Source organism: Lactuca sativa, chromosome 9 (assembly GCF_002870075.4).
Source record: "Lactuca sativa cultivar Salinas chromosome 9, Lsat_Salinas_v11, whole genome shotgun sequence".
NCBI classification, from domain to species: domain Eukaryota; kingdom Viridiplantae; phylum Streptophyta; class Magnoliopsida; order Asterales; family Asteraceae; genus Lactuca; species Lactuca sativa.
The window spans coordinates 213345118-213417206 of NC_056631.2; the positions used below are offsets into that span (position 1 = coordinate 213345118).

Here is a 72089-nt window from a genome sequence, read left to right on the forward strand (position 1 = left end):
ATTTCTCTGGATGATATCTAGAACAGAGGATTATATGATCAGTTATGTTAAATGGCATATCATCATCATCTCAGTTCCGAGAGACCTTGAAAGAGCTACGATTGCTGATCGGTTCCTGAAGTCATACTTGCAATTATAGTTATTAGACTTATCCAAGTGGGAGACTGTTGGATAAGGTGTCTAAGTACATAACTATTTCTGGTATGTACTTGACCCGGTTTGGGATGGTCCATTTGGGTTGCATGGCATCATGCATTTGGATAGACTAAAATGAAAGAATTAACACTTATGGTTTATTAATATATTATAAGTTCTAATATATTAATAATATTATTTAATTAGTATTGATCAAGAATTAATTTAGAATTAATTAAGTGATCAAAAAGGTGACTAATTAAATATATGTGTTGATTGTGTAAATCATCCATACTTGTATAGTGGGCTAAATGCTCCATGGATTATCAAGTTGGGCTAAGACCCATAGGATGCTCCATGGATGCTCCATGGAGGTGTAATCCCATGGATCATGGAAATGAAGAGTCATGTCATATTAGGGTTTACATGGTGTGACCCTAATTGTAACACACTATATAAGTAACATAAATCTCACCAAAAATCGGCCACTAGAAAGAATAGAGAGGGCAAGCCGATTTTAGAAGTTTTCTACATTTCTCTCAAGTCATTCCAATAGCATCTTGTATTGTGTGAGACATTTGAGCCATCACACTTGGGGTGCTAGGCTCACAAGGTTTTCAAGGAATCCAAACTACTACAACGTATGTTTTCCAGTAGTTGGTTCCCATGGCATGATATGCATTTTATCTGATATCTCCCTGCTTTATTTTAAGTATGGTGATGAGGAGATGATTTGAGGTAGGATCTAGATCAGGATCAAGAGCAGGTGGCCAGAATAGGCCAGCATTAACTGAGGATCAGGTTAGGGAGATCCTTCAGGAGGAGGTTGTTTCCTTCTTCCGAGAACAGATTTCCAAGATGTTTGGGTCTATTAAGACCACTGTGGTAGAGTACTTTGATGTGAGATACGCTGCACTGACAGCAACATCCCCAATTTCATGTCTAGAAAAGACCAATTTGTTTATGGTTTATTTGAAAATTAGAGTATCCTTTTGAAGAGATATGTTGCGGAATTTGTTCCCAAAAATATGATAAGTAATTTATCAAATCATTTCCGAAGAAATGTGTTTTCATTATATTAAAAACGTTGGGATGTCATTGTCAATACAATACATAAGCATAAACAGAAATAGTACATGCCTTACAACATCTATTATTCTAATGGCCTATAATCCACTGATCTCTTATCAGATTATCACTCTTGTGCTCTATGGACACTACCTGTAATACAAGGAACTAAGTGGGTCAAGCTTTGGAATCTAGTGAGTACATAGGGTTTTCAACCCACAATAATTAAGTTTATTAATTTTCATCAAGTCAATCAACCCGATTACATGTTCCCGTTATCCTCACTCTCTGTCCCTAAAGCATCTAAATTAAGGGACCTATCCTAAGGATTTTCATCAGGATGGACAACATTGCTTAGGGGATTCGTTAGCAATATATTTCAAAAAGGAAACCATGAGTGGGATGGAGTACACCTGCTGAACACATAGTTCAAAAACACTTACAGGTTGCGAGTCTGCCAACGTTCCACTAGACTGTCTGGAATAGTTTATGGTCTTCATCTATACTCCGCTAAATGACTGGATCAGCTTAAACATCGGGGCCTCTAATCATTTGTTTCATCATCTATATCATCTACCCATCTTTACCCATCATAATTATAGGTATAAAATACATATAGAATTTAAATCGAATAAAACATGTATATTTTGTTCATCCAACATAGATATCTAGAACACAGATAATATGCACACATAACATGTAATTCATATTACATACTTCATATCTATGTGTAAGATGAAAGTAACTATGCACTCACTTGTTAAAGTGATGACTCTAAACTCAGGCAGCGCTTCACTTCTAACAATTTTATTTTCCTTCGACGAAACCTAGTATCCTTATCACTAGGTCTTAGTCTAATATTTATTGCAACTAATTATTAGTCTAGGTAATATTGTTTTTTTTTGTATTATATAAGTGTTAAACAATACTTTTAAACTACTATGTACAAACAGGGCCAGATAGGAAACACCGGAGGGCAGTACCATTTAGGCATTTCAGGTGTTCTGAAATCCAACAACCTTATACGGCCCCTAAAACCAGATTCCTAGTACCGCAAACAGTTAAAAGGTAATATAATAACAATTTGAATAATTTATAATACTTAGCACATATATTGCTTATAGGTTCATAATAACGATAATGAACTTAAACATAAGTTATACTTAAAGTAGGGTAAGCATAACTCACTTACAAGGGGGTTTATCTAGGAGTCGGGCTCTGTAGAGGCAGAACTCATGAGCCGAAAGCTTTTCTTCTCGGAGCCTTCTTGCGCTCCGGGACTTGCCTCTACTACTTGGGAAGTACTAGGGAATGATAGGGGCTAAGAAAAGTGACTGAGAGAGAAATAATGGGAAGGGTGTGAGTTTTTGGGGTGATCCTCGCATCTATTTGTAGGCTAGAACTTCGAAGTACCCTGGGCGTAACTACGGAGTACACTGCACGTACTCGGTACGCTGGGCGTCTGAGGCCATAGGCTGCGCGTACGAGGGGATCGCACCACGTGTTAGGCTCACATCCTCCCATAATTTAATTAACTTATAAATTCTGTAAATTTTGCATACAATAACCGTCTTTGACGTTATTTATATCCACACGTAGGTAGCGACGTGATCTACAACTTTCGTTTAGACTCCATCGGCTAATTTTGATTTATTTTTAAAGGTATATTTTAACATGCTTAGACAGATAAAGTCAGTTAAAATTTCATAACTTTGTCATCCAATATCCATTTTTGTCTGTCTTTATATCGTTGAGTTCCTATTAATGAGATCTTCAATTCTCGTTTAGTTTGTGTTGCCTAAAAATTAATTGATCTATAATTCGATTTTCGGGCTGCATACAGCTATGTCAAATCTTATAAAAATCACAACTTCCTCTAACGAAGTCGGATTTGGACATTCTCTATATGCACGCTCTCGGTTTAATGTATATGTAACGACGTAAATTTTCAAACCAAAATTTTCAATTTAAAAACACATTTATCACAATAATAAAATCCCAAAATGTCACAAAGTCAAATCATCAATTCTCATAATCAAAAACAGTGCGTATCAAACTCCAGGATCCTCTAAAACATAACTCAATCTCTAAGGTGTGTACAATCAAGCCGGCTCCCTCTCGCGATCCAATAAGAACCTAAAACACATAACACATAAAACGGTAAGCACGAAGCTTAGTGAGTTCCTCAAAATACCACATCCCATTAGCCACTCGAGGCTATAACACTGTAAGACCCTCCGGTCCGTGTGTCTCAGCGGGACCCTCCACTCCCATAGCTCGTTGGACCCTCTGGTCCGGTCTAGCTCATTGGACCCTCCAGACAGGTCTAGTTGAGGACCCTCTGGCCTCATAAATCGTTGGACCCTCTGGTCCGGTCTGTAAAGCTCCGCATGGCATAAATCACAAAGAAATAATGCACATCAAAACACATAAGGTAGGATAACATAATACTCAATGTAAGCACATAAGACCTTCCGGTCACACATAACTACCACTCAAGGTAAAGTATAGTGAGAAGACTCACCACGGATGATGAATAGCCCCTATAAACGATGTTTCTATGCACCGGTCACCAACTCTTCAAATGGCGCTCCATCCCCATGAAGGCTCAGATCCAAGGCATGTACTTCCAACTCCTTTCCTTTCAATGCTACTTCTTCACTTCCAAGGACTCACAAGGTCACCCCAAGGGCTCTCATGCACTCACAAGCTCTTATGGACGAAGGTTTAGGGTTTTGGAGGGTTTGTTGTCTGAGAAAGGTGGCCAGGAATGAGGCCAACTCATTCCTTATATAGGGTCACTTAAAATATTAGGGTTTCCACATTGTGCCTAGTACGCCCAGCGTACTAGGTGGCTCTTGCTTAAGGATCACGCACATTCGTACGCTAAGCGTACACATACGTACGCCCAGCGTACTCCGCTTCCACATTTCTCAACTTAGGGGCTTATCTTGCCAAATCTCCAAACTTCCATAGCTTCTTTGATAGATCTCTGATTCCAAACCCCCTCATACATACAGAAAGGTGATGAAATTCCCTACGCTTCTAGCAACTCATCGCAACCCCAAGTCTTCCTCCTGCCCGGTTTGCAGCCCACGAACTCTGATCATAGATGATCCAGAACAGGGTGTTATAGTATACTACGACTTTTATTTAGATCTCTAAGGCTAAAAAGTATTTTATTGCAAACTCACTTTTTACGATACACAGCGTCGTGTCGGTTTTGTGGCAAAACTTCGACGGGTCATAACTTCTGCGTTATAAGTCGGATTTCAGCGTTCCTTATATCCCTGAAATCCTTGTTACGACAAGTTCAACTTTCTTCATAGATATTGGGTCTATCTATTATTTTATTTTTGATGACTATTTTTATTATTATTTTATTACATCATTATAATCACATATATTGCACATGAATCACATAAATCACATAATACTCAAATAATTCCTCTTCATCACTTCAAAATAAGTTACAATTTTTTACCCTAACAATTACATCATTATAATAATGCTTAGGCTAGAAACAAGGGCATTACTATTCTCTCCTCCTTAGGATGATTCCGTCCTGGAATCATGCATCAACAAACAAATGTAGATAGCGACTCATCATGTCACTCTCAGTTTCCTAGGTGAGGTTCGTCCCATTCGAATGTTTTCATCGCACAAGAACCAAGTTGACCACCTTATGTCGCAACTATTTTGTCTCACGGTCAACAATTGCTTCAGGCTCTTCGATTAACCTTTTATTTTCATCCATCCTTAACTTCGAAAGTGGAATTATATTGGGAACTTCTCTCATGAACTTCCTCAAATAACACACATGGAAAGTGTTATGAATACCATCTAGTTCGTCTGGCAATTCCAGCTTGTAAGTTTGGTTCCCAATCCTCTGAATGTAACACCCGCAAATATAATAAAGATATAATAAGCGTTAAAAATGATTTTTTAGAGAAGATTATCTAGGATAAATAATCTGAACCAAAATAATAGTTAGGGTTAACAATTGTAACCTATTTGACGTAATAAAGAAGAATTGTTTGAACATTATATGTTTCATGATTATTATAATATAATAAAATAGGAAAAATCAGTCGAATCGTCCGTAAATCATAAAAATAAGTGCGCCAAAGCATTTATATATTTAGGAAGAACACATTGTCCCGATCCCGAAAGTATAAATTTCGTCAAAATCCGAATCCGTGTGTATTAGATATGATTTTTATAAGATATAAAAGTCACTCGCGCACAACGAATGTATGACGTAAAAAGCTACAAAGAGAGTGGTTGACTTTTAGCTAATGCAACCAAAATGAAAATCATAGTACTCATTAAAATAGGAATTTTGAGAAAAAGAATGCCAAAAATGGAATCCGTACGAGAGAGTTATGATTTTAGCAAAACTATTTAATTTTATAAAAATATGGACAAAATATAAATTCAAAATTAGCCGACAGAGTGTAAACGAAAGTAGTAGATCTCGTCGATAGCTACGCGTGGATATAAAGAACGTCAAAAATGAAGTTCGTATGAACGAGTTATAAGTTTTAATAGCACATTTACGTATTAAAATAAAGTGTAAATCATATATATGTAGACATATATATATATATATATATATATATATATATATATATATATATATATATATATATATATATCATTAGAAAGGTATCGACGATGTGGTCGTTATAAGACCAGTGTTGAGTACTTTCGACATTAGTTTAGTACAAATATCACTAAATCTATTTAAAATAGTATTATAAAGGGTGTTTAATCGTTTAAGTAAATATAGAGGGTGGTTTTTGAAAATTCAATTACTATAAATAATAGTCTCTAGGCTCTTATATTTCTTGCATCATTCTCTTGATTCAAGAGTCTTTCTCTTCTTATCCCCCGATCATTTCGGTCCCTTGTGATTCGACTTCACTTTCTGTAGTTCTTAGAAAGATTCAGCACGAAGTTCTGCCTCTACGGAGACCGGATCCTAGCTAAGTAAGTTATGCTACCCTACTTTAAATATAGCTTATTATATCGATATTATGAACCTATAAATAAAATTTATCAATGATTCAAAGTCGTTATACTGATTGATCTACTTATGGGGATGATGTCTAGGATGTGATTTAGTGAGGTGTTTAAAGTGGGATTTCCAAACGGTATACTTCGTATACCAAACGGACCCTACTCCCTATATGATCCTACCTGGTTGTTGCTTACTTGATAGATCATGAAGTAGAGTTTGAGTTAATGATGAATCTAGACTGATAATTAGTCGCAGTAAAGATTATACTAAAACTTAGCGATAATAATGCTAGGTTTCATCGAAGGAAAATTGAATCGTTAGAAGCGAAGCGCTGCCCGAGTTTGGAATCATCACTTTAACAAGTAAGTGCGTAGTTACTTTCATCTTACACATAGATATGAAGTATTTAGTATAAGTTGCGTGCTATGTGTGCATATTATCTGTGTACTTAATATTTATGTTGGATGAACAAAAATATACATGTCTTAATTGTTTTAAACTGTATATGTATTTTATACCTATAATTATGATGGGTAAAGATGGGTAGATGAAAGATGAGTTGGATGATGAGATGAAAGGTGATAAAGATCATGAGATGAGGGTGAGAGGTGAAAAATGAGAGGAGCCTTTATCCAAGCGTTGGCCCCGTCATCTAGCAGAGTATGGATGACAACCACAGAATATTCTAGACAGTCCGGTGGAACACTACCAGGATCGCAACCTGTAGGTGTTGTGAACGAGACGTTCACCCGGTGTACTCTAAAAACCCATTGACATGTATTGTGAGTGGACTCTCAAAAATATTACTGTCAATAAACGAGATAAACCCTGACGATTCTGGACTTAGTGTCTGTTATATAAACCCTGGCAACTATGGACTTAGTGCCTATTATATAAACCCTAACAACGATGGACTTCGTGCCTATTCCTTAGGACAATCCTTATGAATAAATAATGATGGATAGACAATTCATAGAGGATATACTTAAGAATAAAGAAGATAATGGGGATGGGTAAATTGGTTAATTGTTTGATGATGAAACATAATAACTATATTATTGTGGGTTGAAAACCCTATGTACTCACTAGGTTTCCCAACCTGACCCACTCAGTTTATTTGTATCACATATATCGATATAAAGCTACATTACACCGAGAGATTAAAGAAGTGTAGATTACTAGTGTAAATGAATGTAAGTTCTGTTTATGCTTATGTTTCTGTATTGACGATGACATCCCAAAGTTTTAAAATGAATAAAATACATTTCTTCGGAAATGCTTTGATAACATATTTTTCATGTTTTTCTGGGAACAAATTCCGCAACACTTTTCTTTAAAAGGTTACTCTGATTTTAAAATAAGCATAAATAAAATTTTAAAAATGATCGGTCTGATGGACTATTTCGGGACCGTACAAAGCTTGATAAGGTGTCATCTTAATGCTCGAATGGTAACTATTTTTGTAGGAAGACTCTACCATGGGTAAATGCTCATCCCAGTTACCTTAAAATTCTAGGGTACATGCTCTTAACATATCTTCCGTTGTTTGAATCGTCTTTCACTCTGACCATCAGTCTGCGGATGGTAGGCTGTACTTAAACATAATTTTGTACCCATTTCCTCGTGTAGACTTTTCCAAAATCTCGACGTGAAACGACTGTCACGATCCGATACAATCCTTAATAGAAAACCATTAAGTCTTATTATCTCTTTCACATAAGCATTTGCAAGCTTATCCATAGACCATCTCTTATTGGCTGCTATGAAGTGTGCACTCTTTGTAAACCGATCCACGACTACCCAAATCATGTCGTGACCGTTCTTCGTCCTGGGCAGTTTAGTCATAAAATCCATAATGATGTCTTCCCATTTACCCATGAGTATAGGTAAAGGTTCGAAACTCCCATACGGTTTGTGATGTTGGGCTTTAACTATCTTACATGTCACACAATTTGCCACATACTTTTCAACATTGAGCTTCATCGTCGGCCACCAGTAGTAAGGTTTCAGATCACTATACATCTTAGTGCTGCGGGGATGAAACGAGTACATGGTCTTGTGAGCTTCTTCAATCATAAGATTCCTTATTCCTCCCATCTTAGGTACCCAAATTCTATCTTGGAATACCTTCAATCCCTGACTGTTTGTGAGCTTTCTTAATGCTTTCCGTAATTGTCGAGACAACTTCTATTCTTAACGCTCTTGACCTTTTTCTTTCCAGGTTTACTTTTTGACTTAGATCATCAGCTACGACATTTGCTTTACTAGGGTGGTAAAGTATCTCGTTGTCGTAATACGTGAGTAACTCTAGCCAGCGCCGTTGCCTCATATTCAATTCCTTTTGATAAAAGAGATACTGGAGAATTTTATGATCAGTGAAGAGTTTGTATTTTGTTCCATAAAGATAATTCCTCCATATCTTTAATGCGAATTGTACCGCTACCAACTCCAGATCATGAATGGGGTAGTTCTTCACAAAAAACGATTAGACTATTCATCATGATTCACTAAAGTTTAGTAAACATGGTTATGCTTACAAGGTTAAGTATAATTCTGAACATTGGAAAAGTTTCAATGTATGGCAGAACGAATGAGAATAATCAAATTAGGCAGAAAGATAAAAAGTTTCTCCAATCTGAAAAGATGGGAGAGTACTTGAGTATCGTGTTTGATGATGTGACAACCCTATATTTTTCCAAAAGCATTGTAACGCTCGGAAGCTAAGTACAACGAAATTAACCTCGAAAATAAAGTGTTCAAGTATCTAAGTTGGGATGCATCGAATATTAGATATCATGCCAAGGTTTCCAAAAACATAAAGAACGCTCAAAACCGGGTTATATTGAAGAAATTATAACCACTCGTATATTTACGACGCGACGTTAAAACATTATTTGACGTAAAAAGTAGAATCTCAATAAAATGCATTTTAAGCCTTAAGTATCTAAACAAAAGTCGTAGATCTCGTTGAAAGGTGAACGTGCATAAAAAGATCGCCCAAATTGGACCTCATATGAAGAAGTTACGAATTTTCAAAGTTTCGTAACGGTAGTAGAGGGCTAAAAACTCAGATTGAAGATCGAGTGTTATTTAGCTAACGCAACCTAAACGAAAGTTGAAGATCTCCTCAGTAGTAATAAAACAATAAAAAGACAAATGAAAACCGACGCCGAATAAAGAACCTATGAATTTTTAACGAACTTTAGGAGGCCCGGCCTATTAAAAATATATCATTAAAAATAAAGTCAAAACTAGCCGACGAAGTCTAAATGAAAGTTGTAGAGCATAATCTCACCTACGCGTGGATATAAAGAACGCGAAAAACGGAGCTCGTACGCGAATGTTACGGAATTTAGAAGTCGGAAGCAGGGATTACGCCCCGCGTACTCTGGGAGTACGCCCCGCGTACTAGACCCAGAGTCGAGTCCCATCGGCCCGCCCAAGCTACGTTTAGCTAGACCCGAGTCGTAAGCCATGACGCCATTCTACGCCCCGCGTAACCAAGAACGCCCCGCGTACCGAGTACGCCCAGCGTACTCCGGAAGTACACGCCGCGTACGAGGGTTTCCAGCCCTATAAATAGAAGGCATGAGCTCGAGTCTTTGCACACCTTTCTCAATTCTTCAGTCACTCTCACACCCTTCCAAGCACCAGAGACCATTCCCTCACCCCGGTTTCCGCACTCGAGCCCCGACGAAAGATTTACGCTGCAGAGATCCCCGAAGAACCCGACGACGCGACCATCCACGGACGAAGTTCTGCTCAACCCTAGCCTCTCTCTTCGAAACGAGTGAGTTCATACCCCTACTTTTCAATTCTTTTCACGTTTTAGGGGGGGAAATACAAGTACATTACAAATCAAAGTATTATTTTTATAATATCGTTCTTATAGAGTGTTGATACAAAAATAACTTTATGTTTTAAAGGGATATTATATCACCAAGTTGTTATTACCAAATGGGAACATACTTTTGACAAACTATAATGAGCATAGTATTCAAGTGATTCATACATTTTACATATACATCTCGACAAATGAAATGCTTTCAAAAGAAGTACGGTCTTTTATCATCGTAAATCTGTTTATACCTAGTAATGTGAGACAGCTTCACGTACGTTCGAGTATGCATTATTAAGTCATGTATTATATACCATAATCCCTTGTAGGGGGAGCGTGATACTTGTGTATAGATCTATACGGGATTGACAATCCCACACCTAAGCTGTTAGCTACAGCTAGGCCGGCAGGCCTGGGGTGACAAATGTCATAACAGTTCCAACGCCTGAAGAACGTTGTTACAGGCCAACAATATCATTAGCATGGTTATAAAACTCACATAAAAGTATAAAAACAAGTTAGATTTACGAGATTCACATATGCATTTCAGTTTTCCATTTTATCGTTAATACAAATTTTATCACTATTATTCAAGTATGGAAAACACAAACGCACTCCAACACAGGAAACTTTTCAAATCATTTATAGAAAATATTGGATTTTCTGAAAACCTCGTTCATCGGTTTACTATCAAAAAGGACATACTTTTTCAATACAAAACGCTTATGAACTCACCAACTTAATTGTTGACACTTTTTCGAAACCACTTGTATTTCTCAGGAAATCAGTAATACAGGTAACCACCAGCTTTTGGAGAAAGGAACACTAAGGATGTTTTATTATGGAACATTTATCATCTCATTGTAATATTCTTTTGCTATCATGTATAACGCAACAACATACGTTTTCATTATATATGTGATGGTTGTGTTGCTTTCTTTACAATATTCAATGGTTGTGATACTACGTGAAGTCATCCACCCCCGAATGTTTCCGCCATTCTGGTTTGGGGGTGTGACAGATTGGTATCAGAGCATTGTTTATAGTGAACTAAGTATATCGAACCACATACGATATACAAACTATAAATGCAAAGGGGACCAAAAAAAAACCCTCTGATGAAACATTTTCATGAACAAAATACATTCTTTTAAAGATATGCATTTTTACAAGCATGCATAAATCTCGTATCATAACAAGTTTTACTAAAAAGTATTACAGCAAGTTACGACACTACGATTGAGCCTCGGGGTATGTAATCATGTCGAGAATAAATATAGCCTGATCAACTATATTTATCCTGGATTTGACCAACGTACGTCGAGGAATGGTCGTAGTGGACAACAAGCCGAAAACTTACCAAATACAAAATTGTTTTAGTTTCGCCAAATTGAAATATTATAGGAGTATTATTAAAAATAGTTGTACAAATTATAGTTAAAAATAGTAAGTCGTTAAATAGAATTTTATTTTCTTATAAAGTTCTCATACATCCATCCTAGTACAGACAAATGGCCGGATTCCATTTACCAGGAGATCCCTACTACCCAAACCAAGGCAACGGCGGTTGGATAGAAGAAGACCCGGAGGAAGACCCAGAGGAAATCGAAGAAGAGGTCGAGGAAGAACCCGAAGGGGTTATCAAGGGAGAATTTGAAGTCGAAGTCGGGGAGGAATTCGAAGTCGACGAAGAGATCGAGGAGATTTCTAGCGGGACAGACTCCGAGCCAGAAGTGTACGACCCTCCCATCCCTCATCCTCCGGAAATCAGACCATATCAACCGGGACCCATTCCCATGTGGGGAAGTCACCTCTACTACTGGAGCCGCCAACAAGGTGTACGCCCTCCTTTCGACATGTGCCGAGATTTTTACAATGTCAGTGGGGGAAGCTCAGCTGATCGAGCACTCCCTGTTCTTGTGAACGCTATAGCTACCCAGAACTACGAGACGGACAGGCAAGCAACCAGAGTTCGCGAGGTCAATGCTGCTACCCAAGGTAACGCCGCTGACATCCGCCGTTTGGAAGGACTACATGAGAATACCCAAATCTACACGGGGACACTTCAGAACCAAATGATAACGGCTCTGGCAGATATAAGAGAAATGAAGGAACAACAAGTAGATCTCGAGAGGCGACTAATGGGAGTCAAACGGTCGGATGCCGAATCTAGCTCCAAACGCCGCAAGTAGAGCTTGTTCGATGCCCAACAATTTTGTTATAGATTAGGATTTCGGATAAAAGTTTTTCCTTTATTTCCCTTGTTTTCCCTGTTGTATCCGTAATCAGAGATCTCTAGGAGGATCAAATTTTCCCGAACAAGATATGCAATGTAACACACCTCAGGTGTGACCTATATGTATAAATATGAAGTATTTCTTATTATATACCTCTCAAAAGTAGCGAGTTTTAAATTTCTATGCCTACCTTGAAACCATAAACTAAAGTCAAAACAAATTAGAAGATACAACTAACACACGATTGTCAAAACATTAGAAACTTATAGTATTCATTCTTATTTTTCTCTACCAGAACATGCCTCCTCGTAGATCAACACCCAGAAACTCAACTTCGACACCACCTCCACCACCTCCTCCAATTATGGACACCGTTATGTTCCAGACTGCTGTAACCGCTGCTATAACTGCAGCAATGGCTCAAATGAGCAACAACGGATCGGGGGGAGGAACAAACAGTTTTACAAATGGCCAAGGTCAAAGTCGTTCAGGGGTATGCACTTACAAAGACTTCACCAACGGAAAACCTATTCCCTTTTACGGGACTGGGGGAGTATTGGCTCTATCTCAATGGATAGAGAAAATAGAAGTTGTATTCGAAATCTATGCATGTCCTAAAGAAAGCAAAGTAAAGTTCGCCGCTTTTACTTTCTCTGAACGCGCCCTGACATGGTGGAACGGCCACGTCTAGACACTAACCCTGGTGGTGGCAAACTCCATGGGTTGGGAAAACCTGAAAAGAATGCTCCTTCGAGAATACTGCCCAAGAGGCGAGATTCAGAAGCTTGAACAGGAACTGTGGAACCTCTCGATGGTAGGATCGGACATAGCTGGTTACACCAACAGGTTCAGTGACTTAATAACACTTTGCCCAGGAATGTTAACCCTGGAGAGCCAAAAGGTTGAGAGATACATTTGGGGACTATCACCCCAACTTCGAGGAAGTGTGCTAGCTTCCAGACCCTTGACTTTCGCCAGCGCCAAGGAACTAGCGCAATCTCTTGTTGATCATGGTGTCTGTCAAGGAGTCGCGGCGATTATGGCTGAACCAACCAAAGGGAACAGCAACAATGAAATCAATGCCAACAACAACAACAACAATAAATTTTGGAACAAAAGGAAGGGGCAAACTTCACAAGAACCTTCAAAGAAACAAATGGTTGCGGTTCATGCTGCTACTACCCCCACCACAACTCCTGCTACCTCTGCACCAACAAAACCATATGCAGGGATTCTGCCCAAGTGCAGCAAGTGCAACTACCATCACCATGGTATTTGTCGCGAGATGCACTACAAGAACTGTGACAGGAAAGGGCACACAGCCCGTTTCTGTAAAGCACCGGCACGACCAATTACTCAGGTTTCTGGCACTGGGGTAAGCCGGGCGTGTTATGGGTGCGGAGAGACTGGACACTTCAGGAGGGATTGTCCCAAGGAAAGGAATATTGGCGGTGTAGGGAGAGTGTTGGCAGTAGGACAGAATGAAGCAATAGCAGAGCCGACGGTGGTTACGGGTACGTTCCTACTCAACAACACTTATGCATGCATACTTTTTGACTGCGATGCGGAGAGAAGTTTTGTGAGTCATAAATTCAAACACCTACTTAATCAAAAACCCCAACCACTCAGTAAAATATTCACTGTAGAAATGGCAAACGGTAAAACAGAACACGCAAACGATTTATACATAGGGTGCACACTAAATTTAAACGAGCGTTTGTTTCAAGTCGATCTTATGCCCATTTCCATAAGAAGTTTCGATGTCATCATCGGTATGGACTGGTTGAGCCTTCACCATGCCGATATCCTTTGCCACGAAAGGGTTGTTCGCTTAAATCTGCCAAACGGCGAAACTCTTGTCATTTATGGCGACAAACCTAGTTCAAGTTTACAAATCATTTCCTGTATTAAAGCACAAAAGTATCTTCGTAAGGAATATCATGCCTTTCTAGCCCACATAGTAGACAAGAAACGAGAATCGAAAAACATTAAAGATATTCTGGAAGTCTGCAACTTCCCGGATATTTTCCCAGAAGATCTTCCAGGAATCCCACCCGAACGTCAAGTTGAGTTCAGAATCGACTTAATCCCCGGAGCTACCCCTGTAGCAAAGTCACCGTACCGTTTAGCCCCAGCCGAGATGCAGGAACTATCCAGTCAATTAAACGAGCTGCTGAGCAAGGGATTCATTAGACCGAGCTTCTCACCATGGGGAGCGCCAGTCCTGTTCGTGAAAAAGAAGGACAGATCCTTTCGCATGTGCATCGATTATCGGGAACTAAACAAACTCACGATCAAGAACCGATATCCCTTACCGCGCATAGACGATCTATTCGACCAACTGCAGGGGGCAAGCTACTTCTCAAAGATCGATCTAAGGTCTGGTTATCACCAACTGCGAGTACTAGAAGGAGACATCCCCAAAACGGCTTTCCGAACACGTTATGGTCACTACGAATTTGTGGTAATGCCCTTCGGATTGACGAATGCTCCAGCAGTGTTCATGGACTTGATGAACCGAGTATGTCGTCCCTTCCTGGACAAGTTCGTGATCGTGTTCATAGATGATATACTCATCTATTCAAGAAGCCAGGAAGAACACAGCAAACACCTCTGCCAAGTACTGGAAACATTAAGGGCAGAGAAACTTTACGCAAAATTTTCCAAATGTGAATTTTGGATTCGGGAAGTGGATTTCCTAGGACATGTTGTAAGCAAAGAAGGAATACACGTGGACCCCTCCAAAATAAAGGCAATAGATAGTTGGACTACTCCAAGAACCCCTACAGAAATCCGGCAATTTTTGGGACTCGCCGGGTATTACCGAAGATTCATACCGAACTTTTCAAAGATTGCCAAGCCACTTACCACCCTAACCCAGAAGAATGTGACCTTCGACTGGGGAGAAAAACAAGACAGTGCATTTCAGACACTAAAGCGAGCGTTATGTAGTGCGCCCATCCTAACCTTGCCAGAGGGAACGGAGGACTTCGTGGTCTATTGTGATGCATCAAACCAAGGACTTGGGTGTGTCTTAATGCAAAGAGGGAAGGTCATCGCCTACGCCTCAAGGCAACTAAATACGCACGAAGTAAACTACACAACGCACGATCTTGAGCTAGGAGCAGTCGTCTTCGCTCTGAAGATATGGAGACACTATCTCTACGGCACAAAATGTACCATCTTCACTGATCATAAACGCACTCCAACACAGGAAACTTTTCAAATCATTTATAGAAAATATTGGATTTTCTGAAAACCTCGTTCATCGGTTTACTATCAAAAAGGACATACTTTTTCAATACAAAACGCTTATGAACTCACCAACTTAATTGTTGACACTTTTTCGAAACCACTTGTATTTCTCAGGAAATCAGTAATACAGGTAACCACCAGCTTTTGGAGAAAGGAACACTAAGGATGTTTTATTATGGAACATTTATCATCTCATTGTAATATTCTTTTGCTATCATGTATAACGCAACAACATACGTTTTCATTATATATGTGATGGTTGTGTTGCTTTATTTACAATATTCAATGGTTGTGATACTACGTGAAGTCATCCACCCCCGAATGTTTCCGCCATTCTGGTTTGGGGGTGTGACAGATGATCATCTTAATGATTATGAAAAATCATATCACAATATATCCTCTAAGGATATCTTAGTACATTTGTATGACTAAGAAGAGGAATCGTGAATTGTTGAAATGGTTAAAAGATGAATCATACTTCGTTCCAAGAACAAGTCTTAGAGTCATACTCCAAGATTGTAACTTGAGTTACATAATCTTAAGAAAGGTTTATAACACCTGTCAAATGTAGAGTAAAATGTTTCTTACTCTTATACATTTGAAATTGGTAAGTTGTGATGTCTTGGTAAGGACAAAGACCAAATAAGGCCAACTGTGTGAAGTGTTAGTCTTGATTAGAATCCGCACTGACTCTTGAATATTTGTTTGTCAAGAAATGGTTCTTGACAAGAGAGTATTATATGTCAAGAGATCAGTGGGAGTCTTAAAGATCTTGAAAGTTTCAAGAACTAATCAAGAGTAAACCTATTGTTAAACACTAGCACATGACTTGAGGTTTGTAACCTATCGTGTTGACATATTCTTGTTTCGATGCCCATTCCAGTTAATGTTTACTATGCATGTGAGTTTTATTAGTTCGCAGTTGTTTGCATAACTACTTGGAAGCAATGGTAGGCCTTTGTGCTGCCAGGTGGCAAGAAATTAAGATTGAACAAGTTCACTCCGTATGCGTTTGGATTTGTCACTAACCTTGTCTTGTGATTTTGGTTATGACAAATTCACATGGATAGGAACACATACACCATAAAATCTAAGTTTCATAAGTTTTCTCTCTAATTCATGAAAATGATTGTGAGGAAACGCTTTCACTAAGTAGATTTTAATAGTTAGCGATTGTGTTATTTGCATTCTCAAATTCGATTATGATTACGACATCCCTCTTCATAGTTCGAATTGAGAGAAATGGCAAAGGTCTAAACATTTGAGACTTATTGATGTAAGTTCTAAATTTTTCAAGACACACATGTGAGTTATCTAAGGAAAGGTGTATCAATTTGAGAAGCCTAGATAAAGTCTTATCAAAGCATCTCGTATCGGAAATCTGAACTTTGGTAAGAAAGTCAATAAGTATTGATTTCTATAAGTCCAGCTGATTTCTGAATACATGTTAAAGCTAGTGGGAGCCTAAGTTTTATGCTAATAAAGATAATAATTATTATGTTAGTGGGAGCATAATTATTATGGTAAGTGTTGCAAGTTAGCAATGTTAATTATAGAAAACAAAAGTTTCAATTTGCAAAGACGTAGGGTTTGAAAAGTTGTTTTGCTATAATTAAGGGAGAGGAATTCATACTTCATTTCAAAATATAAAAGTTTAGATTGAGTTTTTAATCAAATTTAGTCAAATATATATGAATGTTATGTTGGAATGGTTCAACATAAGGAAATTCTATATATAGAAATGATAATTGCGTTCTCAAAATTTGATTATGATTACGGCATCCCTCTTCATAATTTGAATTATGAGAACATGGAAAATAGAAATATTATACCAAAAGACTGATCAAGTATCATGTCTTTATGTTAGACATTATGAATTGTGTCCCCTATGCTTTGGGTATAGGATCGATTGCATATATGAATAGATAGGAGTCTATTAATAATGAGTTGTCGTATGACAAGATATGGAATGTTTATATATTGGGAGTTGGCGATTAAGAATATATGAAAAAGTTAGAAACTTTTATGAAAGAAGGATGTTCAAAGGAATGTACTTTGAATTTGAGACTTCGCTTCCTTGGAATTGTTTTGTTATCAATCTCCAGTGGAAAGTTTTGTAATATCGTTGGCCAAGTCTTTGTGACTTTTGGTATAATGACATTACAAAGGCTGCATTGCATGATAGTTTAGCAGTAACAAGAATTTAGAATTCCTACACTTGCAATAAAGATTTGGCATTGTGAAATGAACATCATTGAAATGTTGTCAATTGATCTATTTCACAAAGTCAGAACCATAGACAAACATAATGTGCATGCTTGGAGCATGGCATAGCTATTGTTTTAATTCAAGTATTAATTTGATAAATCGAAACATTATACAATGAATAATGAGTAATCAATATGGGACTCAAAAGTTTTAGGGCCATATAGGATTAGTATTATTCTTGTGTTTCACTTTGCATGTTTTGACTTCCCCAATAACTAGGTTATTCAATCCATCCACAGTCGATCATACTTTGGAAGTAGGTGTTGAGGCAAGACTGTCATGAATGGGTCTGTAGAGGTGTTTTAGTCATAGCACAAGTTTGTTACAGTGTGCATGAGTACTCCTGGAATAAGATTCGAGTACTAGATTCAACCCGCTCTCATTTGAATCACTTCATGGATTTTATGACGAGTGATTATGAGACGATAATATTTTATATTCTTGAAACGGAGACATGTGAGTTGTAGTTGCGAGTCGGTTGCACATTGACGTATGTAAACGCACCAGTAACGTGGTGTTATAAAACATATTATTGTGTGTAATTTGGTGAGTAAGTACAAGCAAACATTTGGGTCGAATTTTATCCATTCCTTTTACCCTATGTGGTTAAAAGCAATATCTATGGGCCCCTTGATGGTTTAGTGATGACACCCCTAAGTGCTTGACCAAGCCTGACCTAATTTGATTTGTTTAATTAGTCGGTCGTCATAAATCAGAAATCGGGAAACAACAGATGGATAGAGAGAATGATTAAAATCCACGTCTCATGTCCATATGATATCTAAAATGGAGGAATATATGTTTCCTTATCTAATGGACACGTCATTGACTAGGTCAGAGTTCGACAATGACCTTTAAGAGTTACGATTGCTAGTCGGGTTATGGACTCATACTTGCAATAATAGTTATTAGACTTATCCAAGTGGGAGACTGTTGGATTAGGTGTCTAAGCCCATAACTATAAATGGTATGTACTTGACCCGAGAGTAGCATGGTCCATTTGGGTTGCATATCACCAAGACAATTTGATAGGATGGACTTTTAAGATGAGGTTGTTTATGATTTATTAATATGTTATAAGTTCTAATATATTAATATGAAATCATATTATTTAATTAGTATTGATCAAGAATTAATTTGTAATTAATTTTGTGATCAAAAGAGATTAATTAAATATATGGGTATTCATTAGTAAATCATTCATTCTTATGGTGTTGGCTAATGATCCATGATTCTTTAGGTTGGGCTAAACTCATGTGACAACCCATGGGTGATCCATGGGGGTTTAAACCCATGGAGCCTAAGGAATATGGAAGTTCATGTACATTAGGGTTTACATTGTGTAACCCTATTCTTGCCACACTATATAAGAAGCCCCTTAGCATCCAAAATTGACACTACATACACTAGTGTTCTTGGAGATCATTGAGCCAATTTTGGTGCAAGAAATACTCTCTCAAAAGTCTCCTTTGGTCTAGGTGTGTTGTGATTCCATTTGAGGTGCAACACTTGGGGCACTAAGTTCTTAAAGGCCTAACTCAAGAAGTTCTACAAGCTACAACAAAGAGGGAATTATATAACTCTCTTTTATGTTGATTATGTCATTTCCATGCTAGTTGTAAGCTTGATGCTTTGGAAACAATATTGCATGTATAATTAGAGAAAATATCCAAAGCATTTAGGGTTGTATTTGCACCATAGGATGGTGTAGTATACTAAAACCCTTCAATAAGTATCATGGGCTCCCCCATGGTCTTTAGCTGGAAAGTCATGGGCTCCTCCACATGGTCTTACATCCAAATGTCATGGGCTCCCCCCATGGTCTTTACTTGAAAAGCGATGGGCTCCCCCACATGGTCTTACATCCAAGCGTCATGGGCTCCCCCATGGTCTTCCGTGCAAGTATCACATATATAATTATCATACCTCTTAGCATATATCTAACTATCATACCACATATCACTACATCAACTAGTGTACCAAATATCACAAAATGGGTCGGCATTGGTTCCTTCGACCCATTGGTATGGTGAGGAAACTTACCTCTCAAGAATGTAGAACTGATAAGATAGGATCAGATAAGTCCCAACACGCAGCTCCAAATCAACTGCCTATAATCATCATGTGATTAACTTGTCATAATCCCGAAATACCGTAAATATCCTCAAAGTCAAACTTAGTCAATCCTGGTCAAAGTCCAAGTCAACAGTCAAGGTCAACAGTCCATGTTGACCCTAACTCATTGAGTGCATCTAGTAATTCGTCGAGTTCCTTCAGAGTCCAGAAAATCGGGACAAACCGTAGTCAAATCACCGAGTTATCTCATCAACTCGACGAGTTCACTCAATATCCAGTAGACGGGGAAACTCGATCCAACTCGTCGAGTTGCCAGGGCAACTCGTCGAGTCCCCCATGTTTGCTTATTCCAATGATACGTCGATTGCAGGGACTCTAGGGCTTAGATCTGAAACCTAAAGGTGTCCAGAAGGATAAATTTTCCAACTTTATCCTCTAGAACCACTTTGAATGCTCTAAAGCCCTTAACAAAGGTTGGAAAGATCAAAATCTTAGCCATGTGGTTCAAGACTTTAGGGATCCGGAATCCCTCCTTTCCAGAAGAGGTTCTAATCCTCAAAATGTTCCAAAGATGGAGGCTTTATGGACATGCATGTCTAATGCATGTATTGAAGTCAAAATAGCCAAAGGGAATATATACTCTTAAATCCATGTATGGCATCCATGCTTGACCAAAAGTTAGATCTAGCCCACCATGGGACCATTTTGCCCTGGAGATTCATAAAGTTGCAAACTTTATGAACCTTATGCATGTAATCAACAAGAATGATAGGAAATGACGAGTAAACTCTGTTGGATAAGGTGTCTAAGTCCGTAACTATATTGGATATGAACTTGACCCGACCCGGCATGGTCCATTTCGGTTGCACTTCACCTAACAATTTGTATGGATATATTTTTGAGAATAAGATGTTTATTATATATTAATATATTATAAGTTATAATATATTAATATGAAATCATATTATTTAGTTAGTGTTGATCAAGATTTAATTTTGGAATTAATTTAGTGATCAAAAGAGGCTAATTAAATATGGACTCTTACATATATATGGATTGGGCTAAGATTTTTTTATGATGGGCTAACAGTATATGGAAGTCCATGGAGCTTTTAACCCATGGATCCTAGGTAAATGAAGAGTCATGTGTATTAGGGTTTAACCTAATCCTCCATAGTATATAAAAAGGTCCTTGGTTCTAGAATTGGCACTAGTGTGTGTAAGAAACAAAGGTAGGCCGATTTTAGCAAGCATTAGATTCTCTCAAGTATTTCTAAGTTGTTTTGGGTGATTTGTGACACCACTTGAGGCATCCACACTATTGGTGCTAGGCTCTAAAACTCCAAGCAATCAACCACAAAAGAAAGTATTTAAAGTTTTGTATTACAAGTACCCCATAACATGCTAGTTAGGTTGTAAACCTTGGAAATCAAATTTGTTTGTATTTTAGAGAAAACATAGATCCAAGGTTTCTAGGGTTGCATGTACACCATAGGAGTGTTAGTTTTCTCAATACCCAACATTGGTATCAGAGCCTAGGCTTATTTTCTTGATACTTGATGCAAACTTTTTGAAAAAGCTCAAAAAAATTTTGTATATTGCATGAACTCGCCGAGTCCATGTGTAAATTCATCCTACTCGTCGATTAGGTTCTTGCAATCGACGAGTAGAAGCCCCAGAATGCAGTTTTTCGAGTTTTTGTTGTTGGAAATGGACTAGAAACAATACCCTAAACTGTTTTGGTGTTTTAAAACTTGTTTTAGATGGTGTAATGGTTATGCTAATCCATTTACAATGTCTAATATCAAAATTCCATGTTTTATATGTGTTAATATGATTCTTGAAATTTTGATATTGACGTTCATGTTCTTATGAGTTATTGTTAGATCATAGGAATTATTTGTTGAATTGTTTGATGATTAATTCTTGATCAATTATGTGTTTTAATGGAATCCATAATTTGTCCTCAAGTTATGGATTACCAAAATTCACTCTTTTAAAGTCCATATTAAAACACATAGGTTACATAAAATGAAAGGTCACTCATTTTAATGAACCATTAACTCATAAGTTATGGAGTTGAAAAGTCTTGAATAATTTCAAAAATTGCCCTCAAGTTTGGAATTTGTAAAGTCTCACACATTAATACTTTAAATTCCAAATTGAACCTTAGAATTTTAAAAGTTTAAAATTCAACCCTTATAATTCTATAATATTAAAAGTTTAATTATTATATATATGTATAAGAATAAGTCAGTCTTACCGTTAGTAGGCCTCATTCACGAAGTCGGTCTATAAGAGGGGGTATAAGGTTACTGCCTATAAAATGGCGGTTTAATGGGTGTCCACAGTCACCCACCGCTTCCTTGACCGGTGGAGGGTTGTTAGCCGAACGGGTAGGATAGGACCTTAATCCTCATTAAAAGTATATTGAAATTATAAAGTAACTAAACCTTTATGAATTCCCAATCTTAGTTACGTTAGGAAAATATGAAATAGGTGCTAACCCATGAAATTACACTTTGTACCTTACCAAGTCGTTAATGGAGCGTGTGTGGTTAACTGGCACACTAATAAGGACTAGTAAGAGTGGCAAAGGGTGACTTAAGTTTTATCATAGATCAGTGGAGCGCGTGTGGTTAACCGGCACATCGATTAGGTGATAAAATTAAGGGTACCAAGTCAATTTGCATGGTTATTCACACCTTGCTTGTGATCCTCGACATCCCAGTCATAAACTTGAGAGGGCACAATTAATATTTAAACATGCCATTGAAAGTTCAATGTATCTCAAAAGATCTAGGAGTTTCAAATCCAATTAAAACTTAATAATTCATTTCGTTTATAATGGTGGAAATTGGTAAATCGTCATTTACCTACCTTCAAATATTTTATAGCTTGGATTATGGCATCCCTCTTCCAAGTTATGAAATAGTTTGTAGGATCCTAGCCTTAATATTTCATTTGGGTGACTTATTAAGGACTTCTTATCTAATTAAAACTTGTCTTTCTTTCCTTTCGAATGTCTTCCAACACTGTTGTTGGCTCAAACCCTATAGGCTCCTTTTCCCTCATGAACTTGTATGGGAAAGTCACTTTTGATGGTTCTAATTTCAATGAATGGATTAGGAACATCAAAATGATTACCCGCTATGAGGACAAGGAATATGTCCTTGACAAGGAGCTTAAGGTTATCAATGAGTCCACTGCTACTCCTGAGGAGATTGCGGAGTATGCTGCACATGAGAGGGATATTACTAAATTGTCATGCATTATGTTAGCAACTATGACTCCCGAACTCCAGAAATCCTATGAAGATTTCTACCCCTATGAGATGCACCTAGATCTGATGGAAAGGTACCATTAGAGCGCTCGTGAAGAGAGGTATGAAATCATCTCCTTCATGATAACAGTTAGGGTGAAGGATGGTGAACCCATCACTGGTCACTTGCAGAAAATGCAAAGGTTCATGGACCGGTTGCTGAAGCTTAATGTGGACTTCCCTGAGGACATGGAGATTGATATCATTCTCCATTCCTTACCTTCAAGTTATGATCAGTTTTGTATGACTTATCATATGAAGAAGGAGGAATTTACACGTAGAAAACTTCAAGGACTTTTAAGGACCATTGAAAGTGGCCTCAAAGGTAAATCGGTTGTTACTTCTACTCCTACTCCTATAACAGCCCCTGTTCTGGCAATTGGACATGGAAAGGGGAAGAAGAGGAAGACCCATTCGAAGGGTACCAAGGGAAATTCTCTTGATGGCTCCTCTTCAAGTGGGATCAACAATTGTCCCAATCCTCCTTCTTCAAATCCAAAGGAAGCACAATGCTTCTGCTTCCACAAAAAAGGGCACTGGAAGCGAAGCTTCCCTAAGTACTTGCAGGATGTAAAGGATGGGAAAGTTAAACCCACACATACAGGTATTTATACCATACTGTCTAAAACCTCATTGCATACTATCTCGTGGGTGCTTGATACAGGTTGTGGTATTCACATTTGTACTGATTTGTAGGGCCTAAGAAGTAGTGAAGAAGATGAGCACGGGAAGATAAACTTAATCATGGGCAATAGGAAAGCATCACATACGACCAAGATTGTAGTTTACTCTTTATTGCTTAATAATGGGTTAACTTTATATTTGAATAAATGTTGTTACTCGTCAAAAATGGCGAGAAATATTATTTGCTTTCATAGTTTGTACAAGCAAGGATTCACATTTTCATTTGATAATAAAATTGGTGCTATTGATGCTTTTTATAACGATGTCTTTTATTTTAAAGCATTACCTTGTGATGGTGTATATGAAACTATGTCGATTGTAGACAAGTTTGAGAATAATGTATTTCATATTGATTCTTCGGTTACCTTGGATAAAGCATCCTTGGGCATTGTCGTCTTGTACATGTCAACAAGAAGCGCATAGGACAACTCCAAAAGGATTGAGTTTTGGATCATTCGACCTAAAATCAGATGATAGTTGTGAGTCTTGTTTACTTGGAAAAATGACAAAGTCACCCATTCACTGGTTCTTATGATAGGGGTGAAGGTTTGTTGGACCTCATACACACAGATGTGTGTGGACCCTTCAAAACCGCCACAAGGGATGCTAATCGCTATTATGTGACTTTTATTGATGATTACAGTAGATATGGATATATCTACTTAATCAAGCATAAATTAGAAACCTTTGAAAAATTCAAAGAGTTCAAGAAGGAAGTGGAGAATCAACTAGGCAGGAACATCATGATGCTCCGATCCGATCGGGGAGGAGAGTATCTTAGTATTGAGTTCCTTGACTATCTTAAGGAATGTGGGATTGTCTCATAGTTGACACCTCCTAGGACACCACAGCTGAATGGTGTGGCTGAGAGGCGCAATCAAACCTTGTTGGACATGTTTTGTTCCATGAAGAGTCAAGCTTTGTTACCAATCTCATTCTGGGGGTATTCCTTAGAGACCGTTTCCAATATCTTTAATCTAGTCCTTACCAAAAAGGTTGCCAAAACACCTCACGAGATGTGGACTGGGAAAGTTCCAAATCTAGACCACATCAAGATTTGGGGTTGTGAGGCTTTCATGAGGCGCGAGTCTCACGACAAGCTTGAACCTCGAAGTGAGAGGTGTATTTTCATCGGCTACCCACAGAAATTCTTTGGTTACCTCTTCTACAGACCCAGTGAGAATGTGGTCTTTGTGGCAAGGAGAGGAGTCTTTCGTGAGAGAGAATTTATAAGCCAAGGAGACAGTGGGAGGCAAATTAACCTTGAAGACCTTCAAGAGTCAAGCGGTGAAGGAACCTCAAACACTAACGACCAACCTGAGGAGGAAACTCCTGTTGAGCCGATAGATGAGTCCGTACCTCCGAGGCGTTCCACTAGAGTTAGGAGCACACCTAACTTTTATTATGTTTATCACATCACTACTGAAGGTGATACATTTATCAGTGACAGTACATTGATAGATTTGGATAACCCTAATAATTATAGGGAAGCCATGGCAGTCCCCGATTCTGCTAAATGGAAGGAGGCTATGGATAGCAAGATTCAATCCATGTACGACAATCAAGTTTGGAACTTGGTTGACAATGTACCAGGTCGTAAGACAGTTGGGTGCAAATGGATCTTCAAGAAGAAGACCGACATGGATGGGAAGGTGCACACTTACAAAGCGCAACTAGTGGCGAAAGACTTTACTCAAACTCCAGGAGTTGACTATGATGAGACCTTCTCACCAGTAAAGAAGATTAAGTCTATTAGGTTTCTGCTAGCCATAGCTGCATTTCATGATTATGAAATATGGCAAATAGATGTCAAAACCGCTTTCCTTAATGGAAAGTTTGTTGGGGATGTTTACATGAATCGGCCAGAGGGTTTTGTCAATGCAAAGTACCCTAATAGAGTGTGTAAGCTTGAGAAATCCATTTATGGATTGAAACAAGCATCTCACAGATGGAATCTTTGCTTCGATGAGAAAGTCAAAGGGTTTGGCTTACGGAGGTGCGAGGATGAGTCTTGTGTATATGTTAGGGCTAGCGGGAGTATAGTTAGTTTTTTGGTATTGTATGTATATGACATACTACTCATAAGAAATGATATCCCAACTTTGCAGGAGATTAAGTCCTGGCTTGGGAAATGTTTCGCTATGAAGGACCTAGGAGAAGCTGCCTATATCCTAGGGATAAGAATACTGAGAGACAGGAGTAAAAGACTATTTAGACTTAGTCAGAGTACCTACTTGGATAAAGTGTTGAATAGGTTAAACATGGAGAATTCCAAGAAAGGAGACTTACCGATCCAGCACAATGCCAGACTGAGTAAAACTCAAAGTCCGAGTACATAGGCTGAGATAGCAGAGATGAATCGATTACCATATGCTTCCGCTGTTGGATCGATCATGTATGTTATGACTTGTACTCTCCTTGATGTGGCCTTTGCTTTGAGCATGGTCAGCAGATATCAAGGAAACCCTGACAAGGCTCACTAGACTGTGGTAAAGAACATTCTCAACTACCTATGGAGGACTAAGGACTGGGTTCTTACCATCGATGGGAGTGATGACTTGAGAGTAGCAAGGTATAGTGATGCTAGCTTTTAGACTGATAAGGATAATTTCCGCTCTCAGTCAGGCTGGGTCTTTACCCTAAATGGAGGAGCAATTACTTGGAAAAGTTCCAAGCAAGAGACAGTAGTTGATTCTACTTGTGAATCAGAGTATATAGCAGCGAGTGAAGCGGCAAAGGAGGCGATATGGATGAAGAACTTCATTGGAGACCTTGGAGTTGTACCAGATATACAGGAGCCTATGGAGATTTTCTGTGACAGCAATAGTGCGGTTGCCTTAGCCAAGGAACCAAGAGATCATGGCAGATCCAGACACATTGATAGGAAATATAACTTCACAAGACACAAGATAGAAGAAGGACTCCTCGTGGCAAAGAGGGTATCGTCAGAAGAGAACCCTGCAGATCCCCTCACAAAGGGACTGACTAGGGTTAGGCATTTGCAGCATGCGAGGAGCATTGGGCTGAGAGACGATATTAGTTTTAATAATTAGATAGTTTTTCTGAAACTTGTAAAATATAATTAACATTTAATGATTAAATAAAATTCGTTATTTATTTATGAGTAAAGTGTTACAATCCTATGTTGATCGTTTACTATTGTTTCAATTTTGCATGTTTTGACTTGCAGAATAATTATTTTATTCAAACTCTCCATAGTCGGTCATACGTTGGAAGTAGGTATTGAATTAAGACTGTCATGAATTTGGCTTGTAAGATTTGTCTAAGGTGCATTAGACATTGCAATGGTTGCTACAACATTCATTAGTGTTAATAACTTCTGAGTATTGGATTAAACCCACGCTCACTTGTATCACTTCATGGAATTTATCTCAAGTGAGCGTGAAACGGTAATATCATATATATCTTCAAACCTAGAGATATGAGTCGTTGACTATGAGTTGGTTATCCATTGACTGTACGAAAACGCATCAGTAACTTGATGTTATAAAACGTGATTTTGTGCATAATTCAACTAGTAGATAGTATAAGCATATGAGTCGAAATTTATATGTTCCTTCTAGCAATAGAAGCGATATATGGTCCCCTCGATGATTTGGTTTTGACTTATGTGTCGGGCCTGGTCAAAACCTAATTGATGTGTTCAATTTAGTTCTATGTCAAACAAATCAGAGATCGAGAAACAACTTCTGGACAATAAGTACGACATTTTTCCATGTATTTGTCCGCCTGATATCTTGAGAACAGAGGATTATATGATCACTTATCTAAAATGGCGCTTCATAGTTCAACAGAGTTTTAAAAGAGCTACGATTGCTGGTTGGTTCCAAAGTTATACTTGCAACTATAGTTATCAGACTTATCCAAGTGGGAGACTATTGGATAAGGTGTCTAAGTCCGTAACTATATTTCGTATGAACTTGAACCGACCCGACATGGTCCATTTGGGTTGCACTTCACCTAACAATTTGTATGGATATATTTGAGAATAAGATGTTTATGGTATATTAATATATTATGAGTTATAATATATTAATATGAAATCATATTATTTAATTAGTTTTGATCAAGAATTAATTTTGGAATTGATTTAGTGTTCAAAAGAGGTTAATTAAATATGGACTCTTACATATATATATATATATATATATATATATATATATATATATATATATATATATGGATTGGGCTAAGATTTATTTAGGATGGGCTAAGAGTATATGGAAGTCCATGGATAGTCCATGGAGCTTTTAACCCATGGACCCTAGGTAAATGAAGAGTCATGGGTATTAGGGTTTAACCCTAATCCTCCATAGTATATAAAGAGGTTCTTGGTTCTAGAATTGGCATTAGTGTGTGTGAGAAACAAGGGTGGGCCGATTCTAGCAAGCATTAGATTCTCTCAAGTATTTCCAAGTTGTTTTGGGTGATTTGTGACACCACTTGAGGCATCCATACTATTGGTGCTAGGCTTTAAAACTCCAAGCAATCAACCACAAAAGAAAGCTATGTTATTCTACTTAAAGTTTTGTATTACAAGTACCCCATAACATGCTAGTTAGGTTGTAAACCTTGGAAATCAAATTTTCTTGTATTTTAGAGAAAACATAGATCCAAGGTTTCTAGGATTGCATGTACACCATAGGAGTGTTACTTTGCTCAAAACCCAATAAACTCAAGATCTAGTCATATTCTAAGATAAAATCGAATCTTGAATGCTTACAATAGTCCACAAGATGGTCAAGCTCAATAGTGAGGGCTTTGTTTCCTGGATCTCTTCCTTCTTCTCACTATCCTCTTCTTCTTAAGATCCAAAAGTCACTCTAGCTCACAATATGAAAGGAAATGGGGATTAGGTTTTCGAACTAACGTTCTTAGGGTTTGGAGGCTGATGGAAGGTCAGCCTCAGGGTTTTAAGGAGATTATATAGGGTGCATACCATAAAATTTAGGGTTTTCCTTTACAGCGCCTACTTGTTGAGTTGGGCCTTCCAACTCGTCGATTAGGTCCTAAACCCCGCATCCCACAATGATCTCTATTCGACGAGTTGGAGTTCCCCAACTCGTCGAGTTTGAATCTAAAACCCTAAAATTTTGAAAAGAAATAGATACCTAAAATGAGCGTTACAAATGCTCCTACCGTATTCATGGTCCCCATGAGTCGCATATGCAGACTTATGTTGGATTGGTCTGTGATTGTGTTTATTGATTATATACCGGTCTATTCTATGACCCAAGAGTTGTATGAGGGGCATCTGAGGTAGGTATTCGAGACCTTGAGGAATGAGTGATTGTATGCAAAGTTCTCCAAGTGTAAGTTCTAGTTGCAGAGTTGCAGTTTCTGGGGCACCTTGTCTACTAGAACGGTATTCAAGTCGATCCGGCCAAGGTTGAGGCGGTGATGCGATGGGAGATTCTGAAGTCTCCATCTGAGATTTGGAGTTTTCTTGGTATGGCAGGTTACTATCACAGATTCATTCAGGATTTCTCCAAGACATCGATACCTTTGACTCGGTTAATGAAGAGGACCATCGCATTTTGTTGGGGGCCTGAGCAGTAGACAACTTTTGAGACCTTGAGGCAGAAATTGTGTGAGGCATCAATTTTGACACTACCTGAGGGTGTTGAGGATTTTGTAGTTTATTATGATGCATCGATCACAGGTCTGGGTGCAGTTCTGATGCAGAGGGGTCGCATTATTGCTTACGCTTCAAGGCAGTTGAAGCTTCATGAAGCGAACTACACTACATGTTATTTGGAGTTGGGGGATGTGGTGTTTTCCCTCAAGATTTCACAACGTTGTTTTTATGGGGTCCATTATACTATCTACGTAGATCACAAGAGACTGAGGTATTTGATGGATCAGCCGAATCTAAACATAAGGTAGCGTAGGTGGTTGGATGTGGTGAACGATTATGATAGTGAGATCCTTTATCACCCAGGGAAGGCCAATATGGTGGCCAATTCTCTCAGCGACAAGTCGGTCGAGGTTCCGATTAGGGAGGTGTGCTTGAGGATAACAGTGATTACTCCTCTCTTGGAGCAGATCGGAGAGGGTCAGATTGAGGCTCTAAAGGAAGAGCACCGAACGAGTGAGCGCATTGTAGGTCAGGTGGCTTCCTTCGATTATGATATTCGGAGGTTATTGGCCCTTCATTGGAGGATGTAGGTTTCGTACTAGGGTGCTGAATGACAGGTTATTATGGAATAGGCGCACAAGTCGAGGTTCTCTATTCACCCCGGAAGGACAAAGATGTATAGAGATCTTCGTCCTGATTATTGGTGGCCATGTATGAAGCGGGATGTATCTTGGTATGTGGGGAGGTGCTTGACTTGCAGGAAAGTCAAGGATGAACATCAGCGGCCTTATGACAGGATTCAGCCGTTAGACATTCCCGTTTGGAAATAGGAAAAGATTACCATGGATTTCATCACGAAGATGCCTCGAACAGCGTACAAAGTGGATTCGATTTGGTTCATCGTGGACCGATTGACCAAGAGCACACTGTAACATCTGGTTTTGAAGTACTTCCGTTGTTGATCCTTAAAATTGAGATGTATTGCATTTTTGTCCCTAAGTTCAAGAAAGTGTGCAAAGGAGCCCAAATGGCATTTTTGTAATTTTGGCCTTGGAGTATGCGAAGCATACTAGGGCGCGCCCTAGTACGCTGGTTGTACATCAGTGTATGTTGGGCGTACTTCCCAGATAAGGAAACCCTAATTTTTTGGGTGTGACTCGTACATAAGCACTCTTATCGCCTCATTTCATCCACCTTATCTGCCTCCATCCTCTCATACATTTGTGCAACCCTAGTTTCACCTTAAGGAGCCTTTTCAAGCTTGGAAGTGTGTTTTTGTGCCTTGGAAGAAGAAGAAGGAAGGAAGCCAAGCTCATCTTGAAGGAGTGGAACACTTAGATCTAGGATTTCTACATCATTTGCAACCATTCTAAGGTAAAAAAAAAAAAAAAAAAAGCTTACAACTTTATTCCTCTAGCGTATAGATCTAGTTTTGGATGCCTTTATGGAGATTTTTTGTCCCAAAATGCTAGATCTTGAATATGGCATGTTCTTGACCTTTGAGTTGTCCTTTCAAACCGTAGGAGTGGTCTTAAGTCATAAAAATGGGTTCCAAATGCTTAGTTTTGCTTCATACATCATTTAGAAGGTCTTATGGAATAAGACCTTGTGTTAAGCATTTATTGGGCATGCTAGGTCATAAAGTTGGAGACTTTATGACACCTAAGAGTATTTTAGCCATGGATTTGAAGTTTGGACGTAAGAGCTTAAGCCATTAAGCTCTTAATGGAATTTATGGACTTGCGAGGGTACGCCCCATGTACTCAGAGTACGCCTTGCGTACGAGGTCAACCACCCCGATGGTGGTCACTTGCGAGGCTGCGTGTACGCCCAGCATACCTTCGGAGTCCGCCCCGCGTACACACCCTTGGTTGACTTAGTCGACTTGAATCGGTTGGTTTTACTCGGCTGGGTTGACTCAGTTGACTTATGGACTTATAAATAGAAATGTCAGCCCACTCTTGACTCGGTTGGGTTGGTTTAACATGACCCTCGAAAAGGCCCTTGACGTACCACATCAGATTGATAGTAGAGGGGATTGTGAGATGTTTTGGTGTTGGTTCCTGAAGATGTTGATCACTGAGAAATCGTATTTTTATACAACATAAAAGCAATCGATGGGCTATGTCATATCGTAAATGATTTACAAAATTTTATTGGGGTACAAGGACAAATGTCATTTGAACATTGTTATATTACTTAAAAAAATCCTTTAAGTTTAAGTATTTATTAGTTTTTAGTTGATTTTAAGATTACAGTTAAATTTTAGAATTTATAAAAAAAAAATAATAAAAAAATAAAAAAAAAAATAAAAAAAAATAAAAAAAAAAACACTTATACAAGAAAGAAAAATAATTACACAAAACATATTTTACACGTAAAAAAAACTATTCTGGAACAAGTGTCTGGTGTCCTACTCCATGTTCAGGAGAAGTTCAGGAGAACTCTTCTGAATGATCCATTCTCGTCAAAGCGGTTATTTTACAAACAAACAAAAGAAAAATTGTCATTTTTTTCAAAAAATTCATTTATATGGTTTTGAGCAACTAAAAAAATATGGTTTTGAGCGACTAATTTTTTTTTCAAAAAATTGGGTCATCCCTTTAAAAAAAATTCCAACTTCACAAACTAGAGGTTTTGAGCGACTTTTTTTGGCCTTTTTAGCTTAGTTTATTCTAATAGAACTTACAAAAGCGTACGCAATTTGGTGTGAATTTATTCCATTAACTTTTTTTAATTTATTTTGCTAGAACTGCGAACTTGTATTGATTTAATTGGAGTGATTTTTTTGACCTTTTGATGTTGTGCATCACGTTATTTAAAAACTGTATAAGTTAGTACTATATATTTGCATATGCATTACAAAATTTATAAATGATATTCTAGCACTGATTAATACTGGTTCGTTATTTAACATAATTTTCATACACAAGGGTAAATTTTATTTAGAGTTAGACAGCTAGTTCAGTCCCAAAAAGAAATAGTCTCGATGTGTATATCACTTTATTCGCTAAGATATCATTACTTATGGTGTTGTGTTGTGGAACTATGATGCAACGAAATCGACCTTGAATCGTTGACTCTTTACGCCTATGGTCTGTGCTTTAAATATATAATTCAGTTAAATTAATGTTCTATTGCAATATGACTCACAGAATAAAAAATAGCGGTTGAAATAGTTGCCAAAAACAGACTTTCCAAGGTTTTGAATTTTGTAACAATGAATCGTATCTGATATAACTTTCCGTCAATTCCAGATCATTCTATAGTTTGTATGTCATCAGCTGGTGTAGACGCATGAAAGACAAAGGCAGGAATCTTAAAAAGTGCGATGTCAGTAGGATCCACAGACATTAATCTATATGATCGTTCCATGCACTTGATAAGGCCCCTTGATTGTGCCTATCAACTTCCTGATCGTCTACTTAAACATGTTAATTAAATATTTTGAACAGAATCTGATGCTCCACTCATTTTTTAAAGAAAAAAAACAGTGAAATATGTTGCGTATCAGGTTCCCTTTGTAGGCTGCTATCTTTTTTACTTTAGGGGTTATATAAATACATCTGTTTCACAATCGTTAAAGCATTCATTACTTACTTTAGATTACAGATTAGTTTTCTTTAGTGCATTTAACTTATTAGCCTGTAATTTGTTCAAGCAAATGTCATCTTCAGAAGTGACTCAGGGTTTCTGCTGCCGAGAATGTCAAGAAATTGTTGCAGACGATGGACACTTACAGACACAATTAAGTCGAGAAAGTGGTAAGCTTGTCAGCGATAAGAAGGGACTCCATGTTTACCTTAGAAAGATGTTGCACAGACGCAGAAGCACTATTCCTAATTCTCTGAGTAGCCATGAGAAGTCAGCTCTTGACACAATAAGAAACTGGGAAACAATAAAAGGGAAGCGTGCACTTCTTTGTGGCGTAACTTACGATAAGCAGAAATATAAACTCAAAGGAACTAACTATGATGTCATCAAAATGCGGGAATTACTAATGTTTCGATTTAAGTTTCCAAGTGCCTCTATCCACATTCTTGCAGGTATTCCTATCCTTTGACTATAATTAGTATATATAAATTCTCGTACATTTTACCTTCGTGATTGCCTTTACAAGGTGAGAATCCATAAGTGAGATCTCAGATGATAAAAGCATGGGTGGGCATCACCCTCCTTCCTCCGGGGACTTTGTGATTTACCTTCCCTATGTTGGTAGTGGACCCGTTGCGACACATACCTTTTAGTCACTCATGTTTCCCCTATCCATTACTGAGGTCTTAGGTTCAAACATGAACATCACTTCCTTTCTTACTTTGGGGACAATGCGAATTATTTTCTTGTGGGACCGGTTGGTGGGGCGCCCAAGGTTGGCATATACCAAATTTACCCCTTTTGAACCGCAAATTTCCTTAAAAGTGCTTGTTTTAAAACATTTCTTTCCGTAGTTCTGTACCATTTTCATTGGAACATTACAAGTGACATTGTGAAAGAACTTGCAGAAATGGAATCACACCTTTATCCAACAAAAAGAAATATCCAAGAAGCTTTGAGGTGGCTCGTGAAGGACAACCAGCATGGTGACTCATTGGTGTTCTATTTTTCGGGTCATGGATTAAGGCAGCCTGATTTTTTCGATGATGAGCTTGATGGGTTTGATGAAACAATATGTCCTCTAGATTTTAGAACTGAAGGAATGATCATTGATAATGAAATCAATGACACCATTGTTAGACCACTCAAGAAAGGCGTCAAACTTCATGCCATGATAGATGCGTGTCACAGTGGAACAATACTTGACCTACCACATGTCTATAGCACAAAAGAGTACGTCCCCTTAGCATACTTTTGTACACATTACACTATTATGATAGTTTCCCCCATGTTTGTCCTAGTGGGAAGGAGGTGGGAATGAATCAAGTTCAAGTTTGGGCATCACCTTCCTTTGTTTGAGGGACATTCTGATTTACCTTTTATTCTTTGTTTTGAGAGTTTGTCTTGATATTTGAACTTTAAAGTGCATTTTTGATTCACTGGCAGGCGTCGTTGGATAGATAACAAACCCCCATCTGGTGTTTATAAAGGTACTAATGGCGGACATGCCATTTCTATCAGCGCGTGTGAAGATAATCAACTTGCTGCAGATACATCGGTGAGTAGTTAATCTTTCTATTTTGATATTATCTTCTATCCTTTTGGGGTATTATTATGTAGTTTTTTTATTTAACTTCGGTTTTGATATTAAGGACCCGTACGTGTATTCATTTTCCCATTACGAACGGTTTGAATAAAGTATTGTCTTGAATAATAAGGCTAAGAAAATATTTGAGAATACAACGGCATACTTGGAAATATGAAAGGAAAAATATCAAGAAAAAATCTTTGAAAAGTAGGACTTTACGGGAAATCCTCATTTTCCTCATATTCTATATCTAGTCGTTTTTGCATTAAGTCTATGTTTGGCGTATTAGCTGAAAGTTAGTTGTTAGCTGAAAAGATAGTTGATACTTAAAACTAGCTGAAAGATATAAAATGACTTAAAATGACATTTAAAAAAAAATATGTTTCTAGAATTAATGAAGGGATATATTTGAAATTTTTTGAAAAGACTCCTAAAAAACTAGTCTAAGTAGCTTTTTAAAAAACTATAACTACTTTTTGGTTTCACAACATGACAATTAAAAAAACTCAATAAATCAGCTAGCTTATCACCTAGTCGTGGTGTGCCAAATACAACATAAATTTAAAATAAAGACAGTCATATATTGCTAACAAGATTAGGGGCTTGTTTATTTTCTTTTTTTTTCATTAATTCTTGTACGTAGGATAAAGTGTTAATGGATAAATGATGTCTGTTTGTAGTTGTATGAGCTAGCAAAAACTTTTTTCTGACTGAATGAACAGACTTAACAAATATAAATAACCGTTGTACCTTTCTGTCTAAAAGTGATGCTGAATTAAAAATAATTGTTTAATTAATCCCAACATGATTAATCACTTTAATCAAATATAAACTCTGAACTTGTTGCAGGCTTTCTCGGATACAGGAAAGCAAATGGAAGGCGCTATGACATACACTTTTCGGAAAGCACTTTTGAATAACTCAAAAGCTACTTATGCTAGTCTCTTGGCTTCAATGCAAAATGACATATTAGCAGCCAAGAAAAAATGTTTCAGTCTCCGTGGACTATTTCACCGCGAAAGAGTACAGGTTAGATTCGATTATTGACTTTTATAACCTACTGATGTCCCAAACATTGCTTATAAATTTTAGAGATTCAACCATAGTTGTTTTTTGTTCCAAATTGGATATTTTTTGGATCTTCTATCTTTAAAAATTGTTTCTGTTATAATACAAACAGAAGCAAAATCACCAATGTGTTAATGTGTAAGAAAGTAAAAAGAAAATAACAAAGATAATGATGAACAACAATGGTTTCTTTTGCTCTTGTGATGAAAGTATAGCAACACAGAGAGAAAATGAATGTAAAAATCTGGAAATGAAAATAACCTCCTGTACGCCTACTTCTAAAACATGGTCAAAGTCAATTTTTACTTTCCCGTATTTACAGTAATGACCCCTGAACTAAAGCCTTATTTAGGAATTAGACCCTAAACTTAGATATAATGGCACACTTTTCTACAATACTTTTACGTGGTTATCGAGATTTTACACCAAGATATTAACTTTGTTAATTTTGAAGTTGGAAAATAGGTCGATTTACATTCAAAAGTTAAACTTTGTTTTTTTGTGGAACGGAGGCAGTATTTTGTTTTCTGTATAACTTATGCTTCCTGTTATCAATTACAATCTGGTGATTGTGACTAGATTTTATTAGGAAGGCATTCGAATCTGTCATAATAACTGCAATTTTTACAAGACATGTAGATTTTGATGATGTGTTTAACTGTTAGCTACGGTAGTTCAAATGTTATAAAAAAACATAGGGAATCTATTGAACCAAAATCATGTTGGCGACTAGTAATAATGACAAGCAAGTACTTTTATCTTGAACTATAAGAACGTTGATTTTTTTATGAGACAGAATGTTCCTGAAAATTTACCTATCAATCACAAGACGAAATCAAGTAGGAAGTTGCTGATAATTTAAGCAATGGCCTAGACCGGATGAGACTACGCAATCTTTTTAGGTCTAGTTTTTTAGAAGGGTAGCGATTCCTTGTTCCAACTTTTGGAGTGGGAAAAAAACCTTGTTTTTTTGTCCTATTTACATGGTCTTAGGCCAATATATGCCAAATGTTATTATCTTCTTTTCTATGTGACTAAATGTTTATTGATTATACTTGCTTAGAATGAGGTACTCATATTTTGCTAAACCTTCAGGAACCTCAGATATCATCTTCCAAAGAATTTGACTTAAACGAGGCGTTTGTGCTATAACTCTACAATACACCAAGGAGCTTCTAAGGCTATCTTACAATAAAGACCAATGACTATGGAAGTCGTGATTTCACTACGTGCAGTACGTTGCCAGATATTAACACCAACCATTTGCACAATCTGTTTTGGTTTTGATGTTTATTTTGTATTTGTGATTTCTATTGGTGCCACAGGCGTCGATTTGTTTGTTTACCTCAAATGTACCAGTAATGCACCCACTACCTAATGAATAAGTACCGTTGTTCTTAATAAACAAGTATAAATAAAGGAAATTTCACTACTTTGGTTCAACCCTCGTTTGATATAAGTTATATTAAGGCCCTATTTCTATTCTTTCCATGTGGGGATAAAAGATGTGTACGTTTTTTTTGAGAAATTGATGGAATGCTTGGGGAAATTGGAACAAAAGAAAACAAGGATTAATTTTTGAAAAAGCTACTACTCAATAGAAAAAACATTATTCCTTAATTTTTTTCTATTAACTCAATCTTAATGCATTACATAAATAAGAAATATTCATATATAGTTGCCTACATTCAGTTTTGTTTGTGCTAAGTTTACTATGTCAAAAGGAAACAACAGCTAAGAGCAACTAGCTGTCTCTTTTGATTATTATCCATATATGTATTAGTGAGTTTGGAACCCAAAATATACAAACATAACATTCTCTACTCACCAACATGAATATAGGATATAAACGTGTTAGTAACCGCAATGTGAACGTGGGATAAACACCTTATGTGGACCTACGCCGCCTATTATTGTTTTTTTAAAGAGATAGGCATTCTCTACGCCGCCTTATGTGGATAAATATTCTCTACGCCGCATATTTTTGTTTTCATACCATAATCTACTTTCTCAGGAATATATATTCACTAACCAATCGTTGAAGTGTTTTCCGGAATCTTCCTCACCATGGAGTGTGTTTCATGGATTCTAAAGGAAGTGGGATTCGAGATTCCATATTGTTGGGTGTTTTGTTGTCAAAATCCATAGGAATTCATAAAATTCCAAATCCATTGATACCATTATTCCTAGGTGAGGTTGGAGGCATTCAATCTCATTCTTCGGTTTTTATTAAAAGATTAAATTACCTCTCTCTCTCTCTCTCACTTCATATATATATATATATATATATATATATATATATATATATATATATATATATATATATATATATATATATATATATAATCACATGTGATTAAATATATCTAATCACATATGATTTATATGGACATGATTCGATTTTTTCGATATGAATCATATGTGTTTATATACATATAATCCAATGTGATTGAGTACATGAGGACAACTATCAAATAAAGAAAACAAAAATAAATCATCTCTACATAAATCATATAGGATTAGATACAAATAATTATAAGTGATTATATATATTTAATCACATATGATTTATATGGACAATATTCATTTTTGCGTTTTTGATTCAATAGTAGGTCTCGTGTATTTAATCACAAATGATTATATTCATTTAATAATATATGATTTATGTATAAAATACTAGTTTTCACGTTTTTGATTCAATAGTTGTTCTCGTATATATAATCACATGTGATTATATATATGATGCATATAATCACATATGATTTATGTGTACAAGATTCCTTTTCGTGTTTTCTAAGTAATATTTTTTTTCATGTATTTAATCACATGTGATTATATGTATTTAATCACATATGATTAATACATGAGAACAACTATTGAATCGACAATGTGAAAATAAATCTTGTCAACTTAAATCATATGTGATTAGATAGATATAATCACATTTGATTATTATGAATTTAATTATATATGATTTATGTGGATAATATTCATTTTCAGATTTCCAATTCAATAGTTGGTCTCATATATCTAATCACATGTGATTATACATATTAAAATATTAAAGTGATATGATGTTTACATTTTTCAATATTTTTTATATTGCTATAATCAGATAGAATTTTCAAATATAACTAAAGGTATATAGATATTACATCATTTTTGTGGTAAATGATTGTTGCTTTTTTAGAATATTATTGTTGAATTTGTTGTATAGGTGTAGAATGATTTTTGACCTTCTTATGTGATTGACTCTTTCCACGTATCTGCCAAAAAAGTTAGTTTTTAGTATATAAATCAATTATAAATCAAAGGCATACTCATAAGTTTCTATTATTTTTCAACATTTAATAAATGCAAAATCAGTTATCATTTCTTAATTTTCTAATTCTAATTTTTTAGATGATGAATCATGTAACACCCGGTTCCTGGTACGTTGTAACACCCGCAGATTCGGGCTAGTCAACTAAGATATAATAAGCGTTAAAAATGATTTTTTATAGAATATTATCTACGATAAATAATCTTAAACAAAGTAATAGTTAGAGTTAACGATTATCACCTATTTGACGTAATAAATAATAATTATTTATATATTATATGTTTCATGATTATTATAATATAATAAAATAAGAAAAATCAGTCGAATCGTCCGTAAATCGTAAAAATAAGTGCGCCAAAAAATATATATTATTATATATTTTGGAAGTATACGTCATCCGATCCCGAAAATGTAAATTTCGTCGAAATCTGAATCCGTATGAATTAGATATTATTTTTATAAGATATAAAAGTCAGTCGCGCACAACGAATGTATGACGTAAAAAGCTACGAAAAGAAGGGTTGACTTTTATCTAATGCGACCAAAATGAAAATCGTAGTACTCCTTAAAATAAGAATTTTGAGAAAAAGAATGTCAAAAGCGGAGTTCGTATGAGAGAGATATGATTTTAGCAAAATTATCTAATTTTATAAAAATATGGACAAAAATATAAATTCAAAACTAGCCGACGGAGTCTAAACGAAAGTTGTAGGTCTCGTCGATAGCTACGCATGGATATATAGAACGTCAAAAACAGAGTTCGTATGAACGAGTTATAATTTTTAATAGCACATTTACGTATTAAAATAAAGTGTAAATCATATATACGTATACATATATATACATATCTATATATCATTAGAAAGGTATCGACGATGCGGTCGTTATAAGACTAGTGTTGAGTACTTTCGACATTAGTTTAGTACAAATATCATTAAATCTATTTAAAATAGCATTATAAAGGGGTGTTTAGTTGTTTAGATAAGTATAAGGTCCTTAAGTAAATATAGATGGTAGTTTTTAATAATTCAATTACTATAAATAAGAGCCTCTAGGGTCTCATATTTCTTGCACCATTCTCTTGATTCAAGAGTCTTTTTCTTCTTATCCCCCGAACATTTCGGTCCCTCGTGATTCGACTTCTCTTTCTGTAGTTTTTAGTATAGTAAGGTGAGAGCCGAAGCGCTGCAAGAATCTTTCTTAGAAAGATTCAGCGACGAAGTTCTGCCCCTACAGATCCTGACTCCTAGCTAAGTAAGTTATGCTACCATACTTTAAATATAGCTTATAATATCGTTCTTATGAACCTATAAATAAAATTTATCAGTGATTCAAAGTCGTTATACTGATTGATCTACTTACGGGGATGGTGTCTAGGCTATGATTTAGTGAGGTGTTTAAAGTGGGATTTCCAAATAGTATACTTCGTATACCAAACGGACCCTACCTTCGATATGATCCTACCTTGTTGTTCCTTACTTGATAGATCATGAAGTAGACTATGAGTTAATGACAAATCTAGACTAATAATTAGTCACAATAAATATTAGACTAAAATCTAGTGGTAATAATATTAGGTTTCGTCGAAGGAAATTATATTGTTAAGAAGCGAATCGCTGCCCAAGTTTGGAATCATCACTTTAACAAGTGAGTACATAGTCACTTTCATCTTACACATAGATATGAAGTATTTTATATAAATTACGTGCTATGTGTGGATATTGTCTGAATACTTGTTGTCCACGTTGGATGAAAGATTTTATACATGTTTTAAATGATTTAAATTGTATATGTATTTTATATCTACAAAATATGTTGGGTAAAACATGGGTAGATGAATGATGAGGGATGAAAGCTAATATAGAGGAACATTGGCAGTATGGACATAGTGTCCTATAGGTGAACATTGGCAGCAATGGACCTAGTATCCTATAGATGAGCATTGGCAGTTGCGCCGCAACCTGTAGATGTTTTTGATCTACTTTGAACATCCTAGCAGCTACGCTCTAAGGATAGTATCGACAATTGCTCCTAATTGAGAACATCATAACCCTGGCAGCTGCGCCCAAAGGACAATATCAGCAGCTGCACCTAATAGAGAATGTCATAATTCTGGCAGCTGCGCCTAAATGATAATATTGGAAGTTGGGCTTAATAGATAATATTGACAGTTATGTTATTGGCAACGATGGACTTCGTGCCTACTCCTTAGGACAGTCCTTAGGACTGAATGAGTGAATGATAAATGATTCTTAGGGGAGATCCTTAAGAAATAAAGAAGATAATGGGGATGGGTAATTGGGTTGATTGTTTAATGATTAAACATAATTATATTATTGTGGGTTGAAAACCCTATGTACTCACCAGGTTTCCCAACCTGACCCACTCAAGCTTATTTGTATCACAGGTGTCGACATGAAGCTGCTTTACATTGAGAGATTTAAAAGAGATGTAGATCACTAGTGTAAATGAATGTAAGTTCTGTTTATACTTATGTTTTTGTATTGACGGCGACATCCCAAATGTTTTAAATGAATAAAATACATTTCTTCATAAATGTTTTGATAAAGTATTTATCATGTATTTTCTGGGAACAAATTCCGCAACATTTTTATTAAAAGGGTACTCTGATTTTTATAAAGCATAAACAAAATCGGTATTTTCTGGCCGTGAAAATGGGGATGTCACAGTTGTATCAGAGCCTTAGTTTAAGCGAACTAGGAATACGGATTTATTTCTAGACTTAAACTTAGAATGTTAAGTGATGATCGTGAGGACTGTATCTAATAAAATTTAGGTAATACACCTGAATAGACACAAGCACTAGCTAGTTTAGGGAAAATGCCTAACATGCTTTTATGTGCTAAATGATTTATGATGCTTTATGATGCTAAATGTATGATCGGATCTATGCTCTATTGCCGACCGGATCTGGAAACTTTATGTGTTCAGATTTCTAAACGTTTAAATACGTTATTAGAACTGGCATGTAACTTTTCGGAGTGATGGGGAGGTTTACAAGTTGATCGTAAATGAAATCTCTCGTACCTTAATTCTCGTCATTACACACCAAACGTCTGATTTGGTGTATAGATAAAAATGGCAAGAACCCGAAGTGGAGTCGGGAACGCAAATGGAAACAGGAACCAACCACCAATGATTAAGCAAATACATGTTGTAGTAGCCGCTCCTGAGCCAATCACGATGGACGGAGTGCAAGCGTTGATCCGGATGATTTTGGATCATCTAATGGAAGAAACAAGGCGTTTACTTCAACAAAATCAAGAGGAACTTACAGTGCCTATTGAACAGCCCGAGCTGAATGACGGGCAGTCTAAGGAAGGGAACGACAGCAGGACCGTTGGTCAAGCTGATCCACCGGTAATTAGGAGGAACAATAAAGATGACGGAGTCGAGTGGAATGGATGCAAGTACAAAGATTTTCTAACTTACAAAGTTTGTGTTCCATTTCCAGCTCATTTGAGGTAAAAAGCTTCAACCTTGACTTTTCGTTTGTTAGATCCTCTTTAGGGCTTGAATCTTGTCATTTTTGGGGCAATTCTAAGTCACCTTCGGGTTTCGGGCATTATATAGAGGAATAACTTTTGTCACACCCCAAAACCAAGAATGGCGGAAACGTTCAGGGGTGGAGGACGTCATGTGAAGTATCATAACAGTGTAAAGTAGTAAACAAGCAACAACATCATCCATTGCATTAAAAGTACAGTTTTAATACATGTGTGTTCTTTCATTGTAATAAGACACCAAAATATGTAATCAAAATAAAAGACGGGTCTTGACTATGCTCCGGCTTTTCAAAACCTAGTCAACATACCTGTCTACTGGTGACCTGAGAATACAAGTTATTTTAAAAGAGTAGATCAGCATAAAGCTGGTGAATTCATAAGTATTTAAGTGTCATTACTCTATTTTGGAAAGCTGTTATGAATGCCATGTAAAGTTTTGATTGAAACATTTGATATAAGTGTGAAAACCCTAGAAAATCACATATTTCCTACTAGTATAAAAGTAGTCTTCTACCAAGACCCGAATGTTTTGAAAGTAGTCTTCTACCAAGACTTGAATATTTTGCTGTAACGAAGATGGTTTTTCCCCTGCATGACTACTATTAACAATATATAGTCTACCTAATAGTTTATGTGAATGTATTACAAAATATAAGTAATAGGTAAAATATAGCCATATAAGTATTATCCTTTTGTATTAGGATAAACACGACATCGCGACTGCCGAAAAGTATTAACCTTGAACCTCCGTAGATGTTCATTTTCCTCTGTAGCTAACAGCAGGTCGTAGGAATGGTTAGTCCCGTAGACGTACCCCTAGTATAAGTATTAACCGTAGGCATTCGTAGATGTTCATTACCTCTGTTGCTAACAGGTGGGTGCCGGAATGGTTAGTCTCATATAGTATCCTTTTGTACTAGGATAGACAGAACTAATCTACACGTATAGTATGTAATAGTATCTCATTATATAGTATCTAGGTATAAGTATCTCATTAAATACCCCACACTTGACTTTTGCTTGCTCTCAAGCAAAACTGAATTTTAGCACACTAGTATCACATATGACAACTCCAATCTAACCCAGCCATTATGCCAAGACCGTAACGCATGCATTTGTGTCTAAAATTTTCCTAAATACACCCCCATACTCTAAATACTCACAATCCTCATAAACATTCGCCCACTCATCCCGAACAATGCTCATTTTATGCATCCCTCTAAATCCATCCGCAGAAAACCTCCTATCCTCAAGGTATTTTTGGTTGAGCAACCCAAGCATACATAATCTAGAATTACAATTTATGATACCACATTGGAGCTCTTTGGAATTCTTCACTTCTTTGGCTTGGAACAGTCTGACATCAAGTTGTTAGGACCTGAGTCGCTATGCGAACACTTAACACAAGACTGAAATCAAGCTAGAGTGGTTTATGAATCAGTCATCAAGGATGGGATTTTGAGCATAAAGATTCCACTGACCTGTAAAAAGTGGGCCTAACCCTTGGGGATGTGGTAATACATCTAATTTTTGATCTTTGATTTCTTTGAATTCGCCACCTTGTTGTTTGATTTTTGGTATCTTCAACTTTTGAATTACTTCAGAATTTTGATCTTTTGATCTTCACTTTAGTTGCTCCAAAATTCTTCAAACTTTTCTTGCAATTCTCTCTCTTTTTTTAACATGTAACTCACTTTTTTTCACTCAAAACCCTACATGCTTAAGCAGGGGCGCTCAACTTCAACCTTTATTGGTTAACGATAATAATTTTCCTGGATACATTTCTGGTACACGATGCTAAACATATTGCATCCTTCGGGCTGAGCGAGGTCATGTTTTTGTCCCATGATTTCACTAGAATAAGGGGGCCACAAATGCACTATAATGTATATAGGCTCAACTAAACATTTGGGTCTTCATAGAATCATCAAATATAATACTAGCATGATCCCTAATTGCTTTATCAAAATTTTCAAAATTAGCCCTAGCAATTTTAATGCAAAAATTTCAAATGAACTAAAATTTCAAGATTTTCGAAATTTAACTAAAATTTTAACTAATTTAACCAACCCCCTACCCCACACTTAATTTATGCAATGTCCCCATTGCATATTATGCATGATAAAGAACAATAAAATAAAGAGAGAATTGGAACAAACTCCCCTGGGATAGTAGTGCGAAGTTGATATTTCGTCTTTAAGCTCCATCTTCAATTGACTTTAGACATGGGAACAGCTCAACCATGTCTTTGGTGTCAAAATCTTGTGTGGTATAGCTCCAATTATAAGAGAAAAACTCTTGGAAATGCTCGTAAAATGATCTTCAAAGAATAGAACCAATGCCCATATCAAATGTCATCAAATCTTCAGCTCAAAAGTAAGAAGAATAAGCGAATCGTCGAGTAAGTATATAGACTCGCCGGGTTGAAGCGTAAATGACAAAAGAATCGTGAATTTTCACATGAACTCGGCGAGTCCATAAGATGCACTCGGCGAGTAGACCGCTGTGTTACAAAAATTTTATTATGCCCAAGTCCGTTTCTGATGTATGGGGGTTATACAAACTAATACTTCCCCTCATTTTTCTTCAGTGAATAAACACTCAATAACCCTTCTATCAATTGGACTCATAGCTTGACTCAAAACTTCGTTTCCTCTCTCGCCTAGACTCGATTTCTCGCTTCGTCAGCCTTGACTCTAGACCCTCACATGCATCCTTACACTCAAACTGAAAAGATCAAAAACAAAAACCAATTAATAAAAAAAACATTAAAATAAAAAAAAGTCCTAAATTATCCTTAAACACTAGAAGTTTAGAAAGAAAAAGAAAAGAAAACTTTAATGACGGGTTGCCTCCCGCAAGCGCTTCTTTTTGTGCGAGTCTTTAGTTGGACTCTCAACTTAATAAACTTCCAATAAACTCAATGCCAATCCATCCGTTGCATTGAATATTTTATTTGGACCAATTTGTAAAATTTGGCTCTTTTCTTCTAAAATTGGCTAAACGAGCTTGAATACATAAAACCCAAGAATTCTGACAAGGGTTGGGACCAGTCGGATACTAATCAAAAATGGATCGTGCTTCAGAACATTCTCCAAAGTTGGAGTCTTCACCCCATGCTTCGAAACACAAACCGGAAGAACAGGGGACCATGTCGTGGTAATGGTCAAACCACAGCTTGGTTTCTGCGATTCAACTTGTTCTTGTTCTTTGTCTGACCTCTCTGCTAGCAACCTTTCCAGCTCCTCCAAATCTCTTTCTGGATTAAATTCTTCATCTTGTAACTTTAGCTCTTGTGACTCAAATTGTTCTTGATCATTAGACAAGAAGTTATCTAACCATCTTCCAAATTTCTTCAAATCATCATCTGAGTCATAATCCTCATCTTCCTGCTCAATTTCCTGCACTACTTCCTCAAGAAAAGCATCAAAAGCATCGAGATTTGGAAAATACATAATAAATAAAAATAAAAATAAAAATAAAAAAACTAATCAATAAAATAAAGACGATAACAATTAGAAAATAAAATTAACTATTTGAACCGTTCCCAGGCAACGGCACCAAAAACTTGATGTGTGTGAAACGAACTAGTTTTAATCCTACTAACTTAAACACAAAGACAAACACACGAAAGGCAGTGTACCTATCGATTAGCAGTTTAGTTCAGGTAAGTAGGGTATCGAACACAGGGAACGGTAAACAATTAAAACAAATGCTAATATTATCTAAATAAAACAATTAATAGAAAGGGGGTTTTCTCTAGTTTTGCAAGACTAGAAACTTAAACAATTAACTAAAACTTAAACTAAGAAACTAAGAGTTAAGCAAATAAAAATCAACTAAATTCAATAATAAAGAGGACTTCTGTTTAGGTTCGACTCATTTGTTCCCATGGATGATTTCAATGTATCGGATTAATTCTTCATTGGCTACCGACTACGATGATTAGTTTCACGTTCGCTATTACTAATCCTTAGGAAACAAATTAACTCAAGCAGTGGCCAGTTGTCTAAATTAACGGATTTCCTAGTTATTGATTCGGGTTAAATAAGACTTGTAATGGTTAATTAAATTGGCCCTTCAATTAACCTCTTGTTGATGTTCATCAAACAAGCTCACACATTAACTTACCTATCTTCTAGTTAATTCTAGTTTCACATTCGCTATTCCTAGACATACAACTATGTGGTCACAATAAATCATACGAAATTAATAACTAAGAGATATTCCTACAACTTAATTACTAATTTATTAACAGAAGAATAGTTATTGTTAACACATAAGGTTCTTTAATAAGCTTAATAAAACATAATCACCAATTAAAATTACTCCTAATCAAATAATCAATCCATGTTCACAAATTCATCTACCTAAACAGAAGTTATGAGTTTTAGCTCATGATTACAGCAGAAACAAGCTCAAAAACGAAATCAATTGGTAAAAACATAGTTCAAACAGGAGATTAGGTAAAGAGTAAACTTGATTTTTCCTTGATTCTCCTTAAAATTGAATGTAGGGTTGATTCCCTTGCTTCCCACGCTCCAGCAGCACCTTTAGTCGACAATTGGCCTCCAAGGGTTCATCTATATGCTAGGGTATCGATCTGAAAGTCCCTTTATATAGATTTTCACAAAACAGAGGTGACTCGTCGAGTCCAGTGACCTACTCGGCGAGTCCGTCACTTAAAACCCGTGTACGGCAAGTCAGCGCGTCCAGAATCGCGAAAGTTCGAAGTGACTCTTCGAGTTGAGGCCAAACTCATCGAGTCCGTTTGGAATCAGCATTTTCTCAAAACACGAAAGTCGTCCCAAATTGTGTCTAGTTTTCAGAACAATTTGAATCTTGTCAATCGGAGTTCCGGTTCATGAGATATGGCCAAAACACTGACGAGGGGTCATGCTGTCCAACAACATCCTTCTTTCTTCAAAATCCAAGATCCAAGCCTCCAATCGCTAGTTCCGCTTCCTTTTCCTTCCGAGCATGTCATTGTTGCTGAAAAATGATATTCTAAACTAATTAAGCACATGTTCTTCATTAAATGAGACAAAAACAACATAAAGTATTAAGATAATGCATGAATTGTATAACTAAATATGCCCATAGCAATCCATGTAAGTGTATCTCTTCATATAGCATTTAGTATAAGCTCATGAATGAACTGACTCTGGTGTGATTCCTTGTAATAGGAATAATGTTTTGTATCCCCTAAACTATCCATATAATAGTTTAGTGGAATGTATTTGTGGTCCAAGAAGGTTTATACACCCTTGCTACTCAAGAGTGTGGGAACTGAATGAAGAATGAAAACTGTCATATCAATACATATATATATATATATATATATATATATATATATATATATATATATATATATATATATATATATATATATATATATATGTATATATGAACATAAGTGTATAGATATAGATTTGACCAAGGACATGAAAAAGGTTTTGTAAAACATTTAAGAGTTTTGAACAATAAATAACAATGACTTGATGTCATTTTATAAACATTTCAAAAGAAGTTCATTTGATAACAAAATATTTTAAGACAAAAAACCATTTCATGTATCACATTTTGAAGTATGTGAAATCAGTTGGATGAAAACACAGTTATCACATTTAGACTCTACTTGTATCCCCCCCCCCCCCCCCCCCAATTAAAGCATTTGAAATAATTTAAAACATTGATTAAGGGGTATGAACTTACCTGTAGATGGTGGTTTGGATGAACTGATCGATGTAGGATTGCTAAGTGTCAAGTGAAGACTTGTACACACTCAAAGATCCTAGTTAACATATAATCACACATATATGTATCCAATTAGTATTTAAACTACTAATTGACAATGTTAAGACATCCTAGGACATGATAAACACATTATATAAGTGTTATAAGTCCTAAGGATTGCATCTACGTTGTTGTAGGACAAGGCTATTGGGTTTAGGGTTCCAAAGGACCCCTTTCATGAGTTTACTCCCCAAGACCCTAACCCATTTGAGTTTACGGCCGTAATCTCCTAATCTTTTGATCATTTGATGGTTTGAAGCCTTACATGTCCTTTAGAAGTATTTCTACTTGATGGTTTAGTCCTTGGAAGAGATTAGGGCACCATTTCCCTCCATTTAGGAGTTCACGGCCCTAAGACCAAATCTCTTTGTGTTTGTCACACCCCGAACCGGACGGCGGAAACGTCCGAGGGCTCTTGTGACTCGAATTGAATACCATCACAATGAATATTGATGAATCATAACATAATTCAACACCATGCATTGGAATATTACAACTGATATTGTTTACATTCGGTACATTGTCTTAGACATTACAATTCCATAACATAAACTGTCTGACAGATAATTAAAGCAAAACACCATGACATTTCCTGATACTTATTCTTCGGCTTACCTGTTACCTGAGAATACAAGTTATTTTGGAAAAACGTCAACATATGAAATGTTGGTGAGTTCATAAGTAATGTTATGGAAAAATGATTTTTGTGAAGTTTGAAAAACCCAGAAAATCCGATATTTTATGAAAAGAGTATTTGTTTATAAAAAGTGTGAAGATCCGTAAATATGCGTGTCGATTTTGAAAACATGTATAATTGTTGAACTTTGTATACATCACATAGGTGAAAATGTTGAACTTCCGGGAAAACCCGATGTTTTCCCAATACGTAAATTACATGACTTGTTTATTATTATACCGATACGACGAATGTTTTTTATTACCCAGGTGACATTGGATTAATTAGGGTTTATGAGTTGTTACAATCACGTATTAATGAAAATCACTAGTTTATAACTACAGGTTACGAACGATCCTTAAGGCGTCGTCCGTACTACTCACATAATCCAACCACCCTGACTTCTCTTGATTAACGCCACGAATCTGTTTACTTGAATTCTCATAAGCCGGTCAACCGAGGAGAAAGGAGGATACGAAGCCCTCTCTTACTTCCATGAGTTATTCCGGGCTATCGGGAATGCGAAAGACACTTGGCCCAGCTCGCATTTGACTTCTCGACCTCACTAGAAGTACTAATGGACCACTAGGGCCCAATAGCACAATAGAGCTATTGAAAGTCCTTTTACATGCAATTGGGTCATAGGAGGCCCATTAACACGTAAGCGCGTTCCCTTCGAGCCCAAAGATCATGTTATTGGGCTAGCAAGGCCCAACAAGCACGATTTGAAACTTTCAAGCCCAAAGTTTGTATGTTGACTCATCATAGTTATCGCGTGTTTAACGAATTACTTGGGTTATTGATTTTTGTTTTGTTATTGATTCGAGACCGAATCAATTCGTTTTGTAACGATATTTGTTGTTGAGAGTGTATTTGTCTTTCTGTTTCGTCGGTAGTCGTGGATCTTGTATTTTGTCTTAATGAATTAATTTGTTTAAAAGTAAGATTTTTACCTTTTCACAACCTTTCTTTTATAAAAATAACACTTTTTGTAGAGTCTAAAAGTTGTAAAAAGTTGAGGTGTTTGTTTCTTTAGTTTCGCATGTTAGTTATTTTACTAAGTCTTCATTTTGTGTGAAGCGTATTGCTCTAGACGTAGTATATTTTTTGTACACTCAGGTTGCCTATAAATAGGGACTGAGGTTAGAAGTAGAAAGAGATTTTTGAACTCGAGTATTCTTTCTGCTTAAAACATTGTAATCAGTTCTTCATCAATATAAGATCTGATTAATATTTACTCTCTGTGTTCTTACTTTTCATTCATTCAATCATAATTACTTTCGGAATCTCGATATTAATTCACTTCAATTGGTATCACAGCTGGATTCAAACTGCATTGATCTGATTTTCGTTTGAGAATCATTTGCTTTTTGAGTAGTAACTTTACTCAAAATTTTCCGCGCATTTTGGTTTTGAAAATCTCTCTTGATCTTCAGATTTGAATCGATTCTACTTTTGAATTGTTTAGTCGAGTGATCGATTAGCAATCTGTGATCATTTCACTTGATCAATTCTCAAATTCATCAAGTTTTTCAAGCTTTCTAAAATTCTCGTGTTCATCAATGGCGAACTTCAACATGAATACCATGACTTCTTTCTCTCACTTACTTGGTTCTTCAACCAAAATTCCGATGTTAATCGCTGAATACTATGATCAGTGGGCTGATAGAATGGAGGATTACTTAAATGGAATAGATGAAGAACTTTGGAATTGTATCAATGGAGCAGTTCAAGCTCCTGCAAATGTTCAACCAATTGGACAATCTGCTACAACAGCTGAAGTTGTTGAACAACAAAACCACTTGAAGAAGAACGAAAAGAGATGCATGAGGGAACTAAGAGGTGCTCTGCCTCCCATGGCTTACAATTACATTCGTAGTTGTAAAACAGCAAAGGAAATCTGGATCACTTTGAAAGAGAAGTATCAAGGTAGCGAAAAGACGAAGATCAACTCTGTGAAGCAATGTCTTGTTGAACTTAAGGAATTCAGACAAAAGGATGCTGAAACTCTCGAAAACTACTGTGATCGTCTGAATGAGCTTGTTTATCGCTGTAATAGGTATGGAATCACAAGGTCTCTCATGGAATTCAATCTAACATTCATCATGGGTCTTCGCAAGGAATGGCGAAGTGTGATTATGATGATAAAGAATCAGCAAAGTTTTGATACAACCAGCTTGAATGATCTCTACAACCAGCTAAAAACACACGAAAGTGAAGTTTCAGAAATGTTTGAAGAATCAAAACAAAGTCTAGGAGGTTCTTTGGCTTTTGTTTCAAAGGTTTCAGAGGTTGATACTAATGAAACAGATGGTTCAGACAATGAAGGCTTCTTAATGAACTCTGATGATGAAGCTGTTGCATTCTACTCAAACAACAGAGTTAAGAAATTTTTCAAAAAGCCTTTCAATCCAAAAGGAAAGTCAAATGATGCGAAGAGTGGTGTCGCAAAAGTTGGAAGTGAGGAGAAGAAGAAATTGGAAAAGATTGATGAAAAGCAAAAAGATGCGAAGGATGTGAAGAAGTTAAAAGGTGATTCGGGAATTTATTGTCACTACTATAATGGTGCAAATCACTTCGCAGTTGATTGCATGCTGAGAAAGAAAGAGGAGAAGAAGAGCAAAATTAAAGATGAAGCCTACTATTCCGAAAAGCTCGAAGAAGTGCGTGCGAAGGCAAAAGGAATGTCATTAGTTTCAAAAGGAGAGTCTGATGAAGAAGAGAGTGGAACGTATCAGATCTAGTCTTCAGGATCTGATGATGAAGAAACGAGGCATCCAACTCATGGTGCAATGTTCGCAAGCTTTGAAGACAATTGCGAAGAAAATATTGCAGGACGATGCTTTGTGTCCAAATCCACAGACAAATCTCCAATGACCACCAAGGTACGTGCTATTCTTGAATCTTTTATTATTCCTTTATCTGCTTATGATGCTGGAATTACTTCATTTGATGATACTGTGGCTTATTTTGATTCTGTTATTGTGGCTGCTAGTACTGAAGCTCAAAATTTAAAAATGCAACTAGTTGAGACACGGAGAGAATTAGAAATAAAACGAAGCAGAGTAGACAAACTTGAATTGCAGATCAAAAATGTAAATTGTGATAGGGACAATCTTGGAAATGAAGTTAGGTTGTTACTAGCACAAAGAAATATATACTGTAACTCTGCTAAGCGTTTGTATGCAAAATTAACTGCTTTACATCATTCATCTGAAATTAGCAAAGAACAACATAGGAAACTTTTACCTTTTCTTGAATATGAACGTGAAAAAGTTGATGTTGTTTCTTATGATTGCGAAAACACAATTGCACAATTTGACAAAATACCTGATGATAGATTCGCATATGGTATTGTCAAAATTGATGAATTATTGAATGTTGATGAGTTGGTTAGTATTGTCAATGAAAGTTTTGAGAAAGAATGAACAAGTGAAAATCTTAAAGAAAACCGAAACTTCAACTCTTGATTCTCAACTCAATTATGCTGATGTCAATGACAATTCAGATAATGTGAGTGAAATCAGTGAGATCGAAGAGGAAGAAGAGGTTGATTGTTCTCAATTGTCAATCATTAATATCACATCTAAGATCAAAGGTAAAGAAATTATAGTTGATTTGATAGTAAAAGATGAAATTGATAAACCCTCTACTTCGCAACATTGTAATTTTGATAATGTGGAAGTTGAAAGCTGGAAGACTGATGAAAATGATGAAGACAAAGAAGATGTGAAGGTTTCAAATGAAACACATCAACGAGTTGTCGTTGATCAAGTGTTTGGTGATACAAAAGAATTCGACAAAGTTCTTAATGACAAAGGTGCACATTATTTGGAAACTAACACTGTGGTTTATCCAAATTTTATATGTACGGATAACACCATTTTTCAAATCAAGTTTTTGTCACAACTGGAAATGTTGAGAAAATTAAATCAGAATTCAACAAAATGGTTGAAAATGATAATAAAAGGTCGACTACTGAATGTTTCTTTGCAAATCAAAATACAGTAGAAAACAATTTAACTCAAAATTCTTATGTTTTTTAAGGACGAAAATCATCACAAAAATGGGTGGTTAAAGGTGAAAAAGAAAACGAAGTTTTTGAAAAAGTTGAAAAACCAAAGATTGAAGTGAAATTAAATTCTCATGAATTTAAATTGATGGTTGGAAATTATTCAACAGAAAATAATGTTTCAAAAAGAAAAGCAAGAAAAGCAATCTTTTGGCAGGTTGTGTCCAATGATAAACCAAATGAAAAAGCACAGATTGCAAAGTCAAATTCATCAAAATTTCAAAGAATATATAAACAAACGGATACAAGTTTTCATAAACCAATAAATTATGTTGACAAAATCCCAATGAAAAACAATGATAAATTTGTTTGGAAATATGACAACATTAGAAAATATGAGACTTCGCAAAAATTTGTGAATGATCATAAGTTTCACAATGTTGGCAAATTCACGAATAATTCATCAACTTTGAATATCAAAACTCAAGCAAAAATGAAATTTTCACCTAAACAACCAAATTTTCCAAATCCTTCAGTCTCAAAACCGACAAAAGTTTCATATACAAAAGGAAAATCTGATGTATGTACGATCAACCGTTGGCTTGAAGGGAAAGGAAGACAATATCAAAATGGGACGTTTTTAGAGCAACAGATAAAGACTGCATTTGACAAGTTCGTGAATAACTCTTCTACTGGTAGTTCATCATCTCATGATTCGCATGTTCCGGTACGAAAATGGAAAGCAGTTATCAAAGTTGCGAATGTTGTGAAGATGAGATGAATGTCAATGGAAATCCAAAACTTTTGAACAACTATATTTCAATATCTAGATCTGATGATGTTGATATAATGGATAGTGTCACAGACAAAGTGAAAACATGGTTTTTCAATTCAAAGAATTTGTTCAAAACTACTAATGAAGGACCCAATAAGTCTTGGGTTCCTAAATTTTTTCAATAAATGCAGGTGATTTGTGATGAGCAATATGATGTGAAATGGTATATTGATAGTGGTTGCTCACGTCACATGACTAGAAGAAAGGAAAACTTGCAAGATTATCGAAGCTTGGAAAATGCAGGAGTAGTCAAATTCGGAAATAATCACAAGTGTCAAGTCAAAGGCTATGGAAAAATCACAAATGGACAATTCACAGATAACAGGGTTGCTTATGTTGAAGGTCTTTAACATAATTTGATTAGTGTTTCTCAACTTGTTGTGGGTACAGGTAATCAGGTTGTGTTTAACAAAAAAGGAAGTATCATTTAAAATGCGAAGACAAATGAAGTACTTCTCAAATCCAAAAGATATGGTGATATGTTTACACTGGACATCAAACCAATCATGGGAAAACCTGTTGTGTGTTTACTATCAAAGGCATCTAATGATGTTAGCTGGCTTTGGCATTGAAGATTGTCGCATTGGAACTTTCGCAACATTAACAAACTTGTCACTGAAGATTTAGTTCGAGGTTTACCTATACTAAAATTTGATAATGATACTTTATGTGCAGCTTGCGAACAAGGAAAACAACATAGAAAAGGTCATCCAATTGTGATAGATTCAAAGATCGTGGAACCATTGGAACTTCTTCACATTGACTTATGTGGACTGTCGACTGTTGCTACAATCAATAAAAAGCGGTACATTTTAGTTATTGTTGATGATTTTTCTCGGTTCACATGGGTATTTTTTCTCAGGTTAAAATCTGAAGTTGCTCAGACGATGATTGATTTTATCAAAAAGATTGAGATTAGTCTTAAAAAGTGTGTTCGCAAAATTAAAAGTGATAATGGTTCTGAGTTTAAAAATCAAACACTGGACTCTTTTCTCACAGGCAAAGGCATTTCGCATAATTTCTCATCACCTTATACACCACAACAAAACGGTGTTGTTGAAAGAAGAAATAGGTCTTTATGCGAAGCAGCCAGAACCATGTTAGCCTATGCGAACTTACCTCAATATCTTTGGGCTGAAGCTATTTCAACTGCATGTTTTACTCAGAATCAGTCATTCATTCATCGCAGATTCAACATCACTCCATATGAAATACTCAACAATCGAAAACCTAATGTCAAATTTTTCCATGTTTTTGGTTGCAAGTGTTTTATAATGAATCTAAAAGATAATTTGACAAAGTTCCAAGCTAAAGCTGATGAAGGCATCTTCTTATGATATTCGCAAAATTCAATTTCATACAGGGTGTTAAACAAGCGAACAAGAAAAGTTGAAGAAACTTTCAACTTAATCTTCGATGATTACTATCTTAAACAAACGGACAGTAAATTTGAAAATAAATCAATTCTTGTTGATTCAGATACTCAAATTGATAATTCTAAAATAAATAATTTTGATTATGACTTAATTTTCAGAATTCCTGACAGGGCAATTAATGCGGAAGTTAATGCTCTTGATAATCAAACATCAGCATCCTCAAAACATACTGATGATTCAACAATCACCACAAGGTCAATATTTTGCGAAAGTGTGCCTGAAGTTCGTATGGAGGGGGAGCATACGATCACCAATGAACAAAGACAGCAAACTTTCGAGGGGGAGAAAGAGAATATGAATCATCAAGTTGAGGGGGAGCATTCACAATCTCATAATTTTGAGGGGGAGCATCAAGATGAACATCATGTTGAGAAGCAGCATGATGCAACAGAGCAAATTAATCTTGATGAAAATGATGAATTTCATGAATTAAATGATAATTTTTCTGTTGTAGGATCTGAAAATGAAGATATGTACGAAGATGCACCATTGGAATTTGATCCTGATTTTTTGCCTCTTGAGAAATGGACAAGGAATCATCCAAAAGAACAGGTAATTGGGAATCCACAAGATGGTGCGTTGACAAGAGCTCAAATTCGTGCGAAAAATGAGGTACTGAATGCGAACCAAGAATTGTGTATGTTTAATGTTTTTATTTCAAAAATAGAGCCAAAGACAGTAAAGGATGTTATGGAACACTCAGATTGGGTAGTTGTTATGCAATCTGAACTGGCTGAATTTGAACGAAACAACATTTGGAGATTAATCCCTAAACCTTGTGATGTTTCAATTGTCAGATTAAAATGGATTTTTAAAAATAAAACCGACAAAGATGGCAATGTTATTCGAAATAAAGCTAGACTAATTGTTAAAGGTTATTCGCAACAAGAAGGAATAGACTATGAAGAAACATTTGCTCCTGTTGCAAGACTCGAAGCAGTTCGCATATTCTTAGCTTATGCAGCTCACAAAAACTTTGACGTTTTTCAAATGGATGTTAAGTGTGCATTTTTAAATGGAGAACTTGAAGAAACAGTTTATGTTGAACAACCACTAGGATTTATAAATGAGGAACATCCTGATCACGTCTACATTCTCGACAAAGCAGTTTATGGGTTAAAACAAGCACCAAGAGCTTGGTACGCAACACTTACAAATTTCTTGAAACAATCTAAATTTAAACAAGGATCAGTTGACCCCACTTTGTTTCGTAAGAAAGTTGGGATCATCTCATGCTTGTTCAAATTTATGTTGATGATATTATTTTTGGCTCAACTGACCCATCATTGTCAATTGAATTTGAAAATTTAATGAAGAGTCAATTTGAAATGAGTATGATGGGAAAAATCAATAATTTTCTTGGTTTGAATATAAGACAGAACAGGGATGGAATTTTAATCAATCAAGAAAAATACACAAAGAACTTGCTTGAAAAGTTTGGAATGACCAACAACATGAAGTTGAGAGTACCTATGGCAGTGGGAACAAGACTAACTCCTTCGTTAGATACCCCAGTTGTTGATTTAACTCTTTATCGAAGCATGATAGGGTCTTTATTGTATTTAACTGCAAGCAGACCTGATATTATGTTTTCGGTATGTAATTGTGCTAGGTATCAAGCTAATCCCAGAGAACCTCATTTAACTGAAGTGAAAAATATCTTTCGCTATCTTAAGGGGACAATTTCGTTAGGACTTTGGTATCCTTCGAAATCGGGATTCTTCATTCAAGCTTTTTCAGATTCTGATCTAGGAGGATGTACTTTTGATAGAAAAAGTACAAGTTGTGGATATCAACTATTAGATGGGAAGTTGGTGAGTTGGCAATCGAAAAAGCAAACTTGTGTTGCTATATCAACTGCTGAAGCTGAATATATTTCAGCTGCTGCTTGCACTTCGCAAATAATTTGGATTCAGAGTCAACTTCGTGATTATGCTATCAATATGAAAAAGATTCCCTTGTATTGTGATTCTCAAAGTGCAATTTGCATTTGTCATAATCCAGTACAACACTCAAAGACAAAACACATTGCTCTTCAGTATCATTTTATCAAAGATCATGTGGAAGATGGGAACATTGAAATACATTTTGTTAAAACCATTGAACAACTTGTTGATATTTTTACTAAACCTCTTGATGAAAAATCATTTGTAAGAATTTTAGCAGGTTTGGGAATGATCGATGTAAATTCAGTTTCAAAATCAATAACTTAAGAATGAAAGGTCCATTCAGCAGCTCTGAGTCAGAATCATTCAGAAGTTACTGTTCATTAAGCGGCTTCGCATGGCTTCGCAAGTAGAGATGCAAACGGGGGCGGATATTGTCGGATACTACAATACCCATCCCCGCCCCCGAACTCCGACCCCAACACCCGTACCCGCCCCCGACCCGCCAAATCCCCGACGGATTCGGGTAAAAGAAAACCCGTCGGATACGGGGAACCCGATGGATATCCGTTAACTAAAAAAGATCCAATCATTTTTTTAATAAATCTGAGATATATATAAAAAAGACATAGTAATAATCATGATAACTAAAACATTCAACAATTCACACTTCATTCTGGTACACAAAAAAGTAAAAACATAAAGAAAAAGATAAGCACGACATCCTCATGTTTGTTAAATAACTAAAATAAAAACAACAATTTTTCATGAACTAAATATCAAAATCCACAAAGCTTGGACCGGCTTCATCATCTTTTATAACTTCAATAACTTGTCCATTTGTTGCTCTAACAACCTGCCCATCTGTAGTTCCAACAACATCAACACTTGGTTGTGGGGGCTATCTATCCTGAGTGTCAGTGCGAAAAAAAACAAAAAAATATGGTTGAAATCGGATTGATAGAACATAGATGCCGCTAAAAAGATGTAGTTTGCTAGAAATTAGATTCATTGATAATACAAAAAACAATTACATATATGTAGTAAAAAAGATGTTGTAAAAACAATGCACTTTGCTAGAAATCAGTTCCACTTTATGCAACAATTAGATTTCTGTTTTACTAGAAATCATATTTTAGTTACAACCAAAACAGAAAAAAAAAATGTTGACTTAATAAGTTTCTACTTTCTACTTTCTAGACAAACATTTAACAAATATGTTACAGCAAAAAAAGATTCAGTGGCTGCAATCAAGTTGAAGGCATGATATTGATTATAACAAAATGAAGTGTAAGAAATCGAGTGACTAAGTTGTCGATTGTAACCAACATCACTAAAAAAAGATACAAATCCATCAGTTTAATAGGTTAACATCAAAATTGAGTGTAATAAAATAAAATCAAAAGCATGTAACAAATAAGTTACAGGTGAAAAAGATTCAATGGTTGTAATCAAGTTCAAGGCATGAAATTGATTATAACAAAATTGAGTGTAAGTAATCTAGTGATTAAGAAATTGATTATAACCAGCATCACTCAAAACATATACAACCAAAAATCATTCAATCAAGAAATCGCTTATACCAGAATCGATTATACTAGAAATCGACTATACAAGAAATCGATTATACTAGAATCGATTATACCAGAAATCGATAATACCAAAATCGAGGGTAAGAAAATAAAATTGAAAACTTACATGGGCTTAGGATTTTGGGATGAAGCTGGAACTTCTTGATTCCATGAGCGTTGAATTGGTGATGATAGCAAGGTAGCTTGAAGGTGAAACATTGATGTCGTGATTTTGTGAAGAACTAAGAATCAAAGACAAAGGGTGGCCGCATCTTTTATAATGAAATCAAAATTTTTTATTCTAGGAAAGGAGATTAGAGAGAGAGTGAGATCAGTTAATGGCTTGAAGAAACGAGGAGTCAATTCTGAAGCGTCGTCTTGATACTGTGATTCACGAATCAATTTTCCATAAACACTATATATATATATATATATATATATATATATATATATATATATATATATATATATATATAATCGGGTTTTAAACGGGTCGGATAGTGTCATATCCGTCTCCGACCCGTCCCCGTTGCGGGTATAAAAATATGCGCCCGTGCCCGCCCCGTTACCCGCTAAATCGGGTAAAACCCGACCCTAACGGGTCGGGTACCCGCGGGTACCCAAATCGATGGGTAAAATTTGCATCCCTATTCGCAAGCGCTTATCTGTTAACTAAGGTTCAATTTATTTATATTTTTGCGAAAAACTTGAAAAATCAAAAATATTTTCTTTTGTTTTGTTTGTATTTTAAAAAATTCAAAAATCCAAAAGATTTTATTTTGTTATGTTTTTATTTTTGAAAAATTCAAAAACCACAAAAATATTTTTAACTTTGAGTTTGTTGTGTATTTAGTTTTAGTCAAGGTCATAATGTGAAAAGGTCATGCTTATATGTTTCAATGGGAAGGTATCATTTCTTTCAACTTTGTACTAGTTAGGATGTCCCTAGAAGAATGCTGCAGCATATTGACTCAAGCTTCGTATGACTCTATGTGTGAGAAACGAAAGCCTTAATGAAATTATCATATGAAAATTTCTTCCCAATAAGGCTTATATTCGCATTAGTCAAAAGAGCTACCTTACTCTTCTCATATGAGTTAAGAGTTTTCTGTTTGGTCCACAAATAACAGAGGTACATTCGATCTTACAACCAATCTTTTTCATCATAAAATTCTTCACACAAATCACACACAAAGACGTATGTCCAAGAGGTCTCTGATCAAACCTATCGAGACTTAGATATACAAAAATTATGTGTTTATGATCTGACATCATGAGTCCATGATGAAAGTGAAACCCAAACATCTTACATCTTAAGGAATTGACGGGGAACATTGTTCCACAAATTGACGAAACTTTTGTTTCAGTACCAACAATTCAAAACTCCAAATCATATTCAATTCGCATGAGTGGTCTTAATCAAACATTCGTAACCCACGATGTTTGTTACCCAACAATATCCAGTACATAAAAATTTTCATGAATCTGATTTATGTGTGAGTTTCATTTGAATTTCCTAGTCATGATAAATATTTTCAAAGCTGACTTGTCACTGACTACACTGGTCATACAAGTAATTTCTGTTACAATTTATCACCTTATGTTTAGGATGACATGTAATGAAATTTTAAACCAACCCAAGAATCATTTTTAAAAGAAGCCCTTTGATACTTATCAAAAAGTATTCTATTGTAATTCGCGGGAACATACACAAGTTGTTGATCATCTCTCTTGATGATTAATGAAGCAACCTTTGCTTGGGATTTACCTGTCTTTGTGTCAAATTGCATATTTGACATCACTGAATTCCAAAAAAAAAATTAACTTGCTTCTCATCTTATTTCTTTGACTCACATGCACTCATAAAATCCTTGAGGTTCTAAGTAATACCAACTTAGACTGAAGATTTCGCAAGTCTGGCATATGACTTCGCTTCTCATCCCAAAAGTGAAAGAGCCTAGCCTCCATGCGAAGGGTTCTAATGGTTATAATTCTATAAAGGGGGATAATGACAGGCTGTGTATCCATGACGTCTGGTATTCTACCCGGTTTTCTAGGAGAAGTGACAGCTGCTTTTTGACGCATGGCTATCTTTTCGCAGTAATGGTCCGATTTTCAAGGTGCCACATCGGATTACATTAAATGCATCCCGCTTCAAATTCAAATCATTCAGGGTTACATATAAAAAGGGATTCAAGAGTATCTTAAACAGTTACGCGATCAAACTCAAAAATTCACAAATCCTCTGAATCTTCATCTTCTTCAAACCCTAACAATGGCTGCTACTCAATCCAACACCGAAGAAGTTATTTCACAGTCTCTAATGAAGATTCAAAGAACCAACTACCTTGTTGATCCTAATGTCTCATCTTACCCAGAAGAACTGAAGACGTTGATTGTTGCATTGAAAAGATCACCTTTATTAACCGCAATGTCAGTTCTTTTCCTGTTCCGATGACCTGGTTGTCAATGGCGGCATCAACAGCATCCTACAACTATGCCACTGATGTTATCACATTCAACATGATGAACAACAAGAGGGTTCGTCTTAATAAGAAGATGTTCATTGACTTCTTAAACATTCCCAATAACCCGTCGTTCTTTAAACCCATCAATTCCCAAATTATTTTCATGTTCAATGAGATGGGACATCAGCCATCTCTTGAAAAGATCAGTGATTTCAGGAAATCTGGGTTACCCTGGATGTGGAACTTTCTCTTTGGTATTTTTCTAAGGTGTTTAACAGGGATGACTGTTGGTCTAGACAGGGGTCACATGGAAGTATATGCAATGGTGATGGGTCTGTACTATGATATTAGTGTTGATTACGGAACTTAATTGTGGAAGGAGTTTGTCAAAAGTCTTGAAAACACGAATGTTGAGAAGGGTATTTCGTGTGCCCGGTACTGGAGTTTAATTCTTGAAAAGGTGTATGAAAAGGAAGGTATTCAAGTTCCAGAAGGTGGAGAAGTTGCAGAATTTTCATTTTATCAATTCCCAAAAGTTGTTGAAGATGATGAAAATATCTTCACCAGTGTAGCTCGCATTTCGGATGCGATGCTTCGCAAAGTGCACTCAACTCACAAAGTTCTGGTTAGATACATGAAAACTTTTGATCCAGCTGTACAAACTGGAGTCTTACTGGAAGTTACCGAAGAATCCTCAAAGAAGAAGAAGAAAACACAAAAGGAAGAAAAACTTCACTCTTCTAAAGTCTCACAAGCTGAAGAGGTTGACAAAGAAGAGATTTCTACAAAAACGAAGAAGGAGATTATACACTCAAAGTTTGGGGTATTAAAGAAGCTTCGTAAATCTTCGCAAACAACTATTTCTTCTCCTAATATTCGCAAGATGGAGGTCAGTAGTAAGGCGGCAGTGTTTCGAGATGTTCCAGCTCCTGTTTCTCCTGGTTCCAAGCGTAAACGAGCTCAAGAGGTTGCGAAACATATAAAACAAATGTTTTCCAAGAAACGCAAGATGATCATTCGCAATGAATCCTCCGATGAAGAAATTATTCCGGAGACTCCACCTGTTTCCTTCTCCACTGTGGTACCTGTTTCCATTCCTCTTACTTTGCAAATTTCTACCACCACATCTATTCCACTTGAAGTAGTCACTACCAAATTAGTTTCTGAGGAGGTACCTACTTCATTACCACCATTTTCTCTTCCAACTACTACAATCACTACTTCATCAATTTTTGATCATCCTCTACAACATCCATTTACCACCTTATTTCCATCACAATCACCCGAAACTCCTCAACCTTCGCAACCAATGTCTGATGATGAAACTGGAGGAGGAGGTTTTGGAGGGACTTTTGAGGCCCTACATTTTGATTCAGAGGAGGAGGAGATACCTGATCATATGCTTATGTCAGGTAAGCAATTTAAAATTCTGAACCAAAAATTGAATGCCATTATTCAGTCACAAGCTGATTCTGGTACAAAGTCATCCTTGTCGGGATTGGAGGTGGAATATCTGATCAAAAAAGCTGAGAAGAGAATACTTGAAAAAGTTGATCAATCTGACAAGAACAATGAGCTTCGCATTCAAGCTCAAGGACAATCATTCAATGGAGTTGTTTCTGAGTTGAAAACTGTTACAAAAGAACGTCATGTTCTTTTTGTGCAGGATGTCAAGAAGGTCAGAGAGGATGTGAATTTTAAGGTTGAAGAATTAAAGAAGGAAATTGCGAAAGGGCTTCAAGCCATTAATTCTCAACATTTGGAAGTCCAAAAGAAGGTTGATGGGGTTGCCACTGATCTTAATAAACTTCTAACTGATTCTCAATCTCCTGCTCCAATTCTCGAAGCCAACCAAAAGGAAAACAAGGAGCAGTTTGATAAATTAATTCAGTTGGTGACTGAATTAAAAATATTGGTTTCGCAAACTACTCATCATACAATTTTGACTCCTGAATTCTTGTCTCTCAAAGTCAATACCTTGGAGCAAGCTATTCAGAAGGCATTGGCCCCGATTGCGAACTTTACTTCTTTGTTACCGAAGAATGCCCCACCTGTTTTCATAGGGGTGCAAGGGGGAGAGAGAAAATGAAGTAAAGGTGATGATGCGAAAACAGTGGGAAAGGTGATTTCTACTCAACTTAAAACCATTATGCCAGTGTTCACAATGCCGATTTCCTCGACTATAATGACAACAAAACCAATTGCCAAAGGAATTTCAATTGGGTCAAAAGAAGGAGGAAGCTCAAGTGTGAAACCTCTAACAGACAATCTTGGTAAAGGGAAAGGGATTGCATATGAAAAATCAAAGGAGGAAAAGAAAGCAGAAGCAGAAGCTGAAATGGAAAGATTGAGACAAGTGCAAAGTATCATGAGGCAAAGAGCAAGTGACCCACCAACAATGAACAAAGGTGATCCTGCGAAGTTTTATTCGTATGAAACAATTGAATCCAAAGTGTTGGGGAATCACTTATATGAGTTAGAGAAAAATCCAAGGAAGAGTTATGATGTTGCGAACTCAGATAGAAGCCAACTTGATTTTCTGATAAATGAAATGATGTTTATTACGGCGCAGTACAAGATAAGTGAAAAGTTTGATAATGCTGATGAATACACTTATTTGAAGATAAGATTTCATGTTGTACTTGCTAATGATTAAGAGGAGGTGTGGTCTTTAATGAAGATCAAGAAAGTTTTAACAATTAAGAAGGATGTGATGTTCGAAGACATGCTTCAAAATTTTCAATATTTTGTGGTTCGAGCAGACAACAAGGCATTCGACTTCACCATTGCTGATTTTCCCTTAATGAATCTAAATGATCTCATTCAAGTGGCATCCATTCTCAAAGACATGCAAGATAACAAGCTGAAAGGACATGATACTGATGTGTTCAGATTTGGTTTCGCACATATCAAAATATTCATAGATAACTACTATGATTGCTTGGCGTTGACTGATGAAGAACTTGCAGTGGGTCTTGGAAGAAAAGTTACAGTCGCTTGGGAATCAACATTACCTCAAATAGAGTTAAGGAAGTATGCTGATGGAGAAATATGCCTGAAACCTTTTGGAATGGTTTTCGCAGGTAAATATACGAAAGGGAAGCCCAAGAAATTTTTGTTTAAAGTCTCAGAGATTGAAAGATATACTTCTTCGTAATATACAAATTTTATTGTTCGTATGAATAACTGCAAGAAGAACAATGAAGGAGACAAGAAGGAGCTTAAGAAGATAATTACTTGGTATTCTGAAATTCGAAGAACAATGCACTCAGCTATTCAACATCTTACAAACTCAATAATTTCGACTGTTTACAAAGGGGGAGAATGTAGAGTCTAAAAGTTGTAAAAAGTCGAAGTGTTTGTTTCTTTAGTTTCACATGTTAGTTATTTTACTAAGTCTTCATTTTGTGCGAAGCGTATTGCCCTAAACTTAGTATATTTTTTGTCCACTCAAGTTGCCTATAAATAAGGACTGAGGTTAAAAATAGAAAGAGATTTTTGAACTCGAGTATTCTTTCTGCTTAAAACATTGTAATCAGTTCTTCATCAATATAAGATCTAATTAATATTTACTCTCTGTGTTCTTACTTTTCATTCATTCAATCATAATTGCTTTCGGAATCTCGATATTAATTCGCTTCACTTTTAGTCCTTTATATAAAAGAATTTCATTTTTTTAGTCCTTAAAACATTTTTTTGACACTTTTGTATCATAAACTTGTTGAAAAGACATTTTTAACCCAAAATTTATTTTGTAAACAGCTTTAGCCCTTCCAGAATGATGTTTTTCTTGCTTAAAACCCCCAGTTTCGCAACTTTTACAGTTTCGGCCCAAAATAGAAAATTTATACATTTTTTATCCTTTTTGAATTTGAAAAGCATTTTTGACCTTTGAAATAGTTTTAATACACTTCAAATCCCCTGTTTTACAGAGAGTTACATTTCCAGCCCCTCAAACTTGTAAATTTCGCATTTTGAGGCTTATTGGGCTGAAAAGCCCAAATCTAGCCCATTAAGTTCAAAATTTACATTTTAAGTCCCTCAAAAATTTTGTTGTTCAGAAAAATTATTATAGAAACTGTTTGGGCCCTTTTCACCCTCCAGAAACTATAATTTGTCGGTTTGTACCCTAAGTTTTGTATTTTTGACAATTTAAGTCCTAGAATGTGTTTTATGTTAAGATATGTTCATCTTAACCTTATAAACTATTTTTCTTGACATGATTAGTGTATAATAGCTTAAGTTATGTTTATTTCCTTTCTCATGCCTTAGATCACAGTTTTTACACCCTTTTTTATAACATAATCAACACAAAACACATGATATCACCCACATACATGCATCAAATCACACATAGCATACATTTACACATAGATCTACACATTTTCTTGTATTCTCACCCATAAAATTCATAAAAACCGAAAAGGAAGGGGTATGAAACTCACCTTGAGTTGTGATTTCGGTTTTGAAGAAGATTGGAAGAAGTTTGATGTTACTTTTGGCCCTAGCAAGCCCTCCTTTTTTGATCTCGAACTTAGAGGGTTTCTAAGAGAGTGATCATGATTTTTGCATGGGTTAGGAAGAGATTTTTAATAAAACAAAGAATCTAGATCATAGATCCATGCATGATCTTACCTTAGATGAAGAATTTGTGAGATAATTTCCTTGAAGACTCCGTAGATCTCGAAAATTTTGGAGAGAAATGAAGAGAGTTTCTTTGAGATATTTTTGAGTGAAGTGTATGTGTGTGTGTGCTTGGGTTTCGGCCGAGAGGGAGAGAGGGAGAAGAAGAGAGAGACCTTGATAAGATACTTGCTTGGAAATATGGGTTGCATGCATGGAGACCCAACAAATAAAGATGAGGAGGCACAAAGGTCAACTCTTCCTTTTCTTTGGGCTTGGGCCGAGAATGGAGAGGGAAGAGAGAGTTTTTGGGCCTTAAAGGCTTAAGCCCAATTTCATGGTTATGTTGAGTGAATTTTGGTCCTAATAAATATAAGTGTGATTTTTATGACCTATTAGGGCTAAATTAGGCTAGTTATGGCCCAATGAGGTTCATTTAAATATTTTGTTTCATTCTAGGCCCAATATGGCCCAAAATATTAAAATAAATGAAAGTGGGTCCAATTAGAGCTCATTCAAGAGTTCTAAGCCCAAGATAGTCCAATTGGAAGTTTATTGGTCCATTGGGCCCAATAAGGAAATCCTAGTCCAAAGTGGACTTAAACAAGGATTTCTAAGGTTTCCAATTGTTGGTTGGCTAGTTGCAGGGCATGTATGAAGTGTTTGATTGAAATTTTGTTGTTAATGAATAAGCATCTTACTTGTTTTCCTATTGTTGGTTTGCGTTTGTTATCATTGTTAAATGTTTACAAGGCTTCAAATTCATAGTTGTGACAGTGTTTGTGGTCGTAATCTCATAGGGACCATGGTATTTTTGTGCTTTCAAGTCCCATACACATTAAAGGTATGAGTCTAGACTAGTTTCACAAGGAAAGGAAGGGACTAGGGCACACTTTTGGCCCTTAAAGAAGTGTTTACGGTCCAAGGTGTTCTTGGGCCGTAAACTCTTTGATCTTGGTGATTCCTTGTGATTTCTTGATGTATAGACATATAACAAGCTCTATTATACTCTAAGATAGAAGCACTTATGATTTGGGATGAATGGTTGAAGATCCTTGAGAGAGAATCGGGTTTTTCTCTAGTTGGAAATGGAACAAATGAATAAATATGGCTAAGGGCCATATATATACCCCTTGGGGTTTTCGACCACAAACTCCATGTTTGGGTCATAAATTCCAATTTCTTGGAGTATGAAATGTTATTTTTGCACAATAAACCCTAGGACATCCCCTCTCCTGGCATCTCCTAAAGTGTTAATCAAAGAATACTCAAACTTATCCCAAATAGTCTGAAAATTAACAGTAACTGTTTTGACTTCTATTGACTTGGTATGTTGTACAGAATGGAAATTTCGGGTTGTCACAACTTCGGATCTGGAACATAGGAGGGTCCTAATGGCATAAAGGTGCCAACTTTGCTGCCATAAGAGCCTCATGCATCTTGAAGACTCCATTTTAGGGCCTTTTGAGCTAAATGGCCCATTCATGAACGTAAAGTTTGTAACTTTACGTACAATATGGGCCCTAGGAGGTCAGATCTATGGTTTAGATGCTTTGAGACCCACTGAAATTGACTGTATAGTTTTGGAAAAAGAGGGATTCGGCGAGTCGTTCATGGGACTCGGTGAGTCGGGTCATATTTCCCCATCAAATCCTTCTGTTGATGGACCAGATGTTAAGATAGAAGAACATTCAGTTTTCTAGGCTCATTAGGGACCTGGAAATCATGCAACTCGGCGAGTGTATGAGCGGACTCAGCGAGTTCAAGGCAATGTCCCAACCACTTTAAGGCGGACTCGACGAGTTCAAGTGGAACTTGCCGAATCATAGACTAAACATCTTCATACGGATGACGATGAAGTCGACAAGTTCAAGGATGAACTCGGCGAGTCCATTGAAGAAGGTTTCGATGATCTGTTGAAGGTAAACTCGTCGATCTCTTGCTAGACTCGACAAGTACGGATGGGGTTGTAACATTTTGTGGACGTGGCGACTCGACAAGTCGGTGAACCAACTCGGCGAGTCTAGTCAACCAAAGTTGACTTTGACTTGGAATTGAGTGACCCTTGTAAGGGTTATGAGTATGAAATGGTAATGTAGAAAGAATGTTGTGTAGGGATTGAGGAGTCGAGAAGAGTCGATTTTCGTACCGAGGACAGCTCAGACACTACATGACATCGAGGTGAGTTACCCTCCAGTAGATCTAAGGCACCAAGGCCGACCCACTAGTAGTTGATTATAGTTGAGATGATTGTCTTTGTGATAATCGTTTGCTTTGTTATTACATGGTATGTTTATGTGTTAGAATGATATGTTATATGTGATAGTGGTAGTAATAAGGGGAATAGTCCCCGATTACCGGACGATAGGACCAAATGGGTAGTTTACTACCAACTATGATAGACAGTATGATTATGTTGTGTTAGTATGCGATAGTAGTAGGGGTTAAAAAGTCCCCGTAACCGGTTGAGCTAAACCGGAGGGGTAGGTCGGACACCCCGGTATGTCTGACAGGGGTAGGTTAGGCACCCCGGTATGCCTAGAAGGGTAGGTTGGGCACCCAGATATACTAACAGTATTTTTATAGTAGAGTATGTGGTATCATGGGGGAACTCACTAAGCTTCGTGCTTACAGTTTTCAGTTTTTTTCCAGGTACCTCTTCGTCGAAGGGGAAGGAGTCGGCGCGGTAGCAGTGCATCACATACACACACTAGGTTCCGCATTTTGAGATTCATGGAATTGTACTCTGCTTTTATTATTGTTCGATGTTATGATTTTGAGACATGTTTACTATGGATTTATGGATTGATATGATATCGACAATGTTGTCAGTAAATGGTTTTGTAAGTTATTTAATTAAAAACGAAATTTTTGGACTCAAAATTTGGGATGTTACAAATAATCTTTTTTTATCAATTTTATTCTATGAATTTTCAAGATATCATACCAGTGCTAGGTTGGACAGATGTTGGTGAAGACCCAGAATTAGTAATAATTTTTTCTATCAAAGTCAAAATATTTTATGGTTCCCCCAACTTTCTCTTGTATTACAATTAATTTCTTATGATAATTACTTTTAAAAAAAGCATCAGGTCTCTTTGAGACATTTTATCGAACAGCTTTAGTGCAACTGCCTTCATTGTTTTCTTGATAATAAGCTCAGCCAATTTGTAGACATTTTCATCCTCCTTTTTAACAAAACAAATCCACCAAGATAGTGTATGTTTAAACATCTGGAAATAATTATTGTTACCACCAAAAAGAAAAAGATAGCTATAATTTACTCCACGTACATGATTAACTCAAACATCAACATTCAACAATCATAAATTTGTAAACACACCTTGAATTTCATTCTCTAGTTCTGAATTAGTTCCAGAGTCTTTTTTGGTGAAAACTTGAATGAAGGCTTGCGAAAAGATTCAGGTAAGGGGTTTAGGTTTCATAAATGGTTTATGAGTTGGTGTTGGAGGTGAGGCCGCACCAGGACTCATTTGTCACTAGTGGTTTTGAGCGACAACCTGGTGGCGAAGTCCGTGATTTTTACAGATCCTTTTCTGGTTCGCTCTCTCTTTTCTTCTACTCTTCACTCAAACAGAGGGAGGCGAGGGAGATGACGGTAAGCGAAGAGGTAGGGGAGGTGGTTTCTAAATGACTGAGATGGCAATAAGCAGAATTGGAGATCGGGAAATGATATCGGGAAACCAAACAGATCCAGATAGAGTGAAGAAGCAGCTCGATGATTCCGACGAAATTAGGGTGGTTCCGGTGTCATTATGATGATTCTAACGACGTTAGGGTGGTTCCAATGTCATTATGGTGGTTCCGGTGGAGGTACGTTGAAGGTGACGGTGGTTCATGTAACCTCGAGATATATGTAGAGAGAGAAATATGAGAGAGATTTATAGAGAGAGAAAGAAGAGAGAGGTATGTGGAAAGAGAAAGATAAGAGAGACATATATATCCTAAGAAAGTCTAAAAATTGTTCTCAATATAAAAAAATGTTCTCATTTGAACATACTATATATATATATATATATATATATATATATATATATATATATGAAATTTGTGTAAATATATGTTTTTTAAATATATCAATGACATTATTGTAAACTCTTATATAATAAGTCTTATAATAAGCTCGTATAAAAATTGTTTGTTTTGAATTACATGATAATATAGACATCTTTTTTAAATCCTATAATCTCAATTGCTTTAATGGCCTCTACATGTGGGTTATTCATAAATAAAATTAAATATAATGTATGGTTTAATAATATTTATAGTTGTTGTTATAACTAATTAATTTTAAAAACTTTATTTGCTTAAGATATTAATTTCTTTCATTGTAATTATTTAAAATAATGTATTTGAAAATTCTTAATTATTTTAATTTGGTTTCAGGAATTTAACTTTTTTAAAATTTATTTAATGAATATTGTTAGTTTTTTATTGTAATTACTTAAAACAATAAATATTGTTTTCGTTTTTAAAGATAATATTATAAATTTTTTATATAATATTACCTTTAACTATTATTATTGTAAGTTATTTTTAAGCTACTTATTTGAAAATTTTTAATGATTATAAAAATAGTTTCATGTTTTTTTTACTTAGGATTACAATTTAGGTTTAAAAAAGTAATTTATAACTTTTAACTATTTATAAAATAGTCTCTCTATTTTTTTCAAGTTTAACTGAAATTTTTTATTTAAGTTAACCGTTTACCATTATATTGAGATTAATAATTTAACTATTTTGCATAAAATCATAAATTATTCAAAATTTGTGACTTTAAAATGACAATTGCTCACATACGATAACATATCTAAACTAATAAATTAACTATGACACGTAACAAAGTTAAAGTCATAAGTTTATAAATAGAAGTAAAACATAACATTTTAATATTGTAGTTTAGTTAATTTAAGATTAGTATTTAGTTTTTGCATTAATTTAACATTTTTAACCAATTTATAATAATTTTAGAAATAAATTGAAAAGTTAAGGAGGTTTAAATGCATGTGGTGCAAGTAAAAATGTCTCTTTTATAAGTATCTCTCTCTCTCTCTCTCTCTCTATATATATATATATATATATATATATATATATATATATATATATATATATATATATATATATATATATATATATGTGTGTGTGTGTGTGTGTGTGTGTATAGGGCTAGGTTCAAATGTGGATTAACATCTATTGTTTTGATGTGTGTACGATGTTATTATATGAGAATGACTAAGAGAATAGATTTTTTGCTAATATGAATACGTTCAACTTCACATAACTATTATCATTCGCATGCGTCTCACTAATTAAATCATCTAAAATGATATTATGGACTTTTTTGTTATTCTCATTCTGTCAGAATATGTTCTTGATAATCGTATTTTGTAAAATGAAAATTAGTGACAAATGATGCGTGAGAACAAAAATTAAAAAGAATTAGTGAGAATGCATGATAATGATGATAGTTATGTGAGGTTAACATATTCACATTACCAAACAACATATTCTTTTATTCATTCACATAGAATAACAATATCCACACATGTTTATTTTGGATTTGATGTATAAGCCCATATCTATAACTGGAATGTATTTGACCCGATTGTGGCATGGTCCTTTTGGGTTGCCTTCACCAGTGCAATTTGATAGGATGGACTTTTGAGAATAAGGTTATTTATGATTTATTAATATATTACAAGTATAATGTATTAATATGAAATCATATTATTTAATTAGTATTGATCAAGAATTAATTTTGTGATCAAAAGAGACAAATTAAATATATGGGTATTGATTGTGTAAATCAATGATTCTTAGAGTGTGGACTAATGATCAATGGTTATTTAGGATGGGCTAAACCAATAAGATAATCCATGGATAGTTCATGGAGGCTTTAACCCATGGAGCCTAAGTAATATGAAAGGTCATTTATGGTTTTCAAAGATGTAACCCTAGCACTATAAAAGGAACCCCTCATGACCAAAATCGGTTACACACATACACACCATCATTCTAAGAAGTTTGATATTGATTTTGTGCTAAGTAACTTATTCTCTCAAACCTCCTCTTGCATATTGGTGTTTGTAAACCATTAGAGGCACCACACTTGAGGTTATCAAGCTTTAAAAGGTCAAGAACTACAAGTCCTTCCAAGAGGTA

At 36.0% G+C, this 72089-nt stretch overlaps 1 protein-coding gene and 1 long non-coding RNA gene across 3 annotated transcripts; one reads left to right on the plus strand and one right to left on the minus strand.

Annotated features, from left to right (window-relative positions):
- The first annotated feature begins 33097 nt into the window (after window positions 1-33097).
- LOC111899032 (metacaspase-1) lies at window positions 33098-37197 on the plus strand. Of its 2 annotated transcripts, none has more exons than XM_023894914.2 (5): window positions 33098-33550; window positions 34007-34331; window positions 34545-34656; window positions 35536-35715; window positions 36850-37197. In XM_023894914.2, the coding sequence occupies exons 1-5, from the start codon at window positions 33169-33171 to the stop codon at window positions 36904-36906; spliced, it is 1056 nt and encodes a 351-aa protein (XP_023750682.1). In that variant the 5' UTR covers window positions 33098-33168; the 3' UTR covers window positions 36907-37197. The 2 variants fall into 2 exon arrangements, with proteins under 2 accessions (XP_023750682.1, XP_042754449.1); XM_042898515.1 differs by having other exon boundaries at window positions 36859-37197.
- A 20666-nt stretch (window positions 37198-57863) lies between these two features.
- On the minus strand, window positions 57864-59192 carry LOC111899086 (uncharacterized). The gene is made up of 2 exons (XR_002852766.3): window positions 58943-59192; window positions 57864-58154 (listed from the first exon to the last, which is right to left on the minus strand). It is a non-coding gene; the product is annotated as an uncharacterized LOC111899086 (long non-coding RNA).
- Window positions 59193-72089: the final 12897 nt, after the last annotated feature.

Excerpts from the sequence above, each read along its gene's own strand:
- LOC111899032 (XM_023894914.2), top strand. The coding sequence starts at position 33,169 with ATGTCATCTTCAGAAGTGACTCAGGGTTTCTGCTGCCGAGAATGTCAA. Across the intron at positions 34,332-34,544 it reads CATGTCTATAGCACAAAAGA|GCGTCGTTGGATAGATAACA; the intron begins GTACGTCCCCTT and ends ATTCACTGGCAG. Across the intron at positions 34,657-35,535 it reads AACTTGCTGCAGATACATCG|GCTTTCTCGGATACAGGAAA; the intron begins GTGAGTAGTTAA and ends AACTTGTTGCAG.